We start from the raw sequence: 61,231 nt of genomic DNA, 5'->3' as shown, positions 1-61,231 counted from the left end.
ATCCACTTCCAAACGTACTGTTAATAAAGAGTTGCAATGCAGTCACGCCGTGCCTTGTTTTTTTTCGTAGAGTGTGGCCCCTGCGGGAGGGTTTCTGAGCACACAGGTAGCAGCTGGTTTCTACTTAAGTGAGGTCTGCTGTTCTGAAAATTCATGCACTGAGAAAGCATCTTGCCTGTCACTAAACTATGGAATTGTACAACGTTTTAAAACTCTAGTTCAAGGGGTTGGGGATTTAGCTCAGTGGTAGAGCGCTTGCCTAGCAAGCGCAAAGCCCTGGGTTCGGTCCCCAGCTCAGAAAAAAAAGAAAAAAAAACAAAACCTCTAGTTCAGAAGTTTGGGTCATTCTACTGGAAAGGACAACCTAGTTTCATCAGTTGGGTCTGGTTTAGGAAGGCCTTTTGGGAAGCCATTGCTGGCTCCGTCACTTGGGCCAGCATGGATGCTGAGGAACCCACATATTAAATCAACAATCCAGGTCGAGGCCTGTCACTGGTGATCCTTGAGGAATCACAAAATGGGAAGGAAGCAAGGAAGGAAGGAAGGAAGGAAGGAAGGAAGGAAGGAAGGAAGGGAAGAAAGAAAGAAAGAAAGAAAGAAAGAAAGAAAGAAAGAAAGAAAGAAAGAAAGAAGGAAGGAAGGAAGGAAGGAAGGAAGGAAGGAAGGAAGGAAGGAAGGAGGCCTGATGGGAAAATGCTGCCCACTATTTCATGGACAGGGCAGGGGATATATAGCAGGACTTCATTTATTCCAGACAGATTTGGACCTAACATTGGCCTTGAACTCCTGGTCCTCCTGCCTGCACCTCCACAGTTCGGGAATTATAGCACCATGTCAAGTAATTGATGGGTTTCTCCAACACACCTAAAAGTAGGCTGGGAAGGCTAAGAAGTTGGGAGAGTGTATATATGGAGCTAACTCAGGTCACTGGCATGAGCTTCCTCTATTCAACACTGACAGGTTTCAGAACAGGGAGGAACGGAATGTCTCAGGACTCTAGGTGTCAAGGGTAGTGTTGGTAAAGGACTGAAGATGGGATTGGATGGAGGAAGGTCATAGAATGAAGTCTGAGGTTAGGAGTTGTAGCAGGGAGATCACTGTTGCTCAAATAAGGGCAGTGGTTCTAGACCCAGGTGGGAGGGGTGGGAGTGAGGGCAAGGGTCCTGCTGTAAGAGGCTGAGAGGAGGAGGGTGGTCTTGGGTAGGTGTAAAGTGGGGCAGGAGAGCTGGCCTCTTCCAAATGGCAGAGGCTACACTAGACATCATAGCTGGCAGCATGCAGCCAGCCCACCTGCCGCTCTCCCTGATGCCAGCTTTGCTCCTTGTTGCAATGAGGAGGGCAGGGTTCAGTTCCCAGCACCCCATGGCAGCTCACAACCAGCTGTACCTCCAGTTCCAGTGGATCCGATGCCCTCTTCTGACTTCCATAGGCACTGCATGCTTGTAGTACGTGAGCATATATGCGGGCAAAACAATACACACAAAATGAAAATAAGTAAGCCTAAACCCAAAAACTGGTTGGAGCCCATTTTACAGGGAGGAAGCAGAGTCGCAAACTTTTTGACCCCATAGAAACTGACCTGGCCTACATCTTACCACCGTTTCTGTAAACATCTGGCCTGACTCGCAAGCCCACACCTGTCTTGGCTCTTCTGTGGACTGGGTACACCCATCTCTTCAGTTTTTCTTCTCATACCTCCTCCTCGACGGCATCCCAATCTCATCCTGCCCCACCCTGACCTGTCCTTCCCCAGGACTAGGGATTCTAAACTGTCCTCCTAGATCCACTTCTTGGTTCCCCAATCACTTCTCCTCCTGGTACTGTCTAGTTAGTTAATAGCCTCTCAGTCCTCCACCTGGTACCATCTAGTTAGTCAATAGCCTCTCAGTCCTCCACCTGGTACCATCTAGTTAGTCAATAGCCTCTCAGTCCTCCACCTGGTACCATCTAGTTAGTCAATAGCCTCTCAGTCCTCCACCTGGTACCATCTAGTTAGTCAATAGCCTCTCAGTCCTCCACCTGGTACCATCTAGTTAGTCAATAGCCTCTCAGTCCTCCACCTGGTACCATCTAGTTAGTCAATAGCCTCTCAGTCCTCCACCTGGTACCATCTAGTTAGTTAATAGCTTCTGAGTCCTCTTACATGGCAAAGGTTCAAGTTACCCCTCATGGGTACTCCTAGGAACACCTCCAGCACCCAGCCCAACCCCTACCAGGCTCTGCTGCCTTTAACTCCACTCATTACTTCCTCCACCCCGAGTCCACGTTCCCCTAGTTTCCTTCTGTCCCTTGGTTTTGTCAACTGTGACTCCAGTCACGTGAAACCACCTCTAGCCAAGGCTTCACTGCCTGCTACATCTGAGCAAAGTTTACACTCTCCTCCTTAGCATGGCCCAGTGCACAGGGCTTCCTTCTCCCCTGTGCAAAACCCTATAAATCCTGCTGTCAGAATGGCCACAACAGCAATACAGAACTGAGAAATGATTCAATCGTTTGATAAATTATGAGTTTGGTATAGCCATTGGATCCTACCACACAATGGCAAGCAAGCAACAGAATACAGAATTGTTTCTGGCAGGCTCTCAATTGTGCAATAAAAATCTGAAAACAAGACTACAAACTACACCCAACAGTGTCTCTCCAGTGTGCACTGCCTAACTCCCCACAGGAATCCCTGCTTTGTATATGAAGGTTGTGGTGACATTACAAGTGAAATAAATTATATGTACATAAGTAGTATTAAAAGGAGAGAAAGTCTAGACTAAGTTCTGTTGTAACAACCACTTGTGGCTTATTTTCATCATGATTTGAAGACAGATTGACCACCCACAATTCTGAAGTCTTAGAAAACCCAGAACACCAGAGATTGTGTTGAGCCGATCGCATGTAAAGTCTGGCCAGGATCGACGCCTTCATTGTCTAATTCCTGTCAAAGTCACATGGGCGTTGCTTAAGGTGGTTTGCATAGAGGAGGAACATGTGATAAGACCTTCATGTAAAACCTGAACATCTGTGAATCCCACACTCATGTCCAGTTTGGGTGGGCAAGGAGTTGTAGAACTGACTAGTACTGCAGAGGGAAGGATTGTAGAACTGACTAGTACTGAGGAGGATTAATGTTGCAATCACAATGTTGGGAGTGAATAAAAAGCTGTTACTTTGGAACCTTAAGAAAAAAAAGAATTCCTAGACAGAAGCTTTGTCTGAGGCTACTTAGAACTGCAGTGGTGTGGAGGGTTGGAAGGCTACAGATCCAGGGCTTAATCACGGAGTCTTCAGCTAGGTTTAGCCCCCTGATAGCCACCTCTGTCAGAATAACATCTGGTAGTAGATAAAAACTGTTCAGAGTCTATTAACCGTCAGTGTAAGAATGTCATCACATAGCATGAGACCATAGGAGATTCCCCTCCCTGCTGTAAGTGCCCCTCTGATATACCCACCGATTTCTTAGGTTGCCTTCATTTATGACTTCCTTGGTTCTACTTCTAGAACACTCCATGCAGCTGTTTCCTTGCGGGAACATAGGAACCTGGAGTAACTTGGCTCCATGTTTCCTGGGCCTTGGTCATTCAAATTGACTGCATGATAAAACTGTCTCTCGTTCCCTTGAAAGCTGTGTCATTTTTAGTCAATAACCTTTTCCTACACTTTCAAGTTCCCCCAAGAAGTTCTGATACTTTAATGATGAAAAAGGTTTAAAAAAAACAAACAAACAACAACAACAACAACAAAAAACCTACAAAGAGAAGAGAAAGGAATGGTAAGGATAAGGAATGTGCAACCAACTTGGCTTCCTTCCCTACTTCCCATTCTGCTTTTGCAGGCTTGTGAAACTCCTCTGCAGTCTCTATTGAACTTTCCCTGATCGCGCTCAGCACCCCTTAGGTTTCACTCCATGTGTTAAGAGAACAAGTCTCTGGGAGGTCAACTGTCTTGGCAAGGTCGTACAAGGAATGATTGCAACTGTCCAGTTCTAGAACCCATGTCCTATTTGTCTCCTACTGTAACATCTCCTACAAATCCAATGGCTTAAAAATATCCGTTATCTCACACGTACACAGCCTGGGTTCCATTAGTGCGCCTCACACACATGGGGAGTCATCTCCAGACAGATCAGCTTTCCTGGTGGGGTGCACTCAGGTCCCCATGGCTACAAGCCTAAGGTCTTGTCTCCTTACAGTCCAGAGTTTTTCTCCCTTTTCCTATTTTCTGGTTCATGACTCCTTTCATCTTCGAGAATACCCCAGGTCTGTCTGACCACCCCTTCAGGCTCAGGCTCCTGCCTCCCCTTCTGCTTTCCAAGGGCTCGTGTGCTTACACTGGGGCCACCTGGATAATCCTAGCTGATCTCCGTATTGAGTTAGCTGATTAGGGAGCTCAGTCTGAAAAGTCCTTAGCTCTGTGCCAGAATCACTGACTGGGGAAGGGACCTGGATCCCTTCTTGCTGTGCAGTCTCCATATTTAATTCATGTTGTCATTCTTTCTCCATTATCTGAAAGATTATATTGTTTTTCATCTACTTTCCTGGTTAGCATTTAGCCGCTCTTAAAAACGTCTAGAAAAAGCAGCCACTGTTTGTGCACCTGTACTTCTATTACGGTTATATACAGTTACATTATACCAAGCAAAGTGGGTTCTAAAACGACTCATTACTTGATTGGTAATAAAAACAATTAAGTAAACAAATCAATAAATGTATACAACTTTATGAAGAATGTGAAAAACACAAGGACATTAAAATGGCCCAGCAGAAGTTGCAGGTCCATGTAGGCTTTCTTTCACCATGATCTCCATGATCTTTTTAAAATTACATTAGGAGCTGAAGAGATGGCTGGGTGGTTAAGAGCACCAACTGCTCTATCAGAAAACCAGAGTTCAGATCCCTTCACAGACATCAGGTAGTTCATTAATCATTTTAACCCCAGTTCCATGGGATCTGACACCCGCTTCCAGCCTCAATGGTGAAACAAGTACATATGTGAACACGCCCTCCCTCAATCTCTTAAACGTATAGAATTCTAGCCATTCGGACCTGTAAACTGCAAAGACGAGTATTCGTAATTCAGAACGGCTTCTCAATCACATGACGGGAAGGGGCTTTCACCACAGTCCCACCGGCTGGGTCACGCAGGGCGTTACTTCTCAGCAGTGCAGTAGACAGCCCAGTGGCTTACACCCTATAACCAAAGCTGTTTATAACATTAAAAGGAAAACCAGTAAATGGCTTAGAGTCATAAAGTTTAATTTTATTACAATCATTTTTAAAATCACCTATGATCCTGACAAATACAGGTAAATCTATAACAAATCTCTAATTTCCAAGATACAAAAGACAATAAATACAGATTCAAATTCAACCTACAAACAAGATTCTAAATCTAGCTTAGATTAGGTAGTGTAGTGTAGTTCAGTATTTCAGATACACACAATTCTTCAATGCTACGGGAACTCATCCATTGGTTACTGCTCACCGACAGGCAGCTAACAGTTCTTCTGTGATCATACACAAGTGTGCTGCACCCGCCGGGGACCCCCAAAGCCTGCCAGTGCTCGGAGGCGGTTGGAGATGGTGCCAGACGGCACTGGTCCTTTCTGGCAGGTCAGCAGAATGGGAACAGTGCCAAAAACACCCTAAGCAGGACAAGAAGCTCATTTTCCCACAGCCCAACAAATGGTCCCATTTCTGACAAAACCAGATGGCTGCTTCCTATCCATGTGCCACAGTGAGCGCTCTGCCCGCACGGGGTGCCCGCACGGGGTGGAGCGGACTCACATCTCTGCTCCTTTGCTCACGCTGACTCCTTCAGTCTCTCCTTCATTTTCCTCCAGGGCACATTCTTCATTGCTCTCAGGGTGCACTGTGGTTAACGTCAGTCTTTTGAATTTTCTTTTCCAGAACAATCATGGTACTTCTTCTAACTCGTTCTTCATTAACTCAAGCTTCAGGCCAAGCTCCTCTGTCTTGGTTTAATTCTTGGGTATAGCTGCAAGAGAATTTTAAAAAATATTTACATATGGCATATGCGTGGAAGTTCTACAATATTTCAATAAATACAGGAAGGGGGCAAGGAATGTGACACAGGAAACCAACTCAGGCTGAGCTGTGGATGCAGGTTGGCCGCCTGAGTACGCAGGCTCATAGACTCAGGGAAGGTCACATGGTCCAGCAGCTGGAGCAGTGCCACAGAGCTGTGACATGGGAACTCCAGGCACGAACTCAACTTGCAGTTTGCTTATCCACACTGCAGCTGAGGGAAGCCAAACGCTGCGACTACTTGTGAACTGCTCTATGCTCCAGGACTTGGAAGCCCATTGAGATGGGGCAAAGTCTTTTTTTTTTTTAAGGCAGAATTTAAAGGTAGCCCAGGCTAGCTTCGCAATCCTCCTGCCTCACACACCTAAGCACTGGAACCACATATGTAAACCACACTTTTCAACCTTATTTACAGATGACACTGTGGGTGCGGCTTGAGCCTATCAGGACAAAACGCCTGGGTCAGTGGACGTAGGGAAGACATGAGCTGCTTTGCAATTCTGCTGGCCTGTGCTTTCCACAACAAGAGTGAGGAGAGGCTGTGTGAGGGCTACAGGGTCCTGTCTAGAAGCCCAGAGAAAGTCAGACTAAACATCAAGCTAAACAAACCCTCCCCTTCTGCTTCCTAGGGACGAGGAAACAAAAGCTGCGGTGTGTTTATTCAAGAGTCAGTTTGAGCTGAGGAAAGATATTCACCAATGCACTTTCATGACTCAAGGTTGAACCTGACTAGATATTCCACATTGTGAAATTTCCTTTTTTTTAAACACTCAAAAGATACTAAAACCTGGTATGTACAGCACACTTTTCTAGAAGAGACTGTGAGGGAACTAAGAGTTCTAAGTTTAGGACTAAAATTACAACCTTCATTCCAGTCTGTTAATTTCAAAACCTTCTGAGAGCTCAACCAGTCTCTGACTGACTGCTTGCCCTCCTCAGAATAATCCTCCCATCTCATTAACCATTCTTTACTAGAAAATTGAACTTAATCAGAATTCTGTTATACAACATAGGAATTTATAGTTAAAAATGCATACAAATTGAAAACTCATTAACAGATTTTATTTTCATCACGAAATTAAAAGTTAGCTATATCAGGTTATGCGTGTTAATTAGCCTGACTGAGCCACTGTATAAATCAACCATTATTTCAAAGTTGGGTTAGGGGCTGGAAAGACAGGAGCAGGCAGGACGGTTCAGCAGGTGACACTGGCTGCCAGTGTCCTTCAGCTCACCTCTATCTCTCAACTCCCAAAAATATCTTCTGACCTCACACAATTACTGCGGCACATGCAAGATCTCTCTCTCTCTCCCTCTCTCTCTCTCTCTCTCTCTCAAACAATCAAAAAGTCACGCTTTATGCCACGAACATGCACAGTTAATTAACAATCCCCAACAACTGAGGCAGGTAGGGAGACCTGCAAACCTACCACTTGGAAGGTAGGAGGCTTCGGTCTGAGGCCAGCCTCAGCTACACAGAAATGGGGGAGGACGGGGGAAGAAGCAGCTCCTGAGAGTTAGGGCATGATGAGGCTGGAGAGATGGTTCAGCAGTCACTTTACAATAAGGTGTAGGATAGCAAATGACTTAAAATGGACATGTGACAGACAACCATAGGAAGGGTCACAATCCAGAATGCCAGGTCCCAAGGCCAAGGTCACTGGAGACACCCAAGCAGAAGAACCCTAGCAGAGAGAACTCTGCTCCTGGTGTGATGCTGGGGAAGCCTCCCACAGGCTTCTACCAAAAGCTATAGGACAGACCCCGTCTATCTGATGCTTGACAAAAGCCTTCCAATGTCTTACATGGACTTTCTGCACTATCCGCACACCAAGCTCAGGAGGCAGGCTTCTTCATCTTCCCTACCGTCTGCTTACCAGAACGGAAATGCTCTGAATGTCACATCAGTGGAGATGTGAACCAGTGCCTGTGACCAACATGACCGGGTCCATCACCCCCATCCTTCCTGCCCTTAAGCTTGTTCCCTCCTCCTTACCAACAGCAGGTCCACAAGCACGTTTACCTCGGGACCACATCTCAATCCACCACCTACGCGACTTCTCTCCTTCCTCCACACACCCAAGGAACCTTTGTTGTGCACAGGCTGCACACAAGATATCCAAGCCCACCGAAGCTCGTTTTTCACCTTCCTACTTCCCTCTCCCAAGTGCTGGGAACATGGGCATGACCTATAAGGCACCTGGGTTAAACCTGTAAAAGAGCCTGAGGCACAAATCTGGAACACACGATCCTGAGTTTAAACCTGTCAACACACTCATAAGTATACTAAAGTGCACTGTCGCTATGGCTGTGCGTCTAAATAAATTTAAGCCTGGTGTTTTTAAAAAGACTTTATGTGTATGAGTGCTCTGTCAGCGTGCATGATGTGTGCCATGTGTGCGCAGTGAGCAGGCATTTGGTCCCCTAGGACTGGAGTTTATAGACAATTGACAGCAGCCAAGGAGAGGCTGGGAACTGAACCTGAGTCTTCTGCAAGAGCAGCAAGTGCTCTTACCTGCTGAGCCATCTCACAGCACCCATCCCTGGGCACCCATCTCACCCATCCCTGGGCACCCATCCCTCGGCACCCATCCCTCAGCACCCATCCCTGGGCACCCATCTCACCCATCCCTGGGCACCCATCCCTCAGCACCCATCCCTGGGCACCCATCTCACCCATCCATGGGCACCCATCCCTGGGCACCCATCTCACCCATCTCACCCATCCCTGGGCACCCATCCCTGGGCACCCATCTCACCCATCCCTGGGCACCCATCCCTGGGCACCCCACCCCTCCCTGGGCACCCATCCCTGGGCACCCATCCCTGGGCACCCATCACCCATCCCTGGGCACCCATCCCTGGGCACCCATCCCTCGGCACCCATCCCTCGGCACCCATCCCTGGGCACCCATCCCTCGGCACCCATCTCACCCATCCCTGGGCACCCATCCCTGGGCACCCATCCCTGGGCACCCATCTCACCCATCCCCACATTCCATCCCTGGGCACCCATCCCTGGGCACCCATCTCACCCATCCCTGGGCACCCATCCCCTGGGCACCCATCTCACCATCCTGGCACCCATCCCTGGGCACCCATCCCTGGGCACCCATCCCTGGACACCCATCTCACCCATCCCTGGGCACCCATCCCTGGGCACCCATCTCACCCATCCCTGGGCACCCATCCTCGGCACCCATCCTCGGCACCCATCCTCGCACCCATCCTCGGCACCCATCTCACCCATCCTCGGCACCCATCCCCGGCACCCATCTCACCCACCTCTCGGCACCCATCCTCGCACCCATCCTCGGCACCCATCTCACCCACCTCTCGGGCACCCATCCCTCGGCACCCATCCCTCGGCACCTCTCTCCCGTATCGTGTCTTGTTAACAAAGGTCAGTAAACTGCACGGCCTCTGCACAGCAGTTCATACCAAGCTTCGTTTATCACACATGAAGCATGGTCAGCATTGGGGTGACTTACTCCTAGCAAGTTGCGTGGAACATATCCTTCCTTATCATTAAGGCGTGCCCACCACCACTCGGTTTCGTCTTCATCTTCCCTGCGGACAACAGCCATGCAGTCTCCTTCCTTCAGGAGCAGCTCATCATCGTGCTGGGGCTGGTAATCCCACAGAGCATAAATGACGCCTTTGTTCATGATGCCCATTTTCTCCTGAACCCCTGCAGGAGACAGAAGATCAGGTCACACCACGCACAAGGACTCTACACTCTGAAACAAATTAGGTAGGAGCCTCACTAGAAGGTCAGAGCTGCAATAGGAAGCTTTCAGAAGTTAAGTGTCCCGGCACGGGAGGGGGCAGGAGACCAGCAGAATGTATAGACCATAAGCAATGGATGCCCTAGCTAGGAGGCCAACAACGAACAGCCCTAGGCATCTCACAAAGCTTACCTTCCCCAGGGAGGAAGCCTGCTGTTAGCCCAGCAGCTAAAAGAAAGACTGTTTGAATCTACGGCATTCAAAGCGAAGACGCTTGTCAACTTCTGGCCTACTTCTACACATAATGGCCAAAAGGCTCTGCAAGTTTAGATCTCACCTGACACACAGAGCAAACAGACAAACTTGCAGAAGTGTGTTAGCTATTAAAGGGCCTATATCAGTTCCTAGTTATTAGAAGAAGTACAATATCGTCTGTTAGAATGCAGAATCTGGGAGTTTAGAACAGATAGAAAAGTCTATATATGGTCACTCTAACAATTCTAGATGTTGAAATCTACAAACGGGCAGGAGAAAATCCTCAAAAGGCCGTTTTGCAGCAGTTAGTTACATACTGACTGGGAGTTAGGCTCCGCCTCCTCCCTTGATGCCCTAAGAGTGAAGGATGGCCCATGCCTAGAGAAACGGACACCTGGCACCACAGAGGAAAGCAGATGTGGACCCAATACAGTTTACAGAAAGCTAGTTAATTTTCATTTACCTATATGTCTTAAAAATACAGAAAAACATCTGCTTGGCTTTCAAACATATTTTTCAACTCTGAGTATCTAACAATTAGTTATTAGTTTATAACAATTAATATATCAATAACCAGCATGTGTTGTTCTTGCTCTGGGCAAAACAAAATAAAACGGAGAAATGAAACTGTTCTTTCCAAAAGAAAGTTCTGCCAATCCAAGGTCAGATAAATTTCTGACCTTTTTAAATAACATGAAATAGCTGGCGGTGTCACCTCGGTGGGAGAGGGTCTGTGCAGCATGGAGAGGTCCGAGGCTCCACAAACATCACAAACAAGACTGGCCAACAAGGCTTCACACGCATGTAACTCCACGGCACTTTAAAGGCTCAGTGCTTCTGTTTGCACTGGGAGTGGAAAGAAATCCAAGGTGCTACAAGATGCTGAGATTCACAATTCAAGTCACGGTTTTCCATGAAATCCCCACTAAGAATCGCAGGCAGAACCGTAGCGATTCCAAGTTGAGAGCACCACTGGCTGCTCTTCCGAGGACCCAGGTTCAATTCCAAGCAACCGCACGGCAGCTCACAATACTAACCCCAGTTCCAGGAGTTCAGTGGCTCTTTTGGCCTCTAGGGCACTGTAAACATACGGTGCAGACAGCCATCCACATGAATAGAATAAAATAAAATCAGAAAATAAATTTACAAAATATCCGTGAGGTCACTTCTCCTCCCTCAGATGAGCACCTGTGCTGAGTCCGCACCAGTAGTTAACCTTTACCCTGTATCATCAACCTTGACATCTGTCATAAATTATGGCTCAAAAGACTATGACAGAATAGCCTTCATGTCTTTTTAAAAAGTCTATCGCCTATAAATTTACAAATAATGAGTTGTTTTTTAGATTTATTTTATGCATATGAGTACACTATAGCTGTCTTCAGACACACCAGAAGAGGGCATCAGATCCCATTACAGATGGTTGTGAGCCACCATGTGGTTGCTGGGAATTGAACTCAGGACCTCTGGAAGAGCAGTCAGTGCTCTTAACCACTGAGCCATCTCTCCATCCCCTATAAATAATGTTGATGTCAAAATACTAGATAGGTCCCAAGTTGAAAACAAACAAAATGCAATCACAGGTCTCAGTGATGACATCCGCACAGCTGGAAGGCTGGGTGGTAAAGACTTGCTACTAAGTATAAGGCCCTGGGTTCAAAACTAGCACCCAAAACAAACAACAGAAAAGTAAACAAAAACACTTATATGACAGGGACTTTGTGGACATCAAGAACTCTCTTCGCATCTGCAACCCGAAAAAGGCAGAAACACCCAAGAAACATGACCAGGCAGAGAGGGCAAAGACTGGGGCCTTTCATCTCAGGAAGCTTTTGACAGTTGTTAAGGAAGAAACTTTGCAGAGTTTGAGCAGTCTAGGCCCCTGAGACCTTCTGATTTCTCAAGCCAAAATGAAGAGAAAAATTAACTTCAACTGTAGATTAAACAAAACAACAACGAAAAGCCAGCAGTCAGCATATCCAGATCTCGACTTCATTTCCATTTTTCTCTAAACAGATCTGTATCCAGGCACAGACCTAGTAAGTACAGCATCTTCTGACAGTAATCAAAATCATAAGCACCAAATCAAGAAAACATAAGACAAAACAAAACCCCAAACCACGTGATGTGTTGTCTTTATTTCTTTAATCTGGTTTTCCAACATGCTGTAAATCACCGAGTGCTAAGGCCACAGTGTGGATCTTCCGGATACAAAACCTAACGAGCACCGATAGCCGGCTGAGGCTGTCCCTGTCCCTGGCAACAGCTTTTCAGGCTCAGAAGCTGCACTGCATCTGTGACCTAGACTGTCCTCATCTCAGGAACCAGAATTATGCAGAGCAAATAAGAAAATACTCACTGAGCTTTGAGCTATTCCCTTGAGAGAAGGGTAAATAAATATGGCACTCAACACAGTAGCCTGCACTGGCCACATACCATAGAGAAACTGGGAGCACTGCGTGTAGCCTTCCTCCATTTCCTCGCACTTGTCTGCAGCAGTCTGCATGTCGCTGTAGGTCATAGCAAACACTGCTGCTCCTGACTCCACCAGGAACTTACACACTTGGACATTGTTACAGGAGGCAGCACAATGCAATGGGGTCCTGTGAAGTAAGACACAGAACTGGTTAGAAATGTTTCTCCAAGCTCTACGACCTCCACTTGGTAAGTTATCTGTGAAGTTCCTCAGTCTCTTATCTCCTAGCCTCCCAAATAGCTTTTAAAATCTAGTTGAATCAAGACAGGTCACTGAACCCATAAGAGAATTACAGCTACAAAGGGACACATCTCAGCAATGGTCCAATGGGCCCAGGAGCTGAGTGCCAGTGTAAAGAACAAGGAAATAAAGCCTTCACTGTGGTCTAAAAAGAAGAGAAAAAGGTAGACTCGGCTCTGTCTGGATTTCCCCAGCCCTATAATCATCTTGTTTACATTTTAGCTTTGCATGTATATGCTTTGCCTCCATGGACTTATTGGCATTTCTTATGTGCCTGGTGCCCATGAAGACCAGAAAAGGGTGTCAGGTCCCAGAACTGGAGTTACAGACGATGGTTGTGAACTATAATGTGGGTGCTGGGAACGCCAGTGTTTTTCCGCTAAGCCATCGCTCTAGCCCTGAAGCCTGATCACTTCTGCCAGGGTAAAATTCTAAGAGTCTTTAAACTCCATGCCTGCACTCCAGTATTCTTTTTCAACACCAACTTTCAAGGGATCTGGTTGTACATACAGGATACCTTTATTTTTAAAACTCAAAGTAATTTTGGCTAAAACTATAAATTCAATTCTAAATAGAAAAGTGACTATAACTGAGATGATTTCCTGAAAATACAGTCTTAGAAAAGTCACACACACACACACACACACACACACACACACACACACACACACACACACACACACACACACACGACTCAATCTATTTTAGCCAATGAGTTAGCAGGCTTGAGACTGTCAGTACTCAGGCTCTGGCGTGCACATTTCTTAGCTTTTCTTCTTCTTCGGTCAGTCCCCTTGTCTGTACGCTGTTCTGTCCGTTCTCCCTTTGTCTCCTGTCTCTTCTCCATTCATTCTACCCCCTTCTATGATCACAGTCCTGGGCTCCCTGGCTCTTCCTTCCAGACAATGCTCCATTATGAGCTACATCTCACCCGTGGTTTGCACAAGAGGTTGGTTTGTTTATTTACAAACACCATAGCCTTGGCTGGCTTTATGACACAAATATCTAACAAAAAGGAAATAGTCTTCACAGACAATCATGTAGTCACTTGGAATGATAGGTTAATTCAAATTTTTGATTTACATACACGAGTATCTGATAAATATTGAAAGAAGAAACAAATTAATAAAATTAAAGCACTTAAGTAAATAGATTAAATGGCAACATTTTCAGTCCTTTATAGAAAAAGCTTCCATATTCCTCCACAGAAAGAGCTTTCTAAAGGATCAAGACAGATGAGATCAACTGACCTCTAAAAATATTAGAGCTCCAAAATAATTTATAAGTTATAAATTATGGCTGGTTCTAAGTAGCATTCTGGAATCATCTGTCTACCCTGTCCCCTTGCAGTGTGAATTCAGCACTTTGTCTGGAGAATGCACATTGCAGACGCCACCTGCCCACTGTCCACTTAGCAGCTACCTTGACAGTCCCCATCCTCTAGCGCTTGTCACATTCACTCAGTCACCTCAAGCACAGAGAAGGGAGGCTGACAATTTTATTACAGTACACTGTCATTAAAATGTTAAACTCCATCTGTTTCCAGAAAGTGAACAAAAGAGCTCCTACATGAGGATGGTGACCCCTGCAAGAGTGCCCAGACAGCACGGGGTTCGGTGGTGGTGCTGGTGAGGTTGGGGGGTAGCACCCACTGCTCCCGCCGTGAGCATGCACAGCTGATATCTGACGGAGAGTAAGGACGGGACTCACCATCCATCACTGTCTGCTGCGTTAACATTCACACCGAACTGTACCAGGAACTTCACAATCTCTGTGTGGCCTGCGCACACTGCATTATGCAGCGCTGTGATGCCCTCATCATTTGGCAGGCTTGGGTCATCAACCTGTCACACCAACAACAGGGGGAGAGTCAGTCCAATTTCATGTCACATCGACTGTCATTACTGACTGGCTCTTAGAACAGGAAACAGAAACGCTGGTGACATTTTTAATATCCTAAGTGAAACACAGAGGAGCCAGGAAAGCTGTAAAGAAAAATCCTAGAAATAGGGCAGACAGCCCAGCCAAATAAGTGCTTACTGCAAGACTTTGTTTAAAAATCATAGCATCGAAAGCTAGATCCTTATGGTTATCCTATTCTTCCTTCTAATTCTCACCACAAACTGGTTTCTAAGGAGACATCCTATTTGCTATGGGAAATTCAACTAAAACCATTTTAAAAAGTTGGGAACAGCAGCCATGCCTGTAATTCTAGTATTCAGGAAACTGAAGTAGGATCATGAATTTGAGGCTTATCTTAAGACCCTATCTTAAAAAAATAATGATAATACTAAATTTAGAGTACAGATGACAACTGTAATACAATATTATAGAGTACAAATGCATACAGAGCAACTTCAGAGAGAAATGTTCTTGCTAGCAACACTAATGTGTTCAAGTGTAAACAACTCCTACATTATCAAAATCTTACAGTTACATTCTTAAAATAACGCAGCCTATTTTAGAGTATGCTCAATATCCCTCTCCACAACTCCATGGCCCCAAAAAAGAAAACTCTAAAATAAGATTTCTCTATAGTAGCTATTTTGAGCTTTAAAATAAAATGCAATGTTACATTTAAGAAACTTACCTCGTAGATAATTCTCTGTACAAGGTCAAACTCTCCCTCCAAAGATGAATCCAGGAGCAAAGCCAGGGGGTTGAATTTCACCCTCATCCCATGAGCAATTCGCTCTGAGCCAGTTTTCCGCAAGTTTGTTCGTTTTCCCTGTAGAGGAAGTGTGGGGGAAATTAACGAGGGAAGAGTCAGCACTCAACTGAGGTAGTGAAAAGAACAACCTCTTGGGGGTTGGTTGGTTTGTTTGTTTATTTTCCTTAACATTTAGCTTAGGTTGGCCTCGGACTCACCATGTGGCCGGACTGACTTTGAACTTACAATCTTCCTGCCTCAGTCTCTCAAACCCTAGAGACACAGGAATGTGCCATTAATGCCTGGTTTTGGAACTTAGAGTGAACTAAATCTGGTGGCAAGCTGACTGGCTTTCTGTTGAGGTTCACAACCAGACAAGACTGGTTCTAAATCACGTGTCTAAGAGTATACGGCAGAGAGCCTCACTCTTAAACTGGGCAATACTCAGACTCAGAAGGGCTCACACACAAGGGCTTACTTACTCCTCCTCGGTAAGAGCCAAACCGTCCTTGCTGCACACAAAGGAAAGACACACAGCTAGAAAACGTCAGGACCAGAATTTTTATCTAGGTCAGCCCTTCCTACTAAGTACTTCATACCTTAATCCTTACTAAGGCACAAGCAAATTATTAGGCTACATAATAAAGATGACTTGTTACAATTAGATATACTGAGGGAGAACCTTACACCTTAAGAGAAGTTAGTAAGTCAGACTTTAGAGCTCAACGGTAGTTCTTTTCATCGTATTGAAACAGAATTTTTAAACACACCCACACTCACACACAGACACACCAGACTTCCTAAATTACATCTATTTATGTGTGTGTGGGTATGTTGGGGGCTGTGCACACAAATGTGTCACAGTGCAAGTGTGGAAGTCAGAGGACAATTTAACTTTCAGGAGTCAGTTCTGCACACAGTGTGTGTCCCAGAAATAGAACTCAGGTTGTCAGTCTTTGTGGCAAGTGTCTCTGCCCACTGAACCATCCTACCCCTATCGTTTTTGTCTCCGGTGTAAAGAGCTGGAACTTTTAATAACAAATAATAGACCTCACAGATAGGAAGGATTAAGTGTTAGGACACGTAATGAGCCCGAGACTGTGCTGTCAGCCTGTGGATGTTTATACCTCGCAGATAGGAAAGATTAAGTTAGGACACGTAATGAGCCCGAGACTGTGCTGTCAGCCTGTGGATGTTTCAGAAGGCAAACACCTAGTCACACACTTTCAAAGAAACATACATCACAGCATCTACTTCACCTAAGACAGGAAGGAAGCAGCCAGCAGTCATCCTAGGAAGAAAATAAGAGACTCTTCCAAAGGAAGTACAAACTGATAAAAAAAATACGGGATCAGACATACGAAACCCATTTAAATAATCATTCAAAAGTATCACTTGGTTTTACTGTATTTTAAAGTTATAGTTCAACATTCTATTTTGTTTGTGTTTAAGGAAACAAAAATGACTTCCGACTAAGCTATAGAAAAGCAGGCTGCAGAGACTATGGTATTTTCCCCCATCTCAAAGTGACACGATAAACTTCCAAAACAATTTTAATATGTGGAAGAAGTGTAGAAGACATTTCTGGCCAGAAACATAGTTTTAGGAGAACTTGATTCTAGAGAAAAAGGAAACCAAGAGACTGGTACTTGCTCACGATTTCCAATAAACGCTGACAACACTGGAAGAAAGGCCGAAGAACCTGCCCCACTCTGCCCTGTTCTCTCTCCTGTCCCATGCTCTCTTCTGCCCCACTCTGCCCTGTTCTCTGTCCTGACCTGTTCTCTCTCCAATCCTCTAAATTTTATCAGTTTTGAGTTTGCGACTCGACCTTCTATTTCATTAAAAATATTTCAGGGGCTGGAGAGGCAGCTCAGCAGTTAAGAGCACTGGCTGCTCTTGCAGAAGCCCCTGGTTCAATTCATAGCATCCAATGGCAGCTTATTAGCATCGGCAACTCCAGTTAAGAGGGATCTGGCACTCTCTTCTGGACTCCTTGGGCACTATGCATGCAGACAATGGACATTTACACAGGTAGGCAAAACACTAACATACATAAGATGAAAAATAAAAATAAAATCTTAACATCTCACTGATAGAAAAATCAAAGCTTGGAGAGCAAGAGGCATAGCCAATGAGAAGAACACTGCAGATCTCACTGAGAAGAACACTACAGATCTCACTGAGGAGAACACTGTGCAGATCTCACATGAGGAGAACACTGCAGATCTCACTGAGAAGAACACTACAGATCTCACTGAGAAGAACATTGCAGATCTCACATGAGGAGAACATTGCAGATCTCACTGAGGAGAACACTGTGCAGATCTCACAGCAAAGCCGGTATGAAACCAGATGTTTTCAACCCAGTGTAGCTCATACAGGTGTAAGAACAAAAATATGTTTCCTCTATAAAGACCCCAACACATACCAAAATACAGCAGTGTTTCATATAAATGTTACAGCATCTATCACTCCTTCCCTGAGGGTGATTTGGTGGTAAAGATCTGCATTTTAGCTACTCCAGAGGCACAAGGCCTATCTGGGCAACACAGTGAGACTCTCTCTTTAAAAAAAACAAGGTGGAGGGGAGAGGGGGGACTGGGATACACAGCTCACCATGAATGTGTTCCATTGCTGTCAAAACCCAAGACTACAGAGATCCACTTCATGCCAAGGGATCATAAGATAAAATGGCAAACTGAGAAGGATAGAGCCACCATGAGGAGTAGCCCAAGGGAAGTTCTACTGGACAAACACGGAACACCACGTTACTTACGGGAGGCAGAGACACCTGCCCGGTGATTTCAGGCGGGCGCATGCGTGCGGAGTCTTCTTCAGACACCTCGGGTTCCCCAGATGGGTATGGAGGGGGTGGGTATGGGGGGTATTCTTCTAGGTATACTTCAAGTAAGTGGGGGGCCTCTGGGTTTGTTTCTTCTGTGTTGTTCTGGAGAGTCGTGCTGTTGTCTGGGGCGCCCTCAGACACACACTCGAGGCCTGGAGAAGGGGCTGGCATGTCACTGTTCTCTGTACCGACACTCCCCATATCCTCTGGGGACAGTGGCTCAGGAACTAAAGAGCCCACCTCCTTCTCAGGCTCCACGTGTAAATATGGATTTGGGATTTCGATTGGGCTCTCTGGGTTGACAGTCACTGAGCTTGGTGACTTGGATGGGTATGATGGGACTGAGATGGTCTCCATGGCAGCTATGGTGGTCCTCTGATACAAAAGTTTCTGAATGTTTGGCCCATTAGGGCCTTCTGGTTCTGTAATGGAACTACGTTTCTTTAGTGGCCTTGGTGCATTAGACAGTTTTTTCCGTAGGGCTTCTAAGTCAGCATCACTCTGGTTTCGGTAAGGGTTAGATAGGAAAGGCAGTAATTTCGTTGGGCTGAGTGGTCGGGGAATCCTTTCATTTTCATGGCTCTCATGAACTGAAGAAACGGGCTCTGTCTCGGGCTCTGGACTGCCAGGCTTCCCCTGGCTACAGGAATAAATGTTCTCTGGGTGTTGCTGTGGATTCTGGGCAGCAGCTATCACAGGCTTGCCATACACTAATTGGGGAAGAGAAAAGGGAAAAGCCCTGGTTAGTGCTAATTAAACAAAACTGGGAGAACACAGCTACGGTAAGCCAAGTCTCTCTTCACTTCATAGTTACTCCATTATTTCCCTCACACTTGATTTCTTAAAATAACAGCAAAGCAAGAATTTCCATCTTTGCATTTACTACAAAATCAAAATCTCCATTGATTATAACATGCGCTGTGTGCTATGAAACAAAAAGAAGAAAACCACACACTGCGGCATGAAGGAAAATTAAACACTACTCAAATGCAGACCAACGTGAGAAATCCTATTTGGCTCATAAAACTGAGAACCACTTACTTGTCTTTCCCAAAGACATTCCCCTGAAACATTCCAATTATGTCAAAATAATCTGACTTCCAAATTACTCTATTAGCATTATTTACCAAGGATTACTGAAAAGACGGGGAGCAATGATAGCTTTAAACCACAATTATATGCTTGTCCAGAACTACAAAGCCACTTTCAATCAATTAAATCATGGTCAATTGTACTCTAGTCCTGTAACATAACCAACAAGTCAGAGGAAACCTCAATACCCAGACTCAGGCGCAGGTTTAGCACAGACTAATGTTACTATGGCTTCGTACTTATTTAGTGGTAGCATCCTCATTAGGATGGCTTGGAGTACAAGAGAATGTTGCTTTTAATAATCTAGAGACAAGTACTCATCCCACCCTCCACATACCAAAACAGCCAAGCCAACAGTAAGGACGCAGGCTCCTGTGACCCTGTTTTCCACATCAGCGACCTCCTTCAAAACCCACCCCAACTCAGCTCTCAAGGCTAGTTTTTAACTGTCAACTTGCCACAACCTAGAAAATCACCTTTGAAAAGAGCCTCAAACAGGGAGCTCTCTGGATAAGGTTGGCTTGTGAGCATGTGTGTGAGGATTACTGGTTGGTAATTGATGTAGGCGGGGCCAGCCCACTGTGAATAACACCTTTCCCTAGGTAGTGAGTCCTGAACTATGTAAGACAGAAAATAGCTAGCTGAGAACAAGCAGGCACAGTGGGTTGCGTTAGGTATTTCTCTCTGCTCTTGACTCTGACTGCGATGTGACCAGCTGCTTGAGTTTCTGCCTCGACTTCTCCAAGTTGATAATAAAATCTTAGCTTCCTTTGTTGCCTTCTGTGGGGTATTCTATCACAGCTGTAAATGTGGAAGTAGGACGTGATGCAGGGTCTGCAGTGACTCCTGTCGTAGTGACAGGCAGCAGGCACTACAGTAAGCTCCCAATAAGCCAGAGCACAGCTCAAACTCTTTCAACAATAGCTTCTGTTTAACTAGAGACCTGGTACTTACTGTCTCCCAGTAGCTTGGCATAGGACTTAAGCCCAAAACAGGCAAAAATGAAACCAAGAACCTTACCTTAAATCAAGGGCTTGGTAAATCATGCAAGGCTGACAACCTGAGTCCTACCTGTGGAACTCCTAATGGAAGGAGAGAACTGACCTTCAACAGCTGCCCTCTGACCTGCACACGCACACTGGCACATACATATCTTTGTTCCTTCAAGTGTATGCCCCCTCCCCACTACACACTTAAAAATACAAACAAATGGAACCTTACCACTTGAAAAGTGGGGGCCTCTGGGGTGCGTCTTGGTCGAGGCACTCTGCACAGCCTGCTGGAAGTTTTTGCCTGGCACCTGATGCTGGGTATACATGGAGTAGATGGAGCTTGCTGCCACAGTCTGGGGTTTTCGAAAGGCTGGAGGGAAGGTGTCCTTGGAAGGCTGGGGCGTAAAAGGCCGGACTGCAGCAGCCGGTGGACTTTCTTGCTTAGATGCTGGAGACAGGACTTGGTCTTGACCACCCGAAGGGGCACCGGGAGACAGCAGCACCCTGGCCTGTGGCCCTGCTGGCTTGAGCTTGGCTCCCATGGACGTAGCAGCTATGGGCAACTGCTGAGGGTTTCCATCTGGCTTCACGTCAGACGATGACTGAGCAGTTTGTCCAAAGTAAGGCAAATTAATCTGTTTTGGCTTTGTAGGAACAGGAGGTGGTACTTTAGCCACATTTTTATTTACAGTCTGTAACACACACAGCAAGGCAGTTAAAACACCGTACAAAAGTATACACAACACGCTAGTCAGCTCACTTCACAAACACAAGCATATCCTGTAAAAACATCAGCTCTCGGGACTCCAGTTAGCTCAAGGGCTAGCAGTTGCCACATAACAAGTGGACTGGAATATGGTCTCCCAGAACCCACGTAAACACTGAGTGGGAGCTCGCCTGTAATTCCAGCCTGCGAGCTACCTAGTGAGAACAGTCATATCAACACACTGAGTGTTACTTACTGGGAGCCCCTACCTCAAAGAGCAAGGTAGACAAGCAACTGAAGAAACTTCCCAGCATCAACCTTGGACCTCCACACCCATGGGCACACATATGCTCCTAGATACGTGAACACGCATACATGCAAACATATATATCCCTGCACACTGACATGCCCATGGAAAGTGGACAAAATATTGCCTCCACATTTTAAAATCATTAAAGCTTTAAATCAAATAATAAAAAATAATTTTTAAATCAGGTTAATAAGGACTTAGAGTGACATAATGGGATTCCTCCCCCAACTACTCCCCACGACTCCCTTCCTAGTGCTGCTCCCTAGCCGGGCAAACCTCTGTACTGGCATCTTTCATATCCATGGCGTGCATCAATACATGAAAAACATCTTGTTTATCAGAACATCACATAATCTCACTGAGCATAACAGTGCACTTCTGTAATCCCAGCCCTTGGCTAAGGCTGGAGGACAAGTTTGAGACCAACCTTAGCAACAGTGCACAAGCAAGTCTCAAAAAACCACACCAAAATATGCAATTCCAGAGTTGCACGCACTTGGAAATCACTAATCGAAGCATTCGCCCTCAAGCCCATCCATCCTAAGTTCAGATCCCCAGTCACTGAAGGTCACCGTCACATCTTTGACATGACCTTGGCTCCAGAGTTCAAGGGTTTCTGTGTGACACTCTTTGAGACAGAAGGTCACACTGTGTCCCAGACTGGCTTCAATCTGAGGCAGCCCTTCTGCCTCAGCCTCTCAGTGTTGGAAACAAGATGTGAGCCACCATGGTCATCTACTGGATTTCAAAGAAATAAGACATCTGCAAGAAGACGCTCTTCCTCAGTGACTTACATAGTTCAGAGAGTCACAAAAACCTGTGACCCAGCAGCAAATATGCCAGCCGTCCCCAGTATGGCAGGACAGTACAATCATATCTAAACAGCAGAAACAGACATAACAGACTCCTACTCTATTTTCCAATGTTCTAGATATTATACTTTTATTCTCCCTTACACACAATACTTTAAAATCTTTTCTTTAAAAATGTACTAGAGAAACACATTGGTGACAGCAACTGAGACAGGGCTAATACCTGAGCATCCCGCAAGATGTCCTCACTGCTCTGGTTTTTCCTCAGCGTACCAAAGGAGGGCGGGGGAGCACACTGGTCCACTGTGTCAAACATGGAAAAGGGACGCACTTTCTTCTCTTTCTCCCTCAGAGCAATCTCCCCTTCATCGACTGAAGACAAAGGAAAAACCCAGCTTGACATTCAAACTGTTTAGAATAAAACTGCTTATCATTCCTGTTTCTTTCTCCTCGATCTCTCCCAACACCAGGCCCACTAAGTGCTTTCATAAATCAACTGTCCCTGGTCTTAACAAACTAAAAACAGAGCTAGCTAGAAAAAGTACAAAATAAACCTTTTAGAGATCAAAGCAAAATGTTCAGGGGTAGCCCAGTAAGCCTCACCTTGATCCAGAGCACTTCCAGAGCCTTGGCTGGGTAAGAGGTCGGTGCTGGAAGGGTTCCAATCAGAGCTTGCTGGGTGAGCTTTAGGGCCTAGAATGCAGAAAGTAGCCAGAAGTCACTCACATTCAAGGACATTTCCACTGGCTCAGTTCACCTGACTGCTAAGACTTAATCTCTAAAAACAGTTTTGCAGTTTGGGCACATAGCTCCCGGCACACTTATTTAGAAAGCACCTATGTTAGGTTTTCTTTTAGATTTCACACGTTACTCAAGCAGTTTACAATAGCCAAAGCACAAAAAAGATCAACCTGGACCAGAAAAGCCTATTTCATTATTCTTCACTGTGTGAGGCAGCAAATTCCAACCCAGCAGGGAGGCTTGTAAGATGATCTTACAAACAATGCTTTAATGATGGACCGGGAAGTGAGTCTCACGGCTCCAATCCGGCTTTCAGTATTTGGGATGTTTATGATTCTCTACATTAGGATTTAAGGTTCAAATGCCAGCCAGGTCTACATATAGCAAGATCCTACCTCAAAAACAGCAACAACACACACACACACACACACACACACACACACACACACACACACACACACACACATACATACTCACACACACACACACACACACTCACACACACACACACACACACACACATTCACACACATCCACACACACACACATAATACACACACATACACATTCACACACACACACACACACATAATACACACACTCACACACATACACACACACACATACACACACTAATACACACACATACACATTCACACACATACACATTCACACACATACACACACACATACACATTCACACACATACACACACACACTACACACACAATGCCATGTCTTTTTCATCTTAGAAAATTAATATTATTTATGCTTCACAGTAATAATTATGGCAAAACAACAAACACTTTGAAATGAGTACGAAGAAAGCATAGTTGTTATTTGGATGGCTAGAACGCCGAGACTGCATTTCCTTACACTCTCCTGGCACCTATCCTCCCATTACGAGAGTGGCGTGCGCGTTACACCTCGGCACACACCTTTGACCATACAGAGTGCAAGGACAACTAAAGCAGGAACCTCGCCCCCTGCCCCTGTCTGCCCCTTACAACTCGCAGGTCTTTACCTTTGTTCTACAATCTGTCAGCAGGCAACATGCCTCACTGATGTATGTATACACTCTCTCCACACAGGACGAAAAGATCACACATCAGACCAAACTTTCCCTCTGAACAAGATAATGTCCCACTGCATAGTCCCAAAACAAAATCCTCCTGCCTCAACCGCTGCAGAGAGCTGGACTTACAGGTGGACACCAGACATCCTACAAGGTCATTTCTGAAATAACTTCGATTTTATCCTGAGTCGAACTGTATTGGCTAAGGTTAAAATCATTGACAAAGAATATAATGTAAATAGGTAATATGAAAACAACTTTGAAACAGTCAAAATTGGAAGATACAGTGGGATGGGGAAGGGCTAACTGAAAGGACTTGGAGAGAGCCCGCTTTTACCTTTACTTTGTGAAGCAGCCCCAGACCTCATGTTGGGCAGTGTCTGTATCTTCATTGGCCCCTCTGCGGACTGCATGACCAAGGAACCGTCAGGTAGCGCTGGCTTCCCCAGCAGCTCGGGTCTGGAGGGCATCCGCGGCATAGTGGACGACTGCATGTAAGGGCCTACGGCGGCCACGCGACTCGGGGCGGACACTGCTTGCTGGGGAGGATTTCCATCAGGTGAAACCTGAATTAGAAAGCATAAATCTTTTAATACTATATGTCTTACTGGACGACTGAATTCTTAAGACTAAAATTTCAGAATCAGCACTTTCAGAATTTAGTCCCAGAGTCTATAAAAAATGTCCCCAACAGAACCCCGTCACATGGAACTCTGCTACAACCTTGCTGCCAGTGTCGGGAAGGAAAGGTAAGCAGCATAGGTAAGGACTAACCGTTAAGAACGAAACATCAGCTCTGGCAGACACAGCACTGCACTGCCCTCTCTGCGTGCAGCTGGAAGAATTCTGAGGACCCTGCTTCCCCTCCCCAGGCCCAAGAACAAACAGCCCACTCGCCCACTCGCTGGCTCGCCCATCGCTCGCCCACCGCTCACCGGGAGATTTTCTTTCTGCTGCAGTGCCGCCTTCTTCTTCCACAGCCGGTCCCTCAGCTCATTGACTCGCTTATCCATGACTGCCACTTCTGAATTGCGCTTATTCAAACACTCCCTCTGTTGTTGTAGTTTGGCATTCTGCTCTTGGTTCAGTTTGTTTCTTAACTGAACAAAACAGGAAGGGAAAACAAAGATACCAAGGAGAAGAAAGAAAAGCACCTTCAGGAGGGAATCACATGGTTAACTATTACATAATATCTAAAAATGTAAGGTGCTCTCTCCTGTTTAAATTTAAATGGCATCTGTGCCAGACCACTGGCTGTGGTTATGCCTCAGATTTCCTGTCTGAGGTATCTAAAGTTTATTCTGGACTCTTGGAATTTAGGCTTCCCTTTTCCACCCACCTTAAGGAAAAGCAGCTGAAGTCCAAAAGTTATGGTGACTTTCCACGGACAGTTTGTGTTTGGAGGGAAGAGCACCCACTATACTTAGAACGTAGCTGTGTGTACCTGCAGTTCCTTGTAAAGACGGTCGAGCTCGGCCACGGCTGACTGGTTGTCATGGTGGCCGTCGATCCTGCCGTTCTTAAGCATCTCTAGCTGCCTCGTAAGCTCCTCGACTTTTGACACAGCCAGAACTAGCTCCCTCTGCTTCTGCTGGAACAAGCTGTTCATCTGTTCAATTTCCTCCACTAGAACAGAGAGAATGACCACAGGTGAAAATAAAAATAAGAATGAATCACTTCCCAGACAATCAAGCTTTATAATGAACTTTCTCATAAGCAGAGAACTCTTTGAAAATGTCCTCAGACCAACCCAACCTGCTTTTAGAAGCAACTGAAATCAACGAGACACCACTAAATACCTGCGTCTCCGTCTAGACACAGACATCTGAAGACTCTAAAGAATGTATACAGCGAATATAGTAAACGTTAAACTCTACATCTTGGAAATCAAATGTCTTTAGAACTTTTGCTTTCAAAAGTTCAAATTATAATAGTTATATAGTGACTGAATCACTAAAACTTGGATTATTAATATGGCAATACATTAACTAGAAGTACCATATAAACAAAAAATCTTCATTAAATTCTTATCAGGAATTTAAGAAAAATATAATTTAAAAATGTAGTTTTATAATCTTACAAAAAAAAATCATTGCTAACTTCAACCAAGAGGAAAACTTGTAACATCAAAATTATAACAAATCATTTTCTTAAAAATTGTCCTTAAATACAAACACTTGTTCTCACTACCAGTCCACAAACACGTCCTGTGCCGCTCTGAGCCGCTCTGACGTCTTACGCCAACCTGACTTCAAAGGTGGCCCTGCTGTCTGCGGGCCACATACCCAGCTTCCCGTTGCTCAGCCTCTTCTGCTCCACATGGCCCTTCAGCGCCCTCACTTTCTTGAGCTTGGCTTCCTGACTTTCAGCGATTTCTCTGAGCCTCTTAAGTTTCTCCTGTTCAGCAGCTTGCTGCTGTTGACGTTGATCTTGCTGTTTTAAAAACTTTAAGCGCTGCTCCTAAAGGGGAAAAAAGCATTTATTTTTAAACAGGCGCACTGCCATCTCCCATATAACCCCAGCCAGCCCTGGCACACCAAGACTGGAGCTCCCGCAACGCTGTTCTGCTCTCCCCAATCACCTGTGTAGCATCCCAAACACACACTCCCTGGCCACCCTAGAACTCTTGGAGAGAAGACCTAGAAATTAGAATTTGTCATCCAAGTGGTTCCTGCACACTACGCGAGCAGTAACCCCGGAAGCAGTTTTGTAAAGACCCGTGTGAAACATTGCATGTAGAGTGTATGTGTGTGTATACATGTGTGTATGTGCATGCGTGCTGCCGTGACAGACCACAAGTCACCAATGGCTGTCTTCCTTATCACCTCCTCCCTCATTTCTATTACTGTTTTGACTTTGGTGTGATGGAGTTTGATCATATTCAACCCTTCACCGATGCCTCTCAGAGCCATACCTCCTTCCCTACACACCCAACTTTGTGTCTTTTTTCTTTAAAAAGGGTTTTGTTTTTAACTATGTGTGTGTGTCTATGTGTGGGTCTGTGCACATAAATACAGAGGCCCGGGGATTTGGAAGCCCTAACGCTGGAATTATAGGCAGCTATAGGCCCCCTGACCTGAGTGTGGGACTGGAACTCGGGCTCTCTGGAGAGCAGTACATGCTTTAACTGCTGGGCCACCTCCCACTTTAACAAACAAGTACAATTTGTGCTCATGTGTTCCTGGGTGTGTGCCTTCCACTGGAGGGTGGCCAACCTGCCGGGGTCAGACCCTTAAAGAAAACCACTCGCCTCTCCCAGAAGCTATCAACTGGCAACAGCCCCTCCACTAGGGACTGCATGTCCAGCTCCTTTCCCCGTGCTGAGATTCTGTCTGGCTTGAGACTGCACAGGTCTTATGCATGTTGTCATAACCGCAATGGGTTCATCTATGTAAATATCCTGTTACGTCTGGAAAAGACTTTCCTTTTAGCCACTGTCTCTGTTTTAAAATCTTTCTGTTCCCTCTTCTGCATGACCTGAGCCTAGGGAGGAAGGGATCATGGAGAGCTTAAGTTACTCACTGAACCTTGATTGGCCAGACTAGAAGGCCACTGAGCTGTAGGGATCTGCCTGTCTCCCTGAGCATCCCCTCAGTTCTACTGTCCCAGATGCTGCCAGTGTGACCAGTATGCCCAGCTTTTACACCAAGCTCAGTTCCTCCACTGTCACAGCAGGCACTTCACCAACTGAGCTGTCTCTCTGACCCCAGATGCCATGTGGAACAAGCTAACCGGGGGCCAGTAAGTGAAAGTGCTTGCCTGAGAACTGAGTTAAATCTGTGAAACGCACATGGTGGGAAGAGAGCCGACTCTCAAGAGTTTTCCTCTGATCGCCACACTTGTACTGTGGTAGAGTTATGTGCACAAGCACATGCGCGTGCGCATACACACACACACACACACGCACACACACACTAACATTTAAAAAGAGGCTAGTTTTAAGAAGAAGCCATTTGAACTGGAGGTAATTAAGAAAGAGGTAAATGTAGAGGATGTGAACCCCAGGGGAGCCAGGAGTCCCTGTGAGATCTTGTGCTCCTTAAAGCGTCCCCAAGAACAGGCATTCGTCTCTTCATCTGTAACCTGGGCGTGAGCAGTACCAACTGCCTGCTGCTGCGGGAAGGACTAAGGACAACAGACCCTTGAGGAGCATGCTGCGTATTATATATGCCATAAGTGGGAACTGTGAAGGGCCAAGGGGTGACACCTTTAGAAAACTGTAGTTATGCGATTTAAAATGTATTTTATTACTTTATAATTTTAAATTATCAGTTATAGTATCTACAGTTAAGGTAAAAAAAAATATGCCTAAAACATGTAAATAGCATGAACTTTCAAAGTGAAGGTCTTGCGATTAGAGATTCACTCTGCAATAACCGACTGCCTATAGGAATGTGTGCCTCGTACTCGCTGTGACGGCACATGAGCCTATCCTGAGGTGTAGAAAGGCAGGGCCTCAGACGCAGAAAGGACCTAGATGATCAGGTCCAGTTGGAGAAGCCCTGCACCACAGCACTGGAAACTGTGGAGTGGGGTGTTATACACAAGTCAAAATGGATGCACGGGAATGCAGGACAGTATCACACACAAGAGCACAGTCATGCTGAGAACAGCTACAAGATCTCCTAGCCATTACCTCAGAGGTCAAGTCAGCATGTGACTATCCTGGCGTCCTAGAGCCTCCAGTCACTAAAGGACAGGTAAGTTAAGGATTCTGACTGTGTAGACTAAGAGCTGACAAGCTAGAGCCTGAAAGTGAAACAAGCTTGCCACGTTGTTTGTTTGTTTGTTTGTTTGTTTGTTTGAAATCAATCGATCTCTCTTTTTCTTCTCATTACCCAATGTGCATAGTTGGGGCAGAAGTTATCTCACTGTAGGAATGTTGGGGTCACAGACATAAGTTACCACACCCAGCTTTACATGGGTTCTGAGATCTAACAACAAGCATATTATCCACTAAGCCATCTCCTCAGCCCCTAAAACGTGCTGTTTTGGGCTGGAGAGATGGCTCAGAGGTTGAGAGCACTGGCTGCTCTTCTAGAGGTCCTGGGTTCACAACCATCTATAACGGGATCTGGTGTCCACTTGTGGCCTGCAGGCATACATGCAGGCAGAATGCTATACACATAATAAATAAATCAATCTCTAAACACAGAGCGTGTGCCTGTGACTACCCAGAAAGCAGAGCTGAGTGGCTGCCGTGGAGGCAGAGTGGCAGGCGAGGCTGAGGCTTTCCTTTGGAGCTCTGAGGAGCCAACAGAAGCAGCCGCAGTGAGAGACTAGTTCCCATAGTGACTGAAAGGCTCCTTGGGGCATTTTTTCTTACTCGAGATCAGGGCTGAGACTGTGAATAAAGCATCTTTTTCCACTGGGCCAAGTGGGGGAAAGTGTTCCTGCTGCAGTCAGGTGAGCTCCAGGGAACAAAGCGAAGCGTTCTTTCTAACTCTCCATTCTCTGACTCCCAGCACAGGGTAATTAGCCTTCATCAAAACCAAAGGCCAGGCCAGGCAGAGGGGTGTGTGTGTGTGTGCGTGCGTGCGTGCGTGCGTGCGTGCGTGTGCCTGTGTGTGTGTGCGCGCATGTGAGTGTGTGTGTGAGTGAATGTGTGCGTGCGTGCGTGCGTGCGTGTGTGTGTGTGTGTGTGTGTGTGTGTGTGTGTGTGTGAGAGACCCTTAATCTCAGCTATTCAGGAGCCAGAGGCAGGAGGGTCCACTTGGGTCCAAGAGTTTGAGTCCAGCAAAGATAACAGAGACAGATACTTAACTCAAAAATAAGAAAAGAATGGTAACAAAGACTAGGGGTCAAGAAAATCTTGAACAAAAATGATACAAGGATTTCTGAAAACTGCTGGAGAAAGTCTCGCAGCGGGTAACCTGAGGTGTAAGTGCCTGTGAGGGGCAACTGTCTTACAGGCTGGATGACTGAACAGTTTCAACATCGACATTAACAGCGGCAGGCGAGGAGACACTACCTTAGTAGCCAGCATTTGTTGCTGGGCCTCGATCTGCTGCTGCTGGCGAGATGCCATTTCCTGGAGTTCAGCAAGAGTCAGGTCCAGCCTAGGACTGTTAACCTACAAATGGAAACACATCACCAGCTACTTCTATACTATGATCAGAGATTCCATTCAAAGGCCCGCTTAAAAGTTCCATCTAAACTAATCATAACAAAGTTATTCAGATATTAATTTTCACTTTAATATTGACTGACTTATTAAGATGTAAGACAGACGATTCATACTGGCCAATGATCTTTTAAATTGTAAAATTTAAACTATTAGTTGTAAAATTTTAACTACTTAAGTAGTTTGGTCAGAAACAGAGAACAGTCATGATTCTTTGTTCTGTGGTTAATTTACACTAGGACAGTAGACTGTGGCTGCACAAACACACAACTAGGTTGTTGACAGCAAACACAGAACACTCATCAAAACATGGTTAAACATCCATCAGCACTGGCAGGGCCTGGCGGTGCAGGCTTACAACCCCATCACTCAGCGGGCTGCAGCAAGAGTATGACTTCCCAATCCCCAAAACAGTCTAAGGAAAGCCCAAAAGTTAAGAGCCAGAGCAGGAGGAGGGCCACAAGTTCAAGACTAGCCTGATCTACAGAAAGAAGCCCTCCAGGCCAGCCAGGGCTACACTGTAAGACTCGGACTCAATCTGCTGTATCTTAATTATACTTACATAAGGCTTCCTTTGGAAAATTATGTATTAGATTCTACTCAGAAATATTTTGCTATTCAAATTACTTCTGTCACCTTCCACTGCCCTCATTACAGTAAGATAACCAACTGTGATTCAAAGAACAGAACCAGGAAAAACTGAAAATGGAGAACAGGTTCTTTAGATACCCGAGACTCTTGCAAAAATTAACTATGAAGTACAGTAAGATAATTCAGAAAATTCAGAATGATAGTCAAAATTCTGGGCTCTGAAAAGAATACCATCAAAGATACTTCAATGCACATACAACAGTAAGACCATTAATAAATAATTCCCCATTTTTCTAAGTGATTATAGATAGCAACAAATAAAAGCACCGAATGTCTCCTGGAACTTGCCAAACACTCATTTTTTTTGCATATTTATGGTATACTCAGCAGTTAGCTTCTTAGAGTAATAGGCACTTAAGAATCAGGGCTATAGCTATGAAATATATTTAAAGAAGCTTTTAAAGGGACTGAAGAGACGGCTCAGTGGCTAAGAACACATACTGTTCTTGCGGAAGACTCAAACTCAATTCCCAGCACCCACAGCAAGCAGCTCACAAGTGTCTGTAACTCCAGCTCCAGGTCATGTGATACCCTCTGCCCCAGAAATAAGTAAAAATTAACTTTTTTATATTAAAAAAATGTTTTAAAGAAAAAGCCTTTAAAAGGGGTCACCATTAATCTGCTGAATAAGAAAATGACAATGGATAAGATACAATGTTTAAAGACATCACTGTGACATACAAGAAGATAAAAAGGAGCACTTACTCCATTCTCCTTCCTCCGATGCTCACCAGGAACTTTTACACCATTTCTCTTTACACCTGCATCTTGGGATCTCGGTCCACTCACTAAATACAGATTCAAAGGCTGCATTAACAGTAGTTGACAGAAGTTCTAGACAGCAATGCGCCTGTTTACTGCTGCCTGGTACTTAGGCATTTGTACTTAACAGCACTGGAGGCCAGGTCTCATCATTAGGCTTGTTTTGAAAATGCAACTATGTGGGACAGCATCGAGGCAGCTCCCGTCACCCACTCCCTAGGAAGCCGCCTGCGCCACTCCACCATGGGGGAAGAAGTTACTGTGCCTCTGGCTCCAAGCAATGCACACCACTTACTTACAGTTGCTCCTCCTAGTTCTAGGCCATGCAGTGAGTGAGGAGGGGCTTCAGAGGGACCTATAGTCTCAGCTACTCAGGAGGCTCAACCAAGAGAAGCCCAGGTTCAAAGCCTGCCTGTCTCAAAATAAAGAGGGCTGGAGGAGCAGTGACATCTCAACAGGTTAATAAGGTGCTTGCCGCCAGGCCCAATGAGCTGTTTGATTTCATGGACCCACAGGATGGAAAAAGAGAACTGACTCCCATAGTTTTCCTTGACTTCCATATACATGCTGCTGTACAACAATATGCACACCACAGAATGAGCACATGTACACATGTGTACACACACAGAGACACACACTAAATAAATAATAATGAACAAACAAATTTCATTTTTTAAAATGTCAGGAGTCTGGGGTATGTGGAGATAATCAGTGGGCGTGTGCTTTCTTGCATGACCAGGATGCTACTCCAGTGTCATGCAAGGAGGGGAAGTGTTCTGTAAAAGAACTGAAAATTCCATCAGTCCACCTCTACTCATTTCAGTGAAAAACTTGTATACTTCAAGAAGTAGTAGTTAAAAAACAGAATCTGTGGTATTCTGATTATTTTATTTCCTGAGACATTCTGTGGCAATCCATAATTATGCTATAAAGTATATCCTTGTTAATTTATGGAAACTATTTCCATTTCTCTTGACTTGAGAAAATCTAACTAAAAACTAGTAACTACTCTGCTTTTTAACTAAAAGGAGGTTTTCAAGCCAAGCCATGTATCTCAGTACTACTCAAAGCACAGCAAAGGAAAGGAAAAAATTAAAATTAATGCATATATGAAACATCAACAAAGATAACTTTTTAAAAATGTATTAAACTGATACCCATACTTCCCAAAAATTAAAACAATTATTACAATCATTACAATTATTGTAATTATTACAATTATTACAATTATTTGAGAGATTTTAAGACAAACACATGACTTGAATCATGTCAATTACATCTACCAGGGAACTTAGAACAAATTTTGTGTCAATAAAAAAATAAGCAATTATGACTAGCTAGCCTCAGAAGCAAGCAGTATACTCAATATATAATTTTAATAACTTTTTAATGCTGTTTGACTCTAATAAAATAACCTAAGTAATTTATCACAGTTTCTCTCTAAGAAAAGCAGTTTTCTATAATATAAATATTGCTTTCTCTTATCTCAGGGGAAAAGTATTCAGTTAGCTTTTACTAATAGGCAGTTACATAATTAAGAGTAAAAAGCAAAAGTTTTAAGATAATTTCAAACACATTGTGGGTCACAGTTAAACAGCGTGCATTAGCAGTCTGAGCAGTCATCTTGCTCTATAGCAGCCTAAGCACTGTGTGGCACTGGTGTGTGCAACAATGTGCAAATAGCTCCTTTGTCTTCCTTACACTTGTATTTCTCACATTACAGATACACTGAAACTGCATAATGCACTATTGCGAGACTATTTAATAATTCACCCAGCGTTGCACGCAGCAAGACATCTGAACTGGAGGCTGGACAGCCAAGATTCAACTTATTTAAAACTCGGAATGTGCACAGTAATTAAATACAAAACGAAATAAAAACGTGACGCAAATGTTAATTAAAGGTATTTTTAAAAGATTAAAAGAAGGCTTAGAGGGAAACTCTGTATTTAAAATAAAATTACAAACAACCAGTGACACTGAAACCCATCTAAGTCGCCTGGTCTGGGTGAGTCAGGTTTGTGCTTTTGGCTCTGCCACTCGGTGTGTGGCCCGACGAGCTACTTAGCCTAAGTCTCAGTGCCCCTCATCTGTAAAGACTCACACTAAGCCAAGTCTGGCCCGACACTAACCACTTCTAATGTTCAGGTGCCATGTGGACACCTGGATTAAAATGACAGCAAAGAGTAAAGCTGGGACATTACACTGGCCACTAATTAGATGTTATCTACATTCTTACTTCCAAGAAAACCGTCCTTACTTTCCTTTAAAAACCCGCAGCATGCTGAGAAAGACAGCGTGATCCTGTTTCAAAATGCGGCTTCCCAGACTGAATGCAGGTTCACTTGTACCTTACAGGCAAAGCCACATCTCAGGGTCGAAAGCACTAACAGCCCTCAAGCTTCCACTTGCTGTATTACCTCTGCCCTTTCTGTCTATATCAACTCAGGCCACAACTATCAGGAACAAAGACTTTATCATGCATTCTTTTATGTCCTCCAATCTGCCTTCATTTCGGACCCCAAGACTCAAGAGATCACCTAAGTTCTATGGCCAAGCTGTTTCTAAATCAGACTCATTTTCAGGGTCTAACCTGAAATTTCACATTTAATCAGTCTACTTTTGGATGACCCATTTCTCCCCTCACTACATTTGTCTGTTAATCTAATTCTGAGGTTCATCACTGGATACAATCTACTCTTTCCTCATAAACCCACCCTTTCTTCACCCTACCCCTGTGGCAGTGACTAGTGTTAACTACTTATCTGACTATATCTAGAGTCACCCATGAAACAAGCTGCTGGTCCTGCCTGTGTGAGAGCATCTTAATCGGGTTAATTAAAGCTTGAAACTGCCTTAATTGGGCCACTGCTCACTATGAGTGGCCCATCCCCTAGGCTAACCCCCTGCTGTGTACAAAGGAGAAGTGACCTAAGCACAAGTATTCACTGCTCCAGCTTCCTGACTGTGGATGTGAGGTGACTAAGTTCCTGCCAGTTTGATTCCCTTCCAAACAACTGGAACCCTTGACCCGTGAGCCAGGATAAGCCTCCTTCCCTAAGATGCTTCTGTCAAGGTTGTCACAACAACAGGAACCATCACTAAGACACCCACCCACTTAGGTGTCATCTAGCACACACCTGCACCACCTCTGAACTCCCAACAACCCTAGGCCAGTCTGTCTTCTAGTACAACCTCCTAAGCTACAGAGCACCACAGAGGAAACTCTCACCAGATTGCCTCAATGCGTCCAGCACCCTACTGCTCCAGTACACATGCACTCCTTTTTCTCACAGCACAACCTGTCCCCCCACCTCATCATGTCCACACATCTATCTCCACCACAGGAAAATACAAGTTTTCAGATAAAAACACCTCAACCCTATACCCACAAACTGTCCAGAGTTAAGTATATCTTTCCTGTTAATGTCAGGACCCAGATTCCTTCTTTTATCTAAGAGGAGAGCCTATCAGGGTGGAGAATCGCATTTTCAGGGACCTTGCTGTACCAGGTAAACATCCCTCTTCTCTCCACTTCAACTGTGACTCCTTCCTACCACACCAGGAAACTACAGCCCGGCTTCTGCCTTTTTCAAGCACTCCATACCTCTTTCTCTCCACTGTCAGTTACATCTAGACAAAGAAACCCTCCCTGCTGCTCTAATGTCCTAGCTTCCCTTCATCTTGCCAATTCCCCAGCTTCTCATGCTATGCCTCTCCCTAGCTATTACAGTGCACAGAATAAATAGCTCGAACACCAGTTATGATTCCCAGAATATTATATACCGATGTCCCTGTTAGGGGGGCGTTCATGACGAAGGAAGAAGCGAACTTCATTCCTCTGACTTCCGAACCGCTGAAGAACATCGAACATTCGTTCATTGTCAGCAACTGGGCGCTCTGAAAGGAAAGAGTCACATGAGCTACAGGTAAGGAAAGAGAAATATACCCTTGATGCAATCTACGTTACAGATACGGGAAGTACTTGGTATTTCACATACTTTTTCTATCAACAGAACTCAAGAAGAAAAAAAAAAAGCTATGTCACTGATTTCCCACACAATCAGTGTCAAGTGAGTACAAAGCAATAGGAACAGTGGGTCTGTGCCACATGTCAGGGTCGTACAGACTCTACTTAGTGGCGTCTTACTATCTGTAGGCATGCACTTAACTTGTGAGGGAGCTTCACAAGTTAATGTTAAGGGAGCTTCAGAGCTTCATGTGACTTACATAGCCAGAGACCCACTCTCACGAATATTCATGTCCAATGAGCCCCTAAACATATGAAGAAAAAATTAAAAGCACCTTTCTAAATGGTCTCAGCTCATGTGGTACACATGCCCGTCTGCACACATGTGGGGGCCTGAAGCTAACACCACGTCTTCTCTACCACTTCCTCTTTCCCTTATTTTCTGAACCAGGGTCTCTTCACTAAGTTTGAATTTTTGCCATTTTCACTAAACTGGGTGGCCAGTGAGTCCCTGGAATCTCCTTGTCTGTATCCCTGTACCCCAATCAGTAGGCTTATAGAGCTCACAGCAATATCCAATTACAGGAGTGCTGAGGATGCAAACTGAAGTCCATGTTACATGTAGCAACCACGTTTACCCACTGAGCCAACTTCCCAGACCCAATATTTATAAACTGTCTGTAAATAATATTAAGGGTCAAACTTATTCATTTGCAAACAAAAGAATGTTTCAATGGGATGATATCTGGCCCTCTTGAAGCAAGGCTGACAACTTTCAGAACTTTCCTAGAAACAAAAAAGATACAGCTAAATACTCCAGTAACTGAGAAGGCTTCAGCAGAAACAATGTATCCTGAGTTACACTAGTTAAGAAGGCAAGTGCACAAACTCAGAGCTCTCAGTGACTTCAATATAATTTGTGTAAGAATGTTGAAATGGCCTATGAAAACTATACACTTATCAGTAATCAAAGACACCATCTCTCAGTGCCTTAAATAAACAACATGGACAGAGACAGGGCAGCCAGGTAGTCAGCAGCCAATTTTGTGACTTGACCCCGAACTTAATCTGCTTGGTTGGAACAAACAGCATGCAGTCCTGGTTCTATTTGAGTAGCAATGATGATAGAACCACTTTCTACAAACGACACAATTCTACAGTGCCCCCAAAAGGGGTAAAATTCTGAATAGACACCCTACTTCTCCCCTTACCACTACAAACCTGGAAAGGAAGGGGAGGGGAGAGAAGGGGAGGGGAGGGAAGGGAAGAGAAGGGGAGGGGAGGGAAGGGAAGGGGAGGATGTGTATGGGCACTCATCCTGGTCCCTGATACCCTTTCCTCTGGCACAGGGAGCGCATCCACCTACCCTTCGCTACTGCTGTCCTCACAGCACTGTAACAGAAAGCGCTGACACCTGCCCCTCCTCCTGCAGTGGGAACAATCTGAAAGCAGGAAGTTTCCACCTCTGCATCCCTAGTGCACTGGCATCCAAGAAATGATCTCCAAACAAATGAATGAGCAGGCAGAAAAGATTTAAAAAGGGAGGGAGGGAGGGAGGGAGGGAGGGAAGGGAGGGAGGGAGGAAAAGAAGAGACAGAAGCAACAGAAGAATACACTTAAAGCTTTGGGATGAGAATGCCTTTCTTTTTTGGTTTTGTCTTCTGCAGTTCTGGGGACTATAGGTCAAGTACTAAGCAAGCATTTGCATCTGCTTCTGGAGTGTGGCTATACTCTGACCAGCTCCCTCAAGCTCCTCCTGCTGTGATATCCCCACCATAACAGATGACAACCTGAACTATGGTTCAGATCTTAGCAAGAGGAAACTTAGACAATCTCCAACACCAAAGAAGAGAAGGGAAACATCAAATTTCTAATTAAGGAAAGCTTTGTGTTGCTGGTGGTAGATTTTTGTTTTGTTTTGTTTTGTTTTATTTTGCTTTTTTTTTTTTGTTTTGTTTTGTTTTTTGGAGACAGGGTTTCCCTGTGTAGCCCTGGCTGTCCTAAATCCACCTGTCTCTGCCTCCTAGATGCTGGGATTAAAGCTGTGCACCACCAATGCCCAGCAAGGAAAACTTAAACATACAAAAACAAACAAACAAACTTCTGAGTACCATAACAATATCCCAGAAGCTTCCATCCAACACACTTGTGACTTCCTTCTGTTGCAGGGGGAAAAAGGTCCTTGCTCACCAAAAGAGTTGAGCAAGAACATGACCTTCTAAGGTGCAAGCTATCCTGCTGTCTGTAGGAGAACAAGAGCACCCCACCCCTGTCACAGTTCCTAGAACCCAAAAGCAACAGAAGATAGTGGAGCACAAACAGAAAGCCAGGTCCATACCAGAGCCACACCACACTTCAGCCAAATGGCAGTCGCTCTCCCCAGGCTCTTTGCACAGATCCACCACATCTCTGCATATGGTCTCTGGGGTAACAGGAACTTCTGTGAAATGCTGCTCACTGTTACTGAGGTAAACTGTCAGGAACATCTGAAACAGAGGGAAACCGTTAACTGTCTTGTCTGCCCAGGTGGCATTCCCCTTAGATCCCTGCCCTGAAACAAAGAGAAAAGCTGGGGTAGGCCCAAAGCACTGGGTCCTTGTCCTCTCCCGGGAACTGCCTGCAGAACTGGAAACACCACAGGGCAGTCACAGGCAGCGTCAGACAGAAGGGAAAAGCTAATCTTTTTCTGCCAGTTTCATTTGTACTGTTTGTTTAGCAAAAACTGAGATAGACCAAGACATCAAACAGATCTTTTCATGAATCCTTTCATAGTTGATCAGAGAATGCCATACATGCCCGATGTGGTAGAACACACTTGTAGTCCAAGCCATTCAAGAAGATGTTTTCAGTTTACAAGTCCTGGGCAATAGTGCACCGCACTAATCAGGTGTCTGTTCTAACTCTGGCTTCAATATGAATGGAATTCACTCAGGAGTGAATGTCACACACACATACTGACAGATGCATGTCTCTTTAGAAGGATATATAAAATTAGAGTAAAATTAGGGGACAAGAAACAGTAGCCAGAACATAGAAGGAAACCTCATTTTTACACCACATGAATACATTAACTATCCAAAAAGTTTAAACTGACATGTTTCAATCAAATCTAAAGTATGAGAATAAGTAGAAATTAGCTAGGATACCAAAACCTACAATAGAATTAAAACTCACTGTAGATCTTGCTCCTAGTAAAAATAAACACCTTAAAAAGCCCGCTACCAAAGAATTCACATTTCTATGCCTATCAAATTATTTAAAATTTATGTTAATTCCTGAAGCTGAAGAATCAAACAAGCAGCAAACCAGTTTGATGAGTGCAAGAACCCTGTCAGTCACTCCTGTGAACACCCACTCCATGGAGTTGGTGCACAGCAGTATGGAGAATAACCCTGTTACAAGGTATCCTACTCTCACAGTGAATGAAGAAAGGATGCAGAGAATGTGGGAACTTGATAAACAATGCACAGGATACCGTCTTTCAAAATAACTGAATGAGACTACGTTGACAATTGACAAAGTGTGGAGTTTATAAACACACACACACACACACACACACACACACACACACACACGTGTGCAGAGTGTGTGGAATCTAACTCTGGTCACAGAGACATGGTAGCATTACAGAGTTAGAGTTAGAGTTTGCCAAAAGTCACTTGACCTACCTTGCAGGCTGAAACTCCTCTGGCCACCTTCCCAGTGAGAAAGCTGCCTAGCCTCCTTGTGAAAGGGCAGCACTGAGGAGGGACAGTGACAGAAACCAACTCAGGCATCACACTGGGGACCAGATCTGGAGGCACCTGGACTCTGCTCCTCGATGATAAAGCCTGTTCCCTTGGGCTCCTTCACCTCCCCTTTGCAAAGGTTTCCCCTAACTCATAGAAACACCTATCACATACAAAGTAATCCATGAACATGCAAGTGGATTCTGTTAAAAAGTAAGTAAAGCATATGAGAGAAGGCAAATGCTATCAAGATTCCTAGTTTGAACTGAGTGCATTCAAGCTAATTACCTGGGGCTTTGTGAATTCTGATAACTGTACCACATGAAGTGTGGTCCCTAAAGCCTCAACTTAGCCAACAAGGCTGCATGTAAGCTCCTTACACACGGTGCCATGACAACACTGGGAAAAAATAAAGATTAACCAAGCTCAGAGAATGCTCCTCGGTTGCTGCTGGGCCAGAATACCCAGCATACCTAACCACAGTATTAAGTAATGCTGCTCTGTATTCCTCACCCACACTAAACTTTCTCTGAAGCTTAAAGCTTCAAAAGCACTGTCTTCCCTGTAAGTTAATACCAGATAGAAGAACATTTACCAAACACACTGCAGCAGCAAACAAACACTGTTACACAATAGACCTCTGTGCACCTCTGTCTTGCCTGCTCTTTCACAGGCATTATCCAAAGACTTACATCAACCCTCAGACAAACAGAGCAGGTATTATTTTCTCTTTATCAATGAAGAAAAAGGCTCAGAGCAGTGATCTCCTCGGCTACTGAAACAAGGTCAGAGTACAACTTTTTACTCTTCAAGATGTCTGAGCTTTTGGCAGAGAAACACTAGGAAGTCCTTCACTTAGCCAGCCACCTCAGGTTTAAGAGCAATCTAGCCTTTGCTTTCTAAAGCACAACTACTGTAAGAATGTGAGAAGTGTTCCTCCCTGAGTACTAGCCCCATGGAACTAACACTGGTATGAATGGCAAGTGCCTGGGCCAACACCCTTCTTCCCCATAAAAAGTAGCTGTGCCCTCAATCCCTGTGCTGAAATCCTCAATTCTGGATGAGCAATGGCATTTTGCTGGCTTCCTGGACAGATCTAATTAGAACCCCCACTTCTACAGAATGCTTTAGAAAGGGTACCTCTTTGAAAGTGGATTCTATTAAGTGGAGGCCAGGAGCCTCTAAATCTTCTGGTCCCCGGTATGATGTCTGTTATCTTTAAAGTGAGTCCTATGTTCCATAAGAACTGCCTTTTAATTAGGTGCAACAATAAAACTCAACACAGACTACAGTCCACAAGATCCATGTGTCTTGCCCATACCAACGACACTGCCACCCATTAACTTTACAACTCCTCCCTTCTTCTGCCCACAGTCTCTGTTCTACCAGAGTCCTCCAAGTCTTACACAACAGGCCTGCGCCCGACTCGGAGCTCTGCACTTGCTGCTCCTGTTGAGCATGCTCTTAAGCAGCACAGCTTGGTCTCCTTCTTCCCTCTGCAGTGTCACCCGCTCAATAACACCTTCCCGGCCACCCCACCTAAAATTCCAACACACCCCTCTCACCCCCCTCCCACACGTACACAAGTCACTACCACTCCATAGGTTCTATACTGGACAATCATGAGCTTCCCATCAATTACAAATGCAAGTGCCATGCAGCCAAGGGTTGTCTCTGTTAGTGCCTTCGGCACCTCAAGCTTCCTGGTAGGTAACAAGAATATGACATGCATCAAGATGTCACTGCCCTTCACAGGAATACACTGAAGCAGAGAGGAAGCTAACCTCTGCAAGTCGTATGGCTGTGAAATAAACGGCAAAGCCAAGATCCAAAACCAAGGCTGGTTTCCTCCAGAGACTGAGCTCTCAAGTATTATGTTACTTTGTGTCACCTTCATCACTGCACACATAGGGCCACACTTGTCACTACCATTAGCTCTGCCTTTCAGAGAAATGTCCAGGGCATACCATCTCATCCCCAGCTTCTTTCAGTTAAGTTCTATTCAGGTATCACTAAATGGTCTCACATATAGCATACAACAAGCTATAGACTTGATTTCTTCAGGTACACCTGACCATTACCGTTTTATTTCTAATATTCTTTCTAGTCATCCAACATTTACAGATGATCTATGGACTGTACTCTAGTGTAGAAATGATCTCTGCTGAAATAGTTAATACTGAAACACAGAGGGAGGGAGACAGTAGACAGAAGAACACGGAAGCTATGTGGAAAGACACAGGGAGAAACTCAAGCTGGCTCCCTCTCTCTCTCCTATTCCCCGCTGGACAACCCCAAGGAGAACCAGATGGCTAGGGAGCTCTGGTGCACACGTGGAAAAGTCACCCTCCTAAAACAAAAGGTGAGACAGAGGAGGGAACTGTAGGGGAACAAAATACCAGCTGAAGAGTAGAGCTACTCCCTACAATGCGGGGAAGGCTCTTAGGCAGGCAGCCATATCTAGAAGAAATGAGGCGCAAGTCCAGCTAAGGTGGAACAAGTATGCCAGACAGAGAACAAAGGCCCCAAAGGAACAAACTGGTCTCATTGGTGGAAGGTGAGGTCTCTGCAGAGACGGAAGAAGAGAAGATTACAGGAGCAAGCAGAAACTAGCATGCATGTCTGTATGGGCAGAGGGTCTAAAATGGTGGCAAGGGCAGAGGGGAGTTAAACACAGACTGCTGGCACACCTGACAGTAGATATGGGAAAGTGTGTGAGACTCCATTTCTAACAAGTCCCAGACGGTGCACACAATTGGTCTAGAAACCTGACAAGAACCATTGTAAAGGGCCAAAACAAGGAACTTGAATTTTAATTTATGAGGCTCCTGGAGGCAAATAGTTATTATGATGATGATGTTGATGATGATGATGATGATGATGATGATGATGATGACAGATCGATCCATGGTTGCCAAGGACCTCAGGAAGAAGATAAAGATTGCTTCTTCCTCCTCTTTGAAGACATGAGAACAAAATGACAAAATGGAAGTACCACACCTTTGAAATATTCTTTTAAAAGTTGGGGATTTAGCTCAGTGGTAGAGCGCTTGCCTAGCAAGTACAAGGCCCTGGGTTTGGTTTCCAGCTCCGAAAAAAAGAAAAAAAATTTTGTCCAATGTTTCCTTATATTCATAGTCATAAGTATTCCCCCAACTTTTAAAGGTTAAATATCACTTCAAATCTCTAAACCTAAAACCTAGCCATTTGATGTGAATACTATAAAGAGAAAGAAATGCAGCCCTGTTTTCAATAAATACCAACTCCTTTCCTGAAGAAGGAAGAAGTGGCAGCAGGTTAAACCACCTGTGTCGCTGCTGTAAGAGTGGAAGCCAGGGGCACCGCTACCTCCCGTTAGCTTTGTTTACAGTGTGTTCTGGTAGAGGATCCAAGGATTCTCAAAATGACAGTTTAATCCCACAAATAAAGCAGAATCAAAATGAAGCAGTTATTGTTTTGTTTGGGTTAAGTGATTTTGAATCGCCATGATGAAAAATCAAATTTTAAAGTCAGATATGATAGCATTCACATTTTGGAAACTGAGGCAGGAAATTTAATTTCCAAGCCAATTATTACACACTAAAATTGATTTAAGGAATCAACGATGAAACTACCAACCACAAAGTATCACTTCTATCCCTGCATATTATTACTCTCTCACATCTTTGCTGTGCGATGAAAGACATAGTTAATAGTACATTTTTGGCATAACCATGCTGTCTCAACTTTAGTCAAAATCCAACTGAAACAATCAGTAAACAAACTTTTAACACCCATAATATTACAATGGAATGAAAATTACTGTAAACAACGAAGATCTCATGCATGTGACAACACGAACCTTAAAACAATACCTGGAGTGACAAAAGCCAGACACAAAGACCACATAGCTTAGGATTCCTTTTCTTTAAAGATTTAGTTTTTATTTTATTAGCACAATTAGCGTTTGCTTGTGTATATGTATGTGTACTGTGTGTGTGTGTTTGTGTGGGCTCGAGCACGTGTGTGAATACATGCCCATGAGGAAGGAAGGAAGGAAGGAAGGAAGGAAGAGAAAGAAAGGAAGGGAGGGAGGGAGGGAGGGAGGGAGGGAGAGGGAGGGAGGGAGGAGGGAAGAAAGAAAAAAAAAAAAGAAAAAAAAAGGCTGGGCACTCTTTCAATCCCAGCACTTGGGAGGCAGAGGCAGGCTGATCTCTAAGCTTAAAGCCAGCCTGGTCTACAGAACAAGTTCCAGGACAGCTAGAGCTACACAAAGGAAATCCTGTCTCAAGCAAAACGAAACAGCAAAAACAAACAAACAAACAACAGTAAACCATGTATCTGAAGCTAGAAAATAGATGTTTTTCACAGCCTTATTCCTAGAATTCATGCCCAAAGAAATGCCTGGAATGAAAGAAGTTGTCTAAGTGCCTGAAGATGTTCAGTACTGTTACAACTGTAAACATTGTTACATCTGTAAACAATGAAAGGGAAAAATCCAGCAACACAGAAGAATTCAGTAAAAATACAAGTATTACGGGGACTGTGCCCAGCTACTAAGTACTGTCACTATGAACAGAGAATAAGAAAAGTGTTAAAATAGATACATAAGCCAGGCATTAAACACACACACACACACACACGCGCGCGCACACACACACACACACACACACACACGCACGCACACACACGCACGCACGCACACACTTACTCACTCACCTATAATATAAGCACTAGAGAGTCAGAGACAGGAGTGCTCAAATTCAAAGCCAGCCTTGGCTACATAGAGAGTTCAAGGTCAGCCTGGGATACAAAATAAACTCTGACTCAAAACAAAAACAAAACAGATATATAAATAATTGGCTAACATGGAAACATAGAAAGAGTACCAGAGAAGCACACACCAATTTCCCTTAAATTAAAATTTAAAAAAAATCAATGATAAATTTTTAAAAATAATTTACAGCTTGAAAGCATGCCTAATATGATGGTTGCTTGTTTCTGCCTCTTGCAACGATCAGATCCCTCTCAGAGGGGAAACTCGCAGGAAAGCATAGAATACAGCCTCCAGCACACCACACAGTAACTTGTGCCAGGGCCATGTCTATACAGAACTTCCAGAAACACAAGGAATCAGGTAATATTCAGTCAAAAAGAGCAGGTCACAGCCCCATTGTGACAGTCCACACAGTCACTGTAATCAATGTTATGTCGCTGACATCCAAATGCTTCAATTTCAAAGAGAAGATCGTTCATGTGGAAGAAAGAGCAACCTTTCCAAGAAGACACACAGATCACTGGCTAGGGCACGGCAAGAAGCGTACTCTGCGTCAGAGGTCTGAGTGTATTTACTTGGTATTATGTACATATGCATGGAGGAATATATATATATATATTATGTATATATTATACATATTATATAATATGTATATATTCACTAGAGGTGGGATGCACACATCACTATGTGCATGGAGGTCAAAGACAACTTTCGGCTCTGTCCACCTTTGACCTTAGGATCAAACTCAGTGGCCAGCACGGCTACCAGGACCTGTACTCACTGAGCCACCTCTGTAGCCCTATTAATTTGGTTTTAAAGGCCATGTGAAGTTGCAGAGGAGGAAAAGTGGAGCGTGGGTCTAAGATGTTTGTTGTATCAAGCAGGAAGGCTGACCGCTGCACCTTCAGAGTTGCCATTTGCAAACACTCACTTACCCTAGGCTTACCTGGAGGAAATCAAGCATACACGGAGAAAAACTTGCCCTTCAAAGAAAAATGAACAACCTAAGAAAAGAACAAAAATCCTCCTCAAAATCCCCAACACATAAGAAACTTCCCACAAAGCTGCTAGGCTAGTAAGCTAGTGGTGGGTTTAGAGGAAAGCAGACAGGTTTCCTATGTTTCTGTGAAGAACAGATGTGAATTCTCCCTCCAGTTCATATTTTGTTGTACTCACTCAAAGCCCCAGACTGCTCTCTGGGGAACAATACCACAAAGCTCCTTTTTACCTGGCCCTGCAAATATAACCTTTCCACACACTTTGACTCAGTAAGGATCGTCTATGTGTGCATCCATGCGTGTGCACACAGGAGTGTCCATGGAGGTCAGAGGCTGACATCAGGCGTTGCCAAGCCTGGCTTTTATGTGGATACTGAGGGCCCATATTCACATTCGACACTTTCACGGCAAGCACTTTATTACCCAAGGACCCTTCCTCCCAATTCCAGCAGAGAGGACCTAAGAAATAACAGGCCAATGAGATGCTCCAGTGGATAAGTCACAACACAAGCCTGATGTCCTGAATTTGAGCCCCAGAGTATACATACATAAAGTGGGAAAGGAAACACTGTATCCACAAAGCTGTCACTCATGTACGTGTCTGTGTATGTGCCAGTGTATGTCCATGTGTGCATCTGTCTGTATATCATACACAGACAATAATATTGAATTTTTAAACTACAAAATAACATTAAGGACTGTGGTATTGCTCAGGGGCAGAACAAGGGTCTATCATATGTCAGAGCCTGGGTTGTTTTAGCCCAACCACAGCTATGCAACACTTGAAGAGGTTTCAAAAGATCAGACCATTCCAGTCAGCCTCCTGCTCCTGTGGTCACACTGCTGGCAGGAAGTATAAGTGTCAGCTGGCTTCCTCATGCAGGTATGCTCTGTCCAGCCTCTGCCCTGTGTAGGATTCACCCAATCTCTGACAAGGCAGCATACAGGTCTCAGTGGATGTGGAACCTTCTTCAGGAGCCCCATGCACACTTCTCTTTGAGTCCCTTCCCACCCTCCCTGAGGACACTCCAGCTGTAATACAGTTCTACAAGGACCACTCCTCACAACAGCCCCCAAGATGTTTGCTGGGCTTCCTCCTTCCTAGAATCTACTCTGGGCTGCCATGTTGAAAATTGTTATGAATTCCACCAATCTTCTATTAGAATTCTATTAGGACTCAATCATATTAAAACTCCTTGTGCCCACTAAATACACTGTCTTTTATCCTGGCATACTTTTAAGTCCATCAGTCTTGATCAGTCAAATCTGAGTTATTAAAAACAAAATCACAAAATCATAGCCAATGATTTTTTTTGCATTATCAACGATTTCTTATAAGAAAGTTAAAATTGGCTAGTAACACACATATCAATGTGAACAATACTCTGTGAGAAAGTTAATCATACATAAACTATGCTGGCACTGATTCTATACTATGTAGACTATCATTTTCTAAGACAATCCACATGGAGGAGTTGCACAATAAATTGTGTGGGTTTGTTTTTGTTGTGATTGTTTTGGTTTGATTTCTTGGTTTGTTTTGTTTTCGAGATAGGGTTTCTCTGTGTAGCTCTGGCTGTCCTGGAACTCACTCTGTAGACCAGGCTGGCCTCAAAACTAGAGATCTACCTGACTCTGCCTCCCAAGTGCTAGGATTAAAGGCATCGCCATCACTGCCTGGCAAAACGTGGTTATTTTAATTAAAGCAAAACGGGATTATACAGGAAAAAGTGTTTATAAGCAAAGAGCCCTGTCTTAGCTGTCATGTCAGATAACCTTTCCTGTCTTAGCTGTCATGTCAGATAACCTTTCCTGTCTTGGCTGTCATGTCAGAAAACCTTTCCTGTCTTTGCTGTCATGTCAGATAACCTTTCCTGTCTTTGCTGTCATGTCAGATAACCTTTCCTATAGCTGAACAGATTTACAGCTGCTTCTCTAGTCATCTTTCAGCATGGTTCTCTTCAAAGTCAAGTTACTCAAAGGAAGCTAGTCCCTGTCTGTCTGTCTGTCTGTCTGTCTGTTTGCCCTTTAACCCCAACCCCTTGCTAGCCTCAGTGCCTCCAAACCATGCACTCATTAACATGTACGGTTATCATGCAGACACAGTTCAAGCAACAGGAATACAGGGATGAAAAACTGCCTTCTTTGGGGCAGAATGGAAAGTAATATCACACAGCTGAACTGTGGAAGATCAAGAATAAGAAGTGTCGGGCTGGAGAGACGGCTCAGCAATTAAGAGCACTGGCTGCTCTTCCAGAGCACCCTGATTCAATCCCCAGCACTGGTATGGTGGCTCACAACTGTCTGTAACTCCAGTCCCAGTTTGCCTCGCACTTCTATGGGTACCATACACGCACGGTACTCAGACATACATGTAGGCAAAACACCCATACACATAAAAATAATAAAATGTTTTTATGGGATAAGAAGTACAGGCTTTATTGCTGGGGAAGTCATTAGAACAGTTTTGCATATTCCGATTTCAGATAATTCCAATGCAATTATAGAAATAAAGAGTGAGTATTCCTTACCCAAAAGGCTTAGGACTACAAATGTTCCAGAATTAACTTTGTCTCTGTATTTTGGGGCATTTGCAAATACTCATAAAGATCTTATGAAGGAGACTGAGTATGAACATAAATTCATGTGTCATACCTAATACACACACAATACATACACCTAATACATGCAGCTTTAATAAAGGTTGCATTTTTTAACTGCTACTCTTCACATGAGATTAGATGTGAAATATTCTACTCGTGACCTCTTGTCCACATTTGAGATTTCAGATTCTGGAATTGTTTCTTGGTTGGTTGGTTGGTTGGTTAGTTGGTTGGTTGGTTGGTTGGTTAGTTGATTGGTTAGTTGGTTGGTTGGTTAGTTGGTTGGTTGGTTAGTTGGTTGGTTAGTTGGTTGGTTAGTTGGTTGGTTGGTTGGTTAGTTGGTTGGTTAGTTGGTTGGTTAGTTGGTTAGTTGGTTTGATCAGGGGTGCTATGTGCTTAAAGCTTAGCTGGGTATGGTAGCTCACACCTATAATCTCAGCACCTAAAACATTGAGGCACGAGGATCATCCAAAGTTCCATGGCCAGTCTGGGTTACATATAAAGGGGGGGCCCTAAAACTTCTATTAAATGATGTGTTCCACAGTAATAGTTTTAAGTCACCAAATAAGAAATCTAAAATCCACACTCTCCTCTCCTCTCGTCTGGAACAGCTTACCAGCAGGCCCTGCTCATGTTGAAGCCATCCCTACAACTGCAGACTAACTCAGACATAAAACCTCCTCTAGCTGCTCCTGCACAAGCCCCACCTGCCGCAGAGTAAATTTCTCTTTGCCTGTCAGCCACTCTTGTCTTACTACACCCCACTGAGTTTACTCAGCCCCTGCACACAGCGACTGCCCAACCTGTTTCTGTCCAAGTGAACTAACAGTCCCACTTCAGAGATGCGAGGCTCCACAGAAGATGAGAACAGTGACAGGAGGCTAGAACCTGGTGGTCAGTAGTGTGCCTCAGGAAACGTTTACCCATAGCACAGCATTACTTCAAAGTGAGCTCCTTCAAAGCGAGAGGATACAATGTCTCAAATGAAAGGGATACAACTGTGCCTATTTGGAGACAAAGTTAAAAACCTTTTCAACTATACTTAAACTGAATCCGGTCAAAGTTCAAATACCTCATCCAGAGCAATGTCCCTCCAGCTCACTCGGCTTTCAGTAGCCGTCATAATCACAAATAGATTAAAGGAGAAAAATAGGTATTTAATAAATTCTTGGTTGGGGATTTAGCTCAGCGGTAGAGCGCTTGCCTAGCGAGCGCAAGGCCCTGGGTTCGGTCCCCAGCTCCGAAAAAAAAAAAAAAGAAAGAAAAGAAAAGAAAAAATAAATAAATAAATAAATTCTTCCTGTCTGCAACTACTCTGTAAGATTAATGCTGTTGTGCTCTCCCCTGAAGTGGGCAATGCTACTTTATTACATACGTGACTTGTTTTACATGAAGGTAGCATTAAATATTTAATTTTTCCTTTCACACAGTAAGATGGCAAAGTCCAAAGGAGTAGAGCTAGCTCTGGACGGCAAGATAAAAAAGGGCACAGCCGACTGTGAGCAAGAGAAAAAGCAAACACCCAAAGTCCTGTGAGCAAGAGAAAAAGCAAACACCCAATGGACGGCCCACAGCACCCTGAAGAGATTCCTCAGGAGCATGCAGATGGCAGTAAGTATGGCCAGATGCTCTCCTTAAATGCTCATGTCCGTGTGTTGAATCTTTTTTTTTTTTTTTTTTTTTTTTGGGTCTCCGAACCCAGGGCCTTTTTCTTCCTACGAGAAAACTCCACCACTGAGCTAAATCCCCCAACCCCAACCCCCCCACCCACCCCCCTGTGTTGAATCTTTTGATACCTTCCTGTAGGTATCCTTGATACAACAAGGCTTAATTTCATTGGGCTGGGTAACAAAGAAACTTGGTATCTGGCTAAGGAGTTTATTGTGTTATATTAGAGGACTATCTTGAAGAATCATGGAGAGGGAAAAACTGTTGTTCAGAAAGACCACAAGGAAGACACAAGTTTGTATAGACTCGAACAAAACTAATGACAAGGTGAACATTGCACAGCCCTGTTCCTGAGGGAGGAAAGAAGGGAAGGAGGGAGGGAGGGAGGGAGGGAGGGAGGGGAAAGAGAGGGAGGGAGGGGAAAGAGAGAGAGAGACAGAGAGACAGAGACAGAGACTGAGACTAAGACTGGAGTAAGAGGCTCGGTGCATACTGACCAAAGGCTGAAGGGAAACACAGGAAAGAAGGAGGTAAATGCCTGTGCCTCTGGCTCTACAGAGCAACGCCAACATACCAAAGACCCCAGATACCTTTAAAGGACAGTGTTGGACGCCAGCAAGACAGCCCAACAGGTAAGTGCTGGCTGTGTATGCCTCACAGCCAAGCTGCATCTCCAGAGCCCACCGCAGGAGAAAACCTTCTCCCCTGAAAGTTGTCCTCTGATGTCCACATGTGTACTGTGGCATGCACAACTGCACATTTACACATACCGAATAAGAGAATAAAAGTAATCTTTTGTTCAAAATAGTGTCCCTACTTCATAAAATAAACACATTCATCAAAAATGCCCTGCACCTCACAGACTAGTGGTCATCATCTACAGTTAGTGTGATGGAGAAAACATAAAGAAACAGTTTCTAAAATTAAAGTCAGCTTGACTTGATTGCCTTAGGTCTCTGCCTACTTTGCATCTGTTAGGAATATGAAAACAGCACTGATTTCGGGGCATAGGGGAGGTCATAGAGTAGTTAGGCTCTAAAGCTGCTACAGTAACACAGCTACGTGGTCCAAAGCTTTCTAAAGCACTTACGAGGTCGTGGGGGCATGCTAATGTGAACACTTCATTAATTAAAACCTGAGCTGGCCTGGTAGCACAGACTACAAACACTGTATCTGGAAGGTTGAGAAAAGAGGATTGGAAATGCAAGGTCTTCCTGCATGCGCCACAGCACACATTCAAGCTAGAGTGGGAAACCTATTGTGGAGATCTATCTCAAAAGTGAGAAAAAGCCATGAGGCTGGAGGGGTGACTGTTCTTCAGAGGACCTGGGCTCAATCTACAGCACCCACACTGTGGCTCACAATCATCTGTAACTCCAATCCTGGTGGATCTGACACCCTCTTCTGCTCTCCACGGGCACTAGGCATGTTAAACGGACATACACAGAGACAAAATACATTTTTAAAATAAATAATCATGGGGTTTGTTACCGTTTTAAGACCAAGACTGCATGCACAATCCCCAATACAGAACGGGAAGTGAGAAAATGAATAGCAGGTAAATAGCTTGATCCCCACCTTGTTCTGATTCCCAACCCTAGGAAATCTATTATTTCTCCTTTCAATGTCATCTGAAGCAGGCGAGGAGAACAAGTGGTAAACTTTGATTCTACAAACTGTACCATCAGCTGGGCCATTGGTGTGGCAAGGCATTTTGTCTACTTCACACAGTGTTCTTACACCTTTCTCCAACCCTTCCACACAGCACCCCTAGAATCCTTTCTCCATGGAACGAGCCTTCCCAGTCATCGTATCATGCCAACTCTAAGCATCCTGCTCTCAAGTGTCTGTCATTCCGCAGAAAGGCTCCATGCTGCCAGCTCTCTACCTTACTTCCTGCTGCTCTCTCCCGCCCTCAGAGCTCTGGTCTAGCTGGTTTCCCATGCTTCATGATAATAAGTCTCTGCCCCAGACACTAGGGATTCTGCCTGTTTGAACTGTTGGCCCGTTGCTTCCTGACACACAGATCCGGTACAAATGTCAGTTCTGGACTACTCAATACAAAGCAGCTACTGGAACCTAACTTAAATCCCACCTAAGGCCATTACTTCCTTTTGCATTTGTCCCCACCTCTACAAGATCCATGAAAGGTAGTCTTCCTGACAGTTGTCCTGTTTTGAATCCACAAGACTCAGAAAGGAGCCTGAAACACTGCAGACATTCACTTAACACGTACTGAGTATGGGCTGGCCCCAAACAGCCATCATGAAGAAAACTGAAGAGGCCAATTAGGATTTCATCCCAATCAGCCCTGACACTGGGCTCACCATACGGTCCTGAGTGTGCCAGAGATGCCCCACCCCACCATCTCCACACTTCTTCAGTTCTTTTGCACCATCCAACCAACTGGAAATGGTTGTCAAGTGAGTCCAGCTATTTCAGTTCCATCTTTAACATTTCCCAGTACCCGTATTCCATCCTCTGTTTGTTTTGTTTTCACCACCATCTCCTTCAAACCCTGTTTACAAGTACCAGTGCAGCTTTATTAGACATCCTTCACAATTATTAAGCCCCTTCCCCCTCTCTGTGAATGAGAAAGATCTGGGGCACACTCCACAGAGGTAGGGGAATTATTTCAAAGGTCGCTGCAATATTCCCTTTACTGAGGAGCAAGTAGCCACCTCCCTTTCATTGGGAACTTGGTAAGAAATCAACCAATGTTCTCAATCTGTTTTTTCTACTTCAAAAGTTAGTTGCATTCTGGAGAGAACTCTTTAAGATTTTTATGTATGTGTGTATATGTGTGTGAGAGAGTATATACCATAGGTGTGGTCCCTGCGGAGGTCAGAAGTGAGTGTTGGATCCCCAGGGCAGAAGATGTTCTGAACCATCCAACTTGGGTGCTGAGAAGCCAATTCCAGTTCCTTGCAAGAGCAAGTGCCCTTAACCACTGAGTCTTCTCTCTAGCCTCTGAAGAGCAATACTTGAAGTTATCATTAGCCGTCAGCCAAAATAACATTCCAAGTGTTTGCTCTGCAATGTTCAGAAATATCCAAGCTATGAGCTTGCAAGCTTGAACAGAGCAAGAACTTGCAAGAAGCTAGTTCGAATCTCACCTCAGTAGAATGCTCAGGAGCAAACTACTGAAACAACTTTGAGCTTCAAATTCTGTTGGATGAGAGCAGAAAGATCAACTCTGCTGTGTACCAAGGAGATTAGCTACTGGGCTCTCTCTAGGTTACTGGGCTGTGTTAGGCAAAGGAACTCTAAATAGAGGCCTTCTGTTGGACCTGCAGGGGAGTTAGGTTTTCCACACCTCTTCAACCCACCTCCAACTCCAGGGTTTCAAACAGTTGGTCCCACAGTGGGAGATCAGTCAAGTGCCCTGGCCATCATTTTTATTATCACCAGTAGCTTAAATTGATAATTTATAATTGTTTATTACATTTGCTATAACACTACATTCCTGTAGGGCTTTTCCTTGACATGTTTGAAATTTGTCTAAATTTCTAAGCTCTGTGGGTACCTCTGGCCTCCACAGGCACCCGAGTTCATATGCACATATATTAACACTTACCACACACACACACACACACACACACACACACACACACACACACGATCTTCTTAAAATTTCCTAAGAAAGCAACTACCGTGTTTCAGAAGCCTAGTTGTTTTGATCAGTCAACTGGGCACTTATTTTCATTGACAATTTGGTGCTACTATAATCTAAAGAAAACATCTTTTAAATTATTTTACATAGAAAAAAAGCTATCACAACCAAAATATATACTTGCTATGTTTCTTACCCACAACTAAGATTTTGCATTTCTCCGATAAAACAGTATTTAGTATTTTTGGTTTTTTCCAGACAGGTTTCTCTGTATGCCCTGGCTGTCCTGGAACTCACTCTGTACACCAGGCTGACCTCGAACTCACAGAGATAAATATGCCTTTCTGCCTTCCGATTGCTGGAATTAAAGGTGAGAGCCACCACCCCCTGGCCTAGTATTTAATATTCTAATAATGCTGCCTCCTTTGTGCTTCCTGCTTTCCTAAAGAGCTCCTGTAACCAAAACTTCCACATTCAATATAGATGCAGAGTCTTAAGTCTTATTTACCACTCCAACTAAGAATACATTTCAAATGTGGTCATTTTATCTACATTTTCTCATTCTAACTGAGAAAAATGTACCTAACACACTATCAAAGCCCAGTATTTAGTGTTTGGCTTGATTAAGTGGCATACTCTGAAAAGAACACTCTGGATTCCTAAGCTCTTACGTCCATGCCTCTTATTCTTTGAGACACTTGTTAGTGGAAAAATCTAGGGAGAGGTTTATAGCACATGAAGGTATCAGACCAGCATGCACTGCTATGCAGTCATCCCGCGTGAACTGAAGCAAACCTGGTTTATCTGCAGACTTCTCAAGCGCTTGGCGCTAAGACAGTTTTTAGAAACCTTTTTGAGGAGTGCCACACTGCAGCAGATCACCAAGAGATAAGGGGCAAGAAACAGTATTCCTTAACAGCTCCAGTGCAGAAAGTCCTCATTGTCTGAGGCAGAGGGCCCACTAGCTCTTCCTAGAAGAGTAAGAATGACCTTCCAAGGCCCCTTCCAGATAAGCTAATTCACTTGAACTTTTAAAACAAGGGGCAGCACATACTCGCTTACATTTCTTTATACTAAGTCTGACTTCCCCGAAAGGAAAAACAAACAAACAAACAGAACAGAACATTTCAAATGGGTTTCACATGTAATATAACTGAAATCGCAAGGCCAAAAAACTGAAACACAGGAAATGTGAGATTTTTTTGCACATTTTTAAAAACGGATGATTCAACAGCCTTTGAGAATCCCAGCTCTCTAGAGGCAGGAACCCGTTTCTACCCCAGGCTTCGATGTGGAATGAAACCAACATATGCCACCTTCTTGTATTCCTATTTGGCTAGAAGGAATTCTTTCAGAGCACAGCATAACCACACAGGCCCAATGCTGCACATCTGTAACTCGAAAAAAAAATGCAATTTCAGCTTGGAAAATCTTGGCAAATAAAACTGGACTTTTAAAAACACCGTGTTTAAACAGAAGTCAGGCTTTGCACAAAGCGAAACTACAGAAACAGAAAAGCTGCTGACCACGTGTCCGAGTGCTAAGGGAGTCCCTGAGATAACCAAGGTGCTGCGCCCAACGCCGGACACTCGAAGGATCGGATTTTGGATTCCAGCACTGCCAACCAGCTCCGCCTCACTATGCCCTTGCAGCACCAACAGAGAACAGGGCACACACTTAAAACTAAACCACAGCCAGGTAAACTGAGCTTTCAAAACAAGCTGCCGTGTCTGGGAAACATTACGTATGGCATGATGACATCCGGTTTTATTGCACATGCAGGACAGTCACCACCAGGAACATCAGCACCACCAGGAACACACGGCCATTTACTCGTAATTAAAATGAAATCATCTTTTCACGTTCAGTTCCTCACTCACAATAGCCACACTGTGTACAAGACACTGGCAGACAATCTAGGGCAGCACAGCCCACTGTCTACACCAGTATGCCAACTGCTCACTCCCATACAGGCAAATTCAAGCCCTCTGGCCTTCTGTGGGGTGGGGTTTTCCACAGGTAATGTTGGCTTTTTAACTTGCATATAAATAGCAGATATGAACAGAAATTCTCATGAAGCTGTTTTCTGAAAAGAGCAGCAAATGTAAGCTCTTTCAAAAAAACATATTTTTGTTGGAATATAACACTTCACCAAGTGAAAGCAATACATAAAAGAGATCTAGTGTGATTTTCAAGTGGGTGAGAATTTCTGTTTTGGATAATTGCCTCCATTTGAAAATCAATTACAACGAATGGAACACTAACAAGCCGCTCTCTCCAAGCACAAATAACCCTTGGTAAATGAAGGTAAGGTGTGGACCACGAAGTCAGTTCCCCTCACTAAGAGGTGCAGATACCACAGAAAAGAGATGCTAGCCATGGCAGGTATCTGAAAACAAGAGTGGCCGCCGTCCCCACGTCACAGTACCCTATCATTAGCCCCACTGTGACTCTCTACTTATTTCTAGTCACACTACTAAAATGCATCTTCGCGCCTGGGTTTGTAGCCAATTATCACATCAAGGGCCACATAAAGGAGAACCACTTGAGTCTGCACTATTTGGTAACAAAATACATGGCTACCATTTGCTCATATGCATTTAATATAATTCAGTAGAACTCAAAAATGCCTTCCAAAGCAAACCAAGGACTGTACTCAGTGCCACAGAACTACATTTGAAAATGGTAAATTACGTATATTTTACATTTAAAAGGAGCCATCAAGGAGCCTGCTGTGCGTTCTGAATGCCCGCCTTCTCAGTTTGTTTGGTGCTTTTCCTGATAAACGGGTTAGTTTTTCCAAAGTAATAACAGAACAGAACAAAGCCTTACTCATACTAGACGACAACTCCAAGCATAGTAAACGCTCAAGATGACAACCGCATTTAAGAAAATGGCTTTAAGCCAGTGCTGGGATAGCCCATGTCTGTTACCCCAGCACTCCAGACGCTGTTGCGGGAGGACTGCTGTGAGCTCCAGGGCAGTCTAGGCTGCAGAGTAGGCACCACACCAGCCAGGTACTGCACAGCAAGATCCTACCCTAAAGAACCAAAACGTACTTGTAAGGGCTTTACAGCTCAGTGACAGAGTGCTGGTCTAGTGTATACAAGGCCCTGGATTGGATCCCAAGCACCACACACACAGAAGTTTTATTTTCGAGTACCCTTATAACACACAAGTATAAAAGCATATACAACATTAGGCTTGGGTGCTGGAATGATAGCTTAGCCATTAGGAGAACTTGTTATTCTTATAGAGGTCTTGGGTTCAATTCCCACACCTACACTGCCACTCAAGACCATTCATAACTTATTTTCCAGGGGATCTGATGATCTCTTTTGACCTCTGTGGGCACCAGGCACACACGTGGCACAGAGTCATACATAAATGAATCTCTTATAAAAAGAACACGAGGATGCTAAATGAAAATGTATCATATTGTTATCACAGACTAAGAATCTCACGTTTAATCCCTAATTCAGGAGTTTTATTTAGCACCTATTCCAAGCCAGGCACTGTATTAATCCCTTCCTTCTTAAAGGGTGATTCCAATCTTTCAAACCACCCTAAGAATTGGCATTCTAACCGCCCCCGAGATACAGATGACGAAGATTAGAGACAATTTTTTCTTAAAACATCTGGGATCGCTTAATGCTATGCAACATTCCAAAGGGCATCGAATTTCAAAGCTTGCGTGCACACTACGCCTCTTCTATTAAAAGTCTACTCTGACATCAGAAAAGCAGTCAAAGCCACTCTACTTGCTTAAGTGACTTTAGTCCCAAGACTCATAACTTTTTACAAGAACTCTGATAATCTGCTATGTAGTTTGGAGAAAAACATTCCTACATAAAACAAGAAACAAAGGGCACATTGATATTAAACGGATCTTTCAGGAAATCATCCTGCAACAACAACAACAACAACAACAACAACAACAACAACAAAAACCTATTCTTTTCCTTTTTCTGTTCAGGGAAAGCCGATGGCAACCTGCAAAAGTTTTTTTCCCCCAACAGTGAAATAAAAGCACAGGAATAAAAACGTTAACAAAACAGTCTATCATAATCAAGGTAAGTATTTAAGACATTCACATCACAGCCCTAACTTAATAAGCCAGAAGTTACAAATCGGACTAAACCAGACTAAACCACAAGTTACAAAATGCTAACAATACAAAATTTCTTGACTCTTAGTAATAGTAACCATCCCAAGCCATGTAAACCCAAATAACCAATTATGTATGTGTCCAACGTAGAAAATTTTAGGAACACCCTCCAGGGCACAAAGGGGCAAAGAGACAATAGAGTATATTCTGCATGAGTAATTACAAAAACAAAACAACATTCAGACACAAATTTTAACAATGTATTTCTTGGATTTTACAAAAGCAAAAAAAAAAGTTGTTTTAAGTTTTTATCCTTTTGTTTTCTTAAACAAGTGATGATATGACTAAAATACGTGACTTTTCAAAGAATATATAAAAATTATTTTTAAAAAGGACTTAAATTGATTGCGATTAATCCTGCCTGAGAGAAAAACAAATACAGCACCCACGAGGAAATAAACACACGGCTGCAGAAGCCACCATAACCAGCCAGATCCTGTGCTCGCTAAGGAAAGGGGGCTTTTTGAAAACACCTCAGCCCAACCTGCAATTCACCTGCGACGCTGGCTAAGTCAGATGCCAAAAGAATTTATTCATCTTTCTTAGAGATCTTGCAGAAAAAGCTGGGGGAGCGAGGCACAGAAGTTTTCCTCCGAACTAAAACTTTCAAGACTGCATTTACTAAAACCTGTTTCCACAACGAGATATAGATAGGGTGACTTGGCTGCTATCGCCGACATCAGATCGAAATTAAAGTTAAAAAAAAAAAAAAAAAAAGAACTGGCAGAAAGAAAAAGAAAGGCAAGCCTTTTCAAGCGTTATGCTTCACTTCAGTAAAAAGCTTCAAAACAATAAAAGAAATAGGCTAAGAACAAGGTTCCCCGGCTCTTGACCTTCAAAACAAGACCCCCAAAGGTCTCATCCGAGAGGCAAAGTTTGGAGCAGCGGCCCGGGCTGCCGCACTGCCTGCGGGGCAGCATCGCGACGGTCGCGGGGACCGGGAGGGACGGAGCCTCCAGAGCCCCGAAGCCCGGAGCTCGACCGGCTCCGCTGACCCGGCCCCCCAGCCCCGTACACTTCCGGGCCCCAGCACGCCCACCCGCTTACCGGCATCATTTTGGACCCGAACCGCATGGAAGCGGGGGTCTGGCCGCGGCCTGGCCGAGCAGAAGTGGCCCGGGGGTCGCGGGCCCGGGGAAGCGGAGCGAGAACGAGGTCCCGCGCCCGGCGGCCGACCTGTTGCGAGGCAGCGGCGCGTGAGTCCCCTCAGCCGATCGGGAGGTCACCGAGCCCCGGGCCCACTCCCCTCGCCTGTCCCCGGGACGCGGCTTTGTCTCGGCGCTCGCGACTCCCACCTCCTCCACCTCCTCCTCGCCGAAACCAACTAATCCCGGCCCGGTCCCCACGGAGGCGCGCTGGCCCCGCCCCCCGCGAAGCCCCGCCCGCGGCGCGCCCGGAGGCTTGAGGAAAGGGAGGGGTGGAACGCCGACCCGGGAGGCGAAGGCGCATGCGCAGATTCTGGGGGCGGTGCCAGAGGAGGCGGGAACCTTTGCTCCCGGGGAGGAAAGCACAGGCCGCGGAGCTGCTCCTGAACGCGCCTCCAGGCGGAGCCAAGGCGCGGGAAGGCGGTGCCTCAGGAGAACAATAATCGTAAAACACGGGGATGGAGCCCAGGGCTGTGTCCCTCACCTCGTTGGCAGTTGCGAGTTGCTCAAGAGTTTTGAGCCCTTTGCCTTAGGAGCCGTGAGCCAGTCACAAGGTGCCCGGACGCAGAGGGGTCAAGGCGGCGCCACCTCACACACCTGACTCGGGGAGACCTGGGGGATCCGACCGCCCCACAAGATGGAGACTCGCAAGTCCTCCTAGCCGGAGCACGATCCTGACAGAAGGCACTCTCAGATTCGTCTTTCCTTCCACTCCTCAGGCAATGTCCCAGGCCTCACCTGAATGTCCTGTTACTCCTAAATGTAAGAAGGAAAAAGTACTTCGATGTTACCGAAGTGGTAGGCTTCGTGTGTTTTGGACAGTACAGTCAAAGGATTTGAAAATGGGTGAAAAAGCTTTCTAGGGCGCTCTTCAGCTCGTCACGCCCTGTAAACACTCTTAACACAAGAATCATCTTTTTTGAGCAGTGGAAGCTCACGCTGGGAAATCTGCGATGGTTCGCTTTGATAGGGAGGCAGAGCTAGTTGAGGAGTCCTCTTCCACTACCCAGAGAGACACAGGCTTCAGGAACTCTAAACTCCAGGAAGCTCAGTTCACGTGAAGTAGCCTGTGCAAGCTCACTTGGAATTCTTTACCATTACAGAAGGTTCCCCAAATCGAAATGAAATGAAGCACCCGACTTTATAGAGCTTCAAGAATGGAGCCAGCTGGATGTGGTGGCATGCACGTGTAATCTCAGCGCTTGTGAGGCTGAGGCAGGAGAATTGTAGTGAGTTCAAGACCAGCCTGGTCTGAAAGAGTAACAATTTTTTTTAATTATATTAAAATTGGCCTGTGGCACAGACTTATATTCCCAGCTACTCAGAAGGCTGAGTGAAGCACGAAGATCCCAAATTTAAGGCCTGCCTGGGCAGATTTAGCAGAATAGGTCTCAAAATATAAACTGAAAAAAGAGAGTCTAGAGTGATAGACATAGCTCAGTGATAGAGTGTTTAACATGAATAAACTTCTGGTTTTAATACAACAGAAAGAATGAACACTTGTTTGGAATTATGCTACATGCTTGTCATCCCAGTACTGGGAAGGCTGAAGCCAGTCTGGGCTACTGTCTCCAAATAAATAAACAGCAAATAAAAGAATAATTATGTCTTACTTTAACCTCCTTTACCAAAAATCACCATCAAACTCCCTATTGGCATCACCCTAGCTACCATATCTAAATATGAAATTATAACTGATACAATTAGAATTTAATGCTCTCACAAAACCTAGTTCGAAGTCTATTTATTTTAAGATCATCATGGGTTAGGTAAGGGAAGTCCGGACCTTGATTTACTCAGTAAAATTTATCAAGATACTGAGTAGTAGGTCTTCTGAGTACTGTGGACCCATTAATGAACAAAACAAAGTTGAATAGACAATAAAACCAGTCTACATACAGTCATCCAGGAAAACAAAACAAAACAAAAAACAACCAACTTCTTTTTGTTGTTGTTGTTGTTGTTGTTCAGTTTTTGGTTGGTTGGTTGTTGGTCTGTTGGTTAGTTTTTCTAGACAGGGTCACTCTGTGTAGCCTTGGCTGTCCTGGAACTCAGACAAGGCTGTCCTCAAACTCACAGAGATCCACCTGCTTCTGCCTTCCAAGTGCTAAGGTTGAAATTGTGCACCACCACTGCCCAGCTCAGTAAAAGAATTCCTATTGGTCACTAACGCTCCAGTTCTCAGTGGATCAGTTAATAGGGCGCTTATTACTACCAGAAAACTGACTACATACAACAGTACATTATGTTTAATGTGAGCGCTGACGACACTGGGTTGTTTAAATAATAACAATAATAACAATATAACAATAAAAAATTAAAAATTAAAAAAAAAACTAGGGCTGGAGAGATGGCTCAGCGGTTAAGAACACTGTCTACTCTTCCAGAGGACCTGGGTTCGATCCTTAGCACCCACATGGCAGCTCTCAACCATACCCCCAAAGGCTCTGACACCCTCACACAGACATACCTGCAGGCAAAACACCGATTTCACATGAAATAAACATAAATAATTCATCAAAAGTTAAAGAAGAAAACCCACTACTTCAGTGAAAATGGAAGCAAGGAGGGAAGAACGTGACTAATAAACTCCAGTTGTTTGTTTTTACTGCTGTTTGCTCAAATGCCCTGCCCAAGGGAAGGGAGAGAGAAAGGGATTTTGCTGGCAGTTTGTTCTGAAACTCGCTTCCAGCCAACTGAGAATTTCCAGCTGCCAAATAGCAGCTATGTTTATAGTTGAGGGATTGTTTTTTTTTAAATCATAGCAGCATGAAACCGAAGAAACCTCATCTGTGCCTTCATCCCCTCCCTTCAATTCTGTGCAAGTCACACATAGCTCTTAGGTGAGCTGGTCAGATAGGCTGCCTTCTCAGCTCCTCACTTTTTCTGTATTCCCACCTTCGCATTCTTACTCCTCCAAGAGCGTGGACTTGGTTCTCCCCACCCCATAATTCTGTATTTGACTCCAAGAAAGATAAATGAAATTACCACAAGCTGGTCGGGGAGGAGCTGCCTTCTCTCTTGACCTCACCCCACCCTTAGGCACAGTGCAATTACCTGTTTGGCTTGTGTCATCCCCATGCTA

General features: G+C 44.5%; 1 protein-coding gene across 2 annotated transcripts; it reads right to left on the bottom strand.

The window, feature by feature from the left end:
- Nucleotides 1–5,226: 5,226 nt before the first annotated feature.
- On the bottom strand, nucleotides 5,227–58,312 carry Tp53bp2 (tumor protein p53 binding protein 2). Of its 2 annotated transcripts, none has more exons than XM_032915747.1 (18): nucleotides 58,049–58,312; nucleotides 37,806–37,953; nucleotides 35,284–35,397; nucleotides 31,441–31,523; nucleotides 29,932–30,033; nucleotides 26,246–26,420; nucleotides 25,405–25,586; nucleotides 24,896–25,060; nucleotides 24,298–24,526; nucleotides 22,748–22,837; nucleotides 22,368–22,516; nucleotides 20,546–21,008; nucleotides 18,164–18,942; nucleotides 15,325–15,462; nucleotides 14,445–14,578; nucleotides 12,455–12,621; nucleotides 9,527–9,726; nucleotides 5,227–5,985 (listed from the first exon to the last, which is right to left on the bottom strand). In XM_032915747.1, exons 1-18 carry the CDS (start codon nucleotides 58,073–58,075, stop codon nucleotides 5,944–5,946), a joined length of 3,387 nt encoding a protein of 1,128 aa, XP_032771638.1. In that variant the 5' UTR covers nucleotides 58,076–58,312; the 3' UTR covers nucleotides 5,227–5,943. The 2 variants fall into 2 exon arrangements, with proteins under 2 accessions (XP_032771638.1, XP_032771639.1); XM_032915748.1 differs by having other exon boundaries at nucleotides 5,323–5,985; nucleotides 20,546–20,960.
- Between the last annotated feature and the right edge of the window lie 2,919 nt (nucleotides 58,313–61,231).

This window comes from Rattus rattus, chromosome 10 (genome assembly GCF_011064425.1).
Source record: "Rattus rattus isolate New Zealand chromosome 10, Rrattus_CSIRO_v1, whole genome shotgun sequence".
In the NCBI taxonomy this organism is placed as follows: domain Eukaryota; kingdom Metazoa; phylum Chordata; class Mammalia; order Rodentia; family Muridae; genus Rattus; species Rattus rattus.
The sequence above is the reverse complement of the archived record's forward strand: the minus strand, read 5'-3'. Positions and strand labels throughout refer to the sequence as shown.

Bases quoted from the DNA above. Each gene is read 5' to 3' on its own strand.
- Tp53bp2 (XM_032915747.1), bottom strand. From the start codon at position 58,075: ATGCGGTTCGGGTCCAAAATGATGCCG. The intron at 35,398-37,805 runs GTATGGACCTGG...CTTTCCTTTCAG, and splicing joins TGAAGTGTGGTGTGGCTCTG to AGCGCCCAGTTGCTGACAAT. The intron at 9,727-12,454 runs GTATGTGGCCAG...TGTCTCCTGCAG, and splicing joins GTGCTCCCAGTTTCTCTATG to GGGTTCAGGAGAAAATGGGC.